This window comes from Camellia sinensis, chromosome 9, assembly GCF_055761805.1.
Source record: "Camellia sinensis isolate YWXY chromosome 9, ASM5576180v1, whole genome shotgun sequence".
Lineage (NCBI taxonomy): Eukaryota > Viridiplantae > Streptophyta > Magnoliopsida > Ericales > Theaceae > Camellia > Camellia sinensis.
This window is the reverse complement of record NC_138969.1, coordinates 191,812,194-191,884,282: the sequence shown is the minus strand read 5'-3', so window position 1 is coordinate 191,884,282 and position 72,089 is coordinate 191,812,194. Positions and strand designations below refer to the sequence as shown.

The 72,089-nt window shown below is 40.9% G+C and overlaps 2 protein-coding genes across 7 annotated transcripts; one reads left to right on the top strand and one right to left on the bottom strand.

Annotated features, from left to right (window-relative positions):
• The first annotated feature begins 36,783 nt into the window (after positions 1 to 36,783).
• On the top strand, positions 36,784 to 44,176 carry LOC114257302 (glycosyltransferase BC10). 6 transcript variants are annotated; one of them, XM_028197064.2, is made up of 11 exons: positions 36,784 to 36,979; positions 37,103 to 37,399; positions 37,503 to 37,619; positions 37,972 to 38,072; positions 39,959 to 40,030; positions 40,167 to 40,248; positions 40,951 to 41,031; positions 41,460 to 41,501; positions 42,181 to 42,240; positions 43,028 to 43,174; positions 43,666 to 44,176. In XM_028197064.2, the coding sequence occupies exons 2-11, from the start codon at positions 37,148 to 37,150 to the stop codon at positions 43,843 to 43,845; spliced, it is 1,134 nt and encodes a 377-aa protein (XP_028052865.2). In that variant the 5' UTR covers positions 36,784 to 36,979; positions 37,103 to 37,147; the 3' UTR covers positions 43,846 to 44,176. The 6 variants fall into 6 exon arrangements, with proteins under 6 accessions (XP_028052865.2, XP_082744408.1, XP_028052863.2 ...); XM_082888282.1 differs by having other exon boundaries at positions 36,788 to 36,979; positions 37,116 to 37,399; XM_028197062.2 differs by having other exon boundaries at positions 36,788 to 36,979; positions 42,166 to 42,240.
• A 15,790-nt stretch (positions 44,177 to 59,966) lies between these two features.
• LOC114257320 (uncharacterized) lies at positions 59,967 to 66,118 on the bottom strand. The gene is made up of 3 exons (XM_028197077.2): positions 65,680 to 66,118; positions 64,640 to 64,663; positions 59,967 to 60,685 (listed from the first exon to the last, which is right to left on the bottom strand). The coding sequence occupies exons 1-3, from the start codon at positions 65,912 to 65,914 to the stop codon at positions 60,327 to 60,329; spliced, it is 618 nt and encodes a 205-aa protein (XP_028052878.2). The 5' UTR covers positions 65,915 to 66,118; the 3' UTR covers positions 59,967 to 60,326.
• Positions 66,119 to 72,089: the final 5,971 nt, after the last annotated feature.

Sequence of the window (72,089 nt, the reverse complement as noted above, 5' to 3'; positions counted from 1 at the left end):
TCTCTCTCTATCCCTGAGTGTGTGCTAACTTGACCGTCAGAGGGGTTTTTCGGCCACACACCGCCGGATAGCTCACCGCCGTTGTGTTCGCGGGACGATCGGATAGACACGGAGCTTGGTAGAAAGGAGTACGGGCTTCGCCGGAATATTTTCTCCCCGTACAATTGGCGCCGTCTGTGGGAACTTAATAGACAAAACCTTGTCTTCCCAGCTCATCTGATCGCCGTCCATGGCGAACAATGAAGAGATTCCGTTGTCCGCCATCGACGGAGTTACCCCGGAGTCAGCCAGACAGAGAAAAGGACACCCTGCCATTCCTCCACTGGCGGACCTGGAGACTTCTCCAGGAGGACATTCAAGAGACACGCGAGATAAACGCGGAAGAAGCTTTGGTCATTCTCGGAGTCCAGACGGTCACCGGCGGCGGAGAGAATCGCATGCCAGACGTCTGGAACACAAGCTAAGGGACCAAGAAGCCGTCATCCGGAGAATGGCGGCGGAGATGGAGGATCTTAAGCGACATATCAAAGGGAAGGGTGTAGCTGGAGTGGGAGACCACAGTGAGCGCACCCAACCCCGTCGTTCAGGCAGTCAGAGCCAGCAGCACTCTCCGTCCCTCTCAATCACCAGAAGTTACAAGATTGGAGATTCCAACACGCCCGTAGAAAAATCTAGCGCGCATGATAGCACTTACCAACTGTAGACATCCCCGAACGCCCCGGGAGGACGAGTCTCGTTCTGTTCATATTGGGTTCACTACAGTTCGGACTCTCAAATTGTCACGGTTCTAAATCTGAACCAAAGAGTCCAAATCCGGCAAATTGTTTTGAAAAAACAGATTTTGAAAGAAGTGCCAAACATGGACTGCTTTGCCAGATACAGAGTCGCCACCTAAATATTTTTTATGGGGGAATTTAGGAAACCCTGACTCGGTGCCAAAGGCCACGTGTCCGTCATCACCAAAGTTGCCTCAGCTCGAGAGCTTGGGTACGATTGGGGAAGGTCATCTATGAGCACCCCCTCTCGCCCGATCCGAAGATCGGCCTCTACTAACCGCGATATCCGTTTTTGAAAACGTTATGTGTTCTTATTCCGGTTATTAGCCTAGAATTACTATGTTATGCGCACAGCAAACAAGTATAGACCAAATCGCCTAAATTGGAACAAAACATTTCATACTTGTTTTGAAAATGGTTTGCTACTTGCAAGTAGGCTAAAAATGTAGATTTCGCCACCCTCAAGTGGGCTTTAGAAAAGATGATTTTGCCACTATCTAGTGGGCTTAAAACTCACAGTTTTAATGCGTTATCCCAATTTAGTTAATTCAACCTCCATCCACAGGCATTCAAGCAGTTATATCACATAAGCAGCTAACCTCATGGTAAGCATGCTGTTATGGCAATACTCACACGCATGCAGTATGCTAAAGCATAAATACTTACTGAGTACTCCAAGCCAGAACAGAAGCTAGTTAGTAATCATGTGCATGATCCTAGTTCATGTTAAGATGGCTAATGCAACACATGCAAGATGCAACTACAATAGGCTTGGCTATCCTAAAGATGGCATGTGAAATGCTGCAACTAACAGGTATTCAACTTGGAATTGAAATACAAGTGCAGTTAGTATGATGTACCGAGCCCAGTGCATGTAGGACAAATGTATGGATGCACGCATGCATAGCATAAGGTATGTTAATTTAAATATGCCCTAATACTAACCATCAAAAGCAGGTAAGTAAAAGGGAGAAAGAAGTGGAGGTTGGAAGATATGCACACACGCACCCACACTTATTACAAGTTAGCCCTCACTTGGAGGGACCGAAAGAATAATACAATTTAACTAACTAACAAGCTAATTAAATATTACAGACCACCTAAATTAATTAAGCAAATTAATTAATCTAATTTAAGTAATAAACAGCCTCGGGAAGAGGGTCCAATGCGATGTGTGCTCGATTCTGCTCAGAAGTCACTGCCATGCACAAGCTGCCTTTGCTTTGACAGTTCTGCTTCTCTGAAGACTGCACAAGTCCCAGGGTTGCTTCTCTAAGTGCTGTGGAGCACCACCGGCCATGAAGAATAGTCACCGGCCATGGAGAATGGTCACCGGCCACAAATTAATCCATCGGCCGCTTATGGATGGCCGGTCGGCACTGCAGATGACCGGCCGGCCAAATCTTCCTGCAGAATCTATTTTTGACAGCAGCAGAGGGCAAAACATAGCATGGCAATGCATTTCAAGCAATGTATGTACCAATCACACCCCTTATCATATTCATGACTCAAAAGGATATGATTCTCGATTCTCAGACCACCAATCGAGTATTTCCGTGCATGATGGCCCAAGGAACCAAGTATGCATTTTGATATGGAATGCAATGCACATAATCAAGCAAAGGGGGGGCTTAACCTCTATCATACTCAACTCAAGAGGTGAATCATGCATGCCAATGCAATGCATCCTAGGTATGGAGGCTAGTATGCAACATGGCAATGCAATGTGTAATGTAGGTTAGGCACACAACCTAAGTAAAGAAGCATGTAAGGCATGAAGCAATGCAACCTACAAGTATGCAAGACACAATATGGATGTTCAAGCATGCAAGCAAGCATGTGGCTTCATTCAATCATACAACAACACACAAGTATGCAACAACACACAAGGTGAGCATGCAACAACATGCAAAGTGGTGGACTTAAACTAATTTAGGCAGCCCTCAAACAAGCCAAAAACAGTGGCCAAAATGATGCAATAAAGGCATGAAAACACACACATAAATATGCATCAACAAGGGCCTAAACATGGAGCATAAGCCATCAACTCTTCAAAGCATGAAAGGGATGGAAAATGCAAGCATATAAGCACATCATGAGGTCTGAAATAACATACCAAGTGATTCCAAACCACTGAAACAAAGCAAGGATGGCATGCTAGAAAGGCCAAAGCTTAAGGCATTCAAGAGGGATTGCATGGTAGCTATACAAAGCAAGACACGAATGACTCAAATGACCTAAAACAGTCCCTTAGCACATCAAAATATGCATATAAACTTCACAAAGCTTAGCCAAAACACATGAGCATGGTAGTCTAAATGCTATGCATGTATTGAGGCAAATCATGGCATTACAAGGCATGTATGCTAAGCAAGCATGGTGTACCAAAACCAACTCAACACAATGCTATTTCATGGCAAAATAAGCATAAATATCAGTCAAGGCATGGTCAACACACACTAAAACTAGATGCTCCCTCAAGGCACCATCCTCACCTCTAAAATCCCTCAAGATTTTAGTGGTGAGGAGGCCCAAACACAATGGTCCCGGAGCTCAACCAAAATGGCACAAAACAAAGGCCAAACAAGCCTTAAGAGGGGTCAAACAACCCTAAAGCTTAAAACACCCTTAACAAACTACTTAGAGCAGACAAAAACAAGACTTTTATATGTTATATGCTAAGCTCAAAAACAGATGCAAGATAGGCCAAAAAGCTTTGCAAAAATGGGGTAAAAAGGGACAAAAGTCTTACCCTTGTAGACCCTCTTCACAAACAATGTTCCAGCAGCTCTTTTGGTTCCAAACCAGTCCAAAAGCTTCAAGGAAAGACCTCTGGTACCTCAGCAACTAAGAAAAGGTGTGATGGTGGGTGTTTGTGCACAAAAATAAGACTAAACACACACTAAACACAAGAGAGAGAGAGAGAGAGATATATAGAGATAGAGGATATATGTAAACCCTAACCCTAAAGCTCAAGCTCTGAAAATATTGTCTAAGTTGTCTAACCCCTGAACAAGAGAGAAGAGGTTCACTTTTATAGACAATTAGTCTTGTAAAGCTTCCAAAGGAAGCTAACAAGAGGGCAATCCCTCCATACACGTGTATGGAGGGGGTGACAGTGTATGCCAGCTGCACAAAAATATCTGCAAAAGCAGATGCATAGTAGTCGGCCGGCCAAAAATACAATTGACCAAAAAAAGATAGTTAGCCGGCCATCTATAGTGCCGGCCGGCCAAGCCTTTGGCCAGTGGCAACAAAACACAATCGGTGGCCTCCAGCCATGGCCGGTGGAGTGTGGGGATGGCCCACAAGCCATTCCCTGCCCCTCCAAGGCAAAGCACAAGTGTTTGGTGCAAAACCAGACACAAAACAGTCGAGTCGAGAGATCTTGAGGCAAGGCGCGTAGCCGAGACCTCCGGGAACTCAAGACGAACACAAACATGGATGATCACCGAGTGTTCAAGCGGTGACGTCCAAGTCTTGAGGGCGGTCAAAAATGGGGTGTCTACAGTTGCCTCTCTTTGACAGAACTCGAAAGTCATAACAATGACGGGAGTGAATGTCAAAGCCCAGAGACGACCCATTTTTGACAAGGCCGAAGACTTAGACAAACATGCAAGACAAACAAGATATGCGCCCGAAGGCAGGGGCAAAATGCAAGACAATGCACAAAGCTGAACATAGCTTATGATCATGCAAAGAAAGCCGTAACGATGCATAATAATGCAACAATTTTAAGCTAGCATACACCAAACTACACTACAATGCAGAAAGGTTGTAAGAGAATTATGCAATTCTCAATACGTCTCACGCAGAGGATACAATACCTATCCGGTTCATCTGGTTGCACCAGCCTCAAATGAACCATACATACAATATCGTGCCTGAAAAGAAAGCAAACTTAACAGGTACAATATTGTTGGCAACATGCATAACAATGCAAAATGATATGCAATATATACAAAACTATGTACAATAATGCAAAAGAAAATGCAATGTAATTAAATCATGATCCAATCATGAGTGGTTCAAAACCACACGAATGTCAAATAGATTGATGAAGGTAACAAGCCCGTCTACCATAGAAAAGGTGCCGCAACCCTCAAAGCACGTACACATGCAAAACTATGAGTGATGTAGACGGACGCAAGAACAAGTAATTGGGTGGAATGACGTAAGTGGGGAATGATCCGCTAACGAAAGAACATGATCCTAATGCAGGATTCAAAAATTACACTACAATGTAATATGTATGATGGGTATGGCGCGCGGGCCAAACCAAATCTCGCCTAGGAAAGGCATAGACACAAACAAAGCACGTCTAACATAGAACGGTCATACAGAACTATGAGTGTATAGACGTGAAAAGTATGGGCACATACCAGTCCAAGCTCAACAAGGAAAGGCGCAAACCCTAGATGGAGGTGATGCAATGAATGCATGCAAGCTATAATGCAACATTTACAATATGCAATGGAATGGATATAGTGGATTAAGGCCTACGGCCAAACCGTATCTTGCCTAGGAAAGGCATGGACACAAACAAGCCACGTCTAACATAAAACAGTCATACAGAACTATGAGTGTATAAACGTGAAAAGTATGGGCACATACCAGACCAAGCTCAACAAGGAAAGGTGCAAACCCTAGATGGAGGTGATGCATTGGATGCATGCAAGCTATAATGCAATATCTACGATATGCAATGGAATGGATATAGTGGAATGCATGACATATGCAATATATTACAATGAAATGCATGACATATGCATGTTGTTGTTTTTTTGTTTTTGTTTTGTTTGAAATGCAAATGATGCATGTTGATGCATGCTGATGTAAACGCGTGACAACGCACGTCTTGTGATATGCATGACAATGCATATGATCTTGAATGTGCGACCACACGTGTCGCTTGAAATGCTTATGAACTCGAATGCGCGACGACGCGCATCGCTTGAAATGCATGATAATGCATGTAAACTTGAATATGCGACGACGTGAGTCGCTTGAAATACATGTATAATGCAACTTACCAAAAGTTGTTCGGGCACAACAAACACCGAAGGACTTACACCTTCAGAGGATTTAAGGTCTCCTAGACCGAGCGTATTTAAGGTCTCGCCAGACCATTGAAAATGCATAACAATGCAAGCATAATGACGTATAACTCAACACGTGTTCGCAAAACAATGCGTGTGGGACAACTTTCAAATCTTAAAAGAGACAAAAGGATACAAAAAGGATACACCTTACACATATTCGAGTGCCACGCACAGAAGACACGGTCCGAGGTCAAAACGGAGGCCGGTTGAGCTTCGAAAATGCCATTTCTTGCACTATCTTAAGCAATAAATACCCCAAACTATACATCTGACCCAAAAAAAGGTTGTTAGAGGCTCACCGGCCATCAGGGGAGGTCACCGACCATCCACCGACCATTAAAACATCTCACCGGCCAAATATTTGGCCGACCGGACAAAGATGTAGCCGACCGGACAAATGTTGCTAAATCGAGGCAGTTTTGTCCTTTCGCCTTGGGTCTTATAAAATAGGGCCTCTAGCCCTATTCTTTTCACTTTCTCTTGGCCGAAATTTCTTCCCCCCTCTCTCTAGAGTATTTTTCTCTCTCCAATTCGCCGCTTTCCTCAGTTTTAGGGCCCATTTCGTTGTTTGATTCGCGAAGTTCTTCGCGTTTCGAACATTTTCATCCGATCGAAACTTCGTTTAGGTGTAGTTTTTTCGATTTCCGCCTCTTGGGGTTTGTTTCCCCCAAGTTTTCCTTGATTTCATCACATTTTCCACATTCGGCTTTTCCGGCCATTTTCCACCCTCCCGGGGTTGACTTTTTGTTGACCTTTCGCATTCTAGCCCTGTTTTCACTTTTCGGGCCATTTCCTCATTTTCTCTAAGATGGCAGACGATATTCCACGGTGCGGGACTCCCTCGGATCACGAGACGGACCCAGAGGCCAAGCTCCTCCCCTTGAGCGTCCGCCCGTTCGACCCGGCGACCTACCGGCTGGCGATCCACCGACCGGCGATCCACGTCTTGCCTCCCGACGGACTTCGCCAGTTTCGGAGCTTTGATAGGGCGATGCCTCCAGAGCTTCTCTTGCGTGAGCCTACATCTCATCTGTCCTTCGGCGCTTCCAAGGTAACATTCCTTCCTCTGTTTTACTTTCCGCGACGTAGAACACTTAACCGCCAACTACCATAGCTGATTATATTCTTTAACTGCTTAGCTCAGATACACTGATGCACTGTATACTGTAGTTAACTGTGAACACACTTGCAACTGATATCTGTTTGAAACTGACACGTGCACATACACTGCATTTGCCCTGAACCACTCAAACACGCTGGCACATCACATGTTGTAGTTCACTGCAAGCACACCGGCATTCGGTACCTGTTTGAATCTGAACACGTGCATACACACTATAGCTGTACTGAACCACTCAAACACGCTGACACATCACACGTTGTAGTTCATTGTAAGCACACCGGCAACCGATAGTTGTTTGAATTTGAAAATACGCACGCATGCTATATTTGCCTAAATTCTGAATGCCTTTTAAAACTAGTATATTTAGCATCGCTTCGCAATTGTTTGTTTGAAAACAAGGAGATTCGCATACCGTCCCGGGGTATGGGAACATTGCCGCCCGAGACTGGTACGCTGAGCTACCCGATACGGTTCACCACATCGTAGATCAGGCCGGCTTCGGCGCATTCTGCAGAGGACTATCCAGACTTACCACGAGTAGGCCTCTCCTTGCCGCTCTAGCGGAGAGGTGGTGGGACACCACCGATTCCTTCCACTTCTCTGCTACGGGAGACATGACGATGACTCCCTATGACTTCTCGATGCTCACCGGCATCGGGATAGGGGTGATCTGATCCCCTTTGATATCGACATGGACGAGTGGAAGGCCGCTTAGACATATTTGCTTGGCGAGGTGCCACTTCTCGCACGTCCCGGCTTATTCCGATATTCCTGGTTCGAGGTCCAGTTCAGGGTCCAGTCAGCTTTGACCGAGGAGGCTCTGATGACCCAGGAGGCGGTGGAGCAGTACGCCCGCGGCTTTCTGATGTTTCTGCTGGGGACAACTATTTTCGTCGACCGGGCGAATACCGTGTCCCTCTACTTGCTCAGCGCTTTAGTGGATGTCACACAGATCCTGCGCTATGACTGGGGTGGCGCCGCTCTGGCTACACTTTACGGCTACATGTGCTCAGCTTCCCGTGGCAGCGGACAGTTGCTCAGGGGTTATTGGCGCGCTTGGGAGGTATGTTTCCTTTTTCTTATTAACATTTCATTTCTGCTTTCTATTATCTGTACTCTGTACACTGCACACACTGTGGTCTGCTTTACACTGACTGTATACTGTACACACGGCACACACATACTCTACTTTACACTGATTGTACATTGCTCACACTGTACACTCTGCTCAATACACTGCACACGGCTTTGCTATCTCTATTTTATTCCGTATTCTGCTTTATCTGATAAGCATACTGGTATTTATTCTGTAGTTTTGGGTCTACGCCTACTTTCCGAGACTCGCCCCCGTGCCAGACGCGGAGATCCCTCTCGTCGTTCCATTTTCGCGCCGTTTCGAAGGGAGGTGCATGCGGAGGCCTCGCGAGACGTTTAGCTTCTTCTGCCGCTATTTTGACACCATCACTCCCGCAGAGGTATGTTTTACTTGTAGTTCATTTAAGCTTCGCTTTACACTATATTGTCAATAATAGTAGATAACAATCTGTATTTCATTTTCAGATCACCTGGTAGCCTTGGGCTCCATTGCCAGCCGTGATTCGGGATCGGTTTGCCGGTGCTGAGGAGACCTCGCATTTTCGAATTTTGCTGGAGGGCCCGGTCTGTCGGGCTTGGTACCTGGGCGAGCGTTTCCTACGCCAGACCCTAGGGTTACCAGAGCAGATAGTCCCGGTTCACCCTCCTAAGCATATGAGGGATACCGAGAGATTCACCGCCGAGCAGATGGCCGACTATACGATCGGCTGGGATACGACCCGCTTCAGAGGCATAGGCGACTATAGAGAGTACGTGCAGACGTATGTTATGCGGCCTCTGAGCGGCGGCCGTCGAGTTGAGGGGAGAGAGGCCCGCGGCGCCGGCAACAAGGGCGGGAGCGGGGGCTGGGGCAGGAGCATCGAGGAGAGCTCGGGTCCGCGGCAGGGGTGGAGTTCAGAGAGGGCGGGGGGGTGGCTGGCCTGCATTGCCCACTTCAATGACATACAGAGGGCAGGGTGGGGCGACCTACCAGATCCCCTTTGCTCCTTCTCCGGCTGACCACGAGTTGGTCGGTTTTCATGACTTGTCTCCGGTATGTATTACTTCATTTTACGCATCTTGTATTGGCATTTCATTTCAGTTTATTTGATATTCCGCAAAATACTGATGCATCTGATACTTTTGCAGGCTTCTTCTGAGTATACCCGGCAATCCTTGGAGCTGAATGCCTCCATGATGGGGATGTTGCAGCGGACTTTCAACCTCCTGGCCCTCTATAGTATCCCGGTATGTTCTTCTGATCACGGTCTCAAACCATACACATAAGCCGCTTCACATAATCTGGTGCACAACACAACACTTGATAAGCTGCTCACGACATTCATACACTGTACTCATACACTACATTCTGCACTGATAAACTGCTCACGGCATTCACACACTGTACTGAAACACTGTATTCTGCACTGATAAATTGCTCACGGCATACTGATGCGTTTGCCTCTTATACTTTTCAGCCTCCTTTCCAGATTCCCACTGTGGGAGGTGTTCCAGCCAGGCCTTCTGTTCCTGCCGGAGGAAATGGAGAGGGCAGAGTATTCCCCCGCACCAAGGCAGGGCGCACTCACGTCGGGAGTAGCTCACGGGCACCCGTCCCTGATGATGATGATGAGTCCGAAGCGGAGGCAGAGGCGGAGGCAGAGTCGTCCGAGGAGGAGACCGGAGATGGCTCGGGCTCAGACTCAAATGACGATGACGATGCTCCTGGACCTCCGTCCAGGAAGAGGACGAGGACGGACCCCTAGACCCACGACCTTTTAATATTGATCCAGACTTTTGCTGTTTTTCTTTTTCTTTTTCTTTTGTACCTTTTGCTGGTAACTAGAGTACCTTGTACTGCCGCAGGCAGATTTTTGTTTCCAAAACCATGTACTTGAAAAAGATGATGAAATGAAACAAACTTTTTATCTGAAAAAGTGTTGCATTTGTACATTTCATATATTGCATCGCATTGCATCATGTTGCACCTCAATGTAAATGAAATTGATCTGTTGTCTAAAAATTGAACACTTGTATTGTAATAATCAGATAACGAACCAGCCAACAGCAAAACAACCCATACCAACCACTGCTCATTCCGAACACTCGGCTCATACTCTACTGGGGATTAATCTGCATACAGCCCATAACACAACGCTTGGTTTATTTCGCACACAGCGGATCCTGAACAAACAGCCCAAATCTGACAAGACGGACCATGAAGGTTGAATCTACTGAAGTTGAAGCACACTCAGATGCGATCTGAAACCCAGAAGCTTCAAAGAGGCCCAGGTTTTCCTGTTCACACTTATCGGGGGTGGACCCTGCAGTTGTATGAAAGAACCAAATCATGTTTTTGCACAAATGTGGAGAATGACACGGCATTCTGAGCACAAAACGATTAATTTTTTGAAATTGAAGAAGGGTTTTTTTTTTTTTTAAACCGGGGTAGTAAGCCTACAACTGGACATAGCGAGAATGACTCAACAGCAGAGACAAAAAAGGTAAACAACTTAAACACAACGAGACACACTCAGAAAAGACTCAAAACAGAGGTTGAAGTAAACAAGACAAAAGACATGACATACAGACGCGTTAACGGAGACGGGGAACCTCAGATCACGAGGAGCCAGTTTCTCTGGGTATTGTTTCCCACCCTTTCTTATTTGTGGTTCTCACATCATTCGGCCCTCAGGCTTAGTTTTTCTCTCAAGATCCTTTAGCTCGCTTTTTCTCTCAACTTACACCTCTCTATTCTTTATTCTCTCATTTTTATCCCTCTCCGGGGTGTTTAATGGATGAATAGGAAGTTGTGGGTTCACGCCCGACATGGTTAGCCCACGGCTGTTTCTTTCGGTGGCGCTTGGTCGATGCCCCAGGTAAGGGAATGGAGTACCTTGATCCCTTCTGATTCGTGCTTCGCACTTGGTTCGATACCTCGTTGCTCAGAGGTTGAGAGAGCTTTCAACCCTTTAATGACAGCTTGAGTTGTGCCCTTCTTGGCAAGTATGTTGGCGATAGGGGAAAGACAGGAAGCCTGACTCAACCGTGCCCCTAGTTCATCATTTTGACCATGTTTTTGTTTTTGGTTTTCTACTAAAACAGTCTTGACCAAGATGAAAGTTAGATCAACATACTTGTTCGATTTCTGATTTGAAAATTATGCAAGTTAGGCCATGAACACTAAAAATTTTCCTTTTTTTGGGTCCAAAATGGTCTAATTTTTGGAGAAATGAAATAGTTTTCGAGAAAATAGTCAACCTCAATAAAAAATTTCAAAAACTATTTTCACAAACTGCTCAACGAGCGCGGAGCTTACTTTCGAGATGCGCAACCTCGGATCGGAGGCAATGGAAAATTGCCCCTTGTTTGAAGGACACTGCACGGCAATGGAAAGTTGCCCCTGGTTTGAATGGCGACTCATGGCAACAGAAAGTTACCCCTTGTCTGGATAACGCCGCAGTATTTTGTAGTCAGTCCTCATTAGTGACGATCACAACCAAACTCTCGGATGCAAAGAAGACGAAGATGGTCAAAACCAATATATGGACACAGTCACTTTGAAAGTGCGTGGGGCTGGACTTCAGGATGAAGTTGCCTACATATTCCAAACATGGGAACCAAGGATGATTAAAAACCGTTGCATGGACTTAGTCGCTATGAAAGCGTTGGGGGCTGGACTTCAGGATGAAGTTGCCTACGTATCCCAAACACGGGAATCAAGCCTTACGTAGTTCCGGTTAAGGTACACTCGGGTATTTTAACCTTCACCTTTTAGGCTCTAACTTTTGCCAAGGCGCCCGATGCGGATTTTCGACCTTGCGAGCTTTTCTTTCCTTTTTCTTTCTTCCCTTTCTTTTTTCTCTCTTTTGTATATTATTATTTTTTTGTATTTTTCTCTCTTTTGTATATTTTTTTCTTTTTTTTGTATATATTTTCTTTTGCTCTAACTTTTGCCTGGGTCGCCCTTCCAGGTTTTCGACCCAGCGAGCCGCTCAAAGGGTAAAAGTGTAACAAGTCCATGCCAAATGGTTTGAAGCCATCTGTATCCAGGAGAGTGGTTGTTGCATTGACTTACTAAAGGACCCATCTTCGGCTTTTCGAGCAAATCGGACATTTTTGCCCCTAGTTTGGAGGGGTGCTTCTGTTCTAGCTTTACAGGCTTCTTCTGATGAGATCTGATCTTATTGATCTGACTTTGGTGCCTCTTATTCGAGGGCTGCTTCCAATCTGGCCACACGGGCCTCTCTTGATGGTCGATCGTTGAACACTCCGAATTGTGGTTCAAGGCTTTAAAACAAGGGCTCGAGTCTTGAGGCTGAGAGCGATCCTAAGTTGCACAATCTCAAGAGTGATTCCACACAGGTCTTCGCAGGACCGTGCAAAACATTTTGTTTTTGAAAGTTTTTAAAGAAGCGACAAATCGCTCGCGCTGAAGATAGTGTGGAACCAGTCTGGATCAAGCCAGGGTCCTTCTCAGTACTCACGCTGACAAGCATGATTTCAATCATTAAGGGCTTAGCACGCCTATCTTTCTCTCAATTTGATCAAAGTTTGCAAAACCCGAGGAATTATTTCCTCTTTGTTTTCACCGCAATGTTCAAAAAGTTTTGAAAAACTTAGGTCAATACAATGATTTTCAGGGCACAAGAGAACAGGTGGAATGTACTGCTGTTCCATTCAAGTCCCCTGGCACAACTAATTCAGAATAGTAGTAAGCATGGAAACATGATAGCCGCAGCTGTTTCATTCAGATTCCCTGGTTGCAACTGGCTCCATGACAGAGACAGACTCAAAAGAAAACAAAAGGGTAATTACAAAACAAAACGGTGTTCGAGGCAACAGCTCCGGAATCACCCGACATTCTATACAAAGGGAACTGACTCGCTACAACAAAACAGACCCATAAGCAAAAGGACTGATTCAAGATAATGAGACAGACTCAAAACAAAACAAAAGACTGACTCGACACCCAAACCAGAATTTACAAAACTAGCATTCGCAGATGCTCCAAAAATGCGTGCCAGACGCCACATCCAAAATACGCCGAGCGCCGCCCGCAGGTGGTTCACTTCCTGATTACATACTCGCAGTATCAGTATCCTCAAAATCCAATAACTGGGTAGTAACGGACTTGGCTGAGGTGGGCGGGAGGATAACTTCGTTGTCGATCAAGTCTTGCACCTTATGACGGAGGTGAAAACAATTGTCGGTAGCATGACCGGTTTGCTGGTGGTACGCATAGTACAAGACAACATCATGTGTAGTAGGGAGATTCTTTGGGAGAGGTCGAGGCTCCAAGGGTTTAAGATGCCCCATTTCGGCAAGGATCTGAAGTGCCTTTGACAACGGCATATAGAGAGCGTGAAAGACCCTGCGCCCTCGGGGCAGGTACTTTGAAGGTTGAGTATTCTTACTAGACGCACTAGCAAAAGGGTCGGCAGGCGCCACCTTGGCTTTCTGATCTTTCCCAGGTGTAGGGTTGGAAGTGGAAGGAACTGTTCTGGCATGATCGGGCCTATCCTGATTTTCTAACTGGCTTGTACTGCCTTCGATTGGAGTGGGGAAAACATCATCCACAGCCTTAGCTACAACTGTGAATACCTGTTGTTTACTCATCCCTTCGGCTTTCAAAGCCTCGACTACCCACAGCAGTTGTTCAATGGGATCGGCATCTGCCTTCATTTTGTTCTTGCCTCTGGCCTCATCCTGATCGAGGGTTTGGGTTGATGTTGATACGTCATTGTTATAGTTGGAGGCCACCTCGGGTTGGCTAAGTTCGATCACAATCCATCCCAACAGTAGGGGCTCTTGTGCTACAAAATTCCCGGCATACGGTGCGGCTGGTGGCGAAGCTGACATTCCGTAAGCAAGATCCACCACGGATCTCTGGAGGTCACCTATCATTCCCATCAATTTGAATGTAGTGGGCTCACAAGCCTGATACAACTGAGGGGTCCAGACTGGGTTCGCGACAGGAAACCTGGGTGGATGCGGTACATCGACATTGGTCTCGCTTTGGAAAGTGATTCCTTGATCTAATGTGGCCGTCATAACCACAATCTCCTCTGAATTCTGCGTCATGATAAGTCCGCTGTACTAAACGGTGACTGACGGATCAGATATCTGTCTTGCCTCAGCAAGGGGGAACACTAGCTATTCTGTATCAACTCTCTGAACTGAAAGGAAAAACAAGCAGCGTTTCAGCCCAAATGGATCAAACACAGATGTAGCCGAACAACTGTACTTTACTGCTGACCATTGTTGCCCGAAATCACTGCCCCCAAAATACTGAATCGGTTACCCACAGATATAACTGATTCTCATAAACTGATACTGGTACCCTCAGGCCTGATACTCAAACTTGCAAACTGATATGTACGTTCCCTGTAGAGATGCACTCTAAAAGCACATAGCAAGTAAAGAGAGCCAAAACACCCTTATGGAGGGGTAGGGTTTCCCTGTCCTATTTTTGTCAGGAGCTAGGGTTTCACTATGCACGCAGCAGTTTTCAAACAACCTAACATCGGGTAAGCAACCTGTCCTAGTTTGGAATAGTCACTATGGATTTCGATATGCACTAGGTCGAATGGTCGAAAAGGGTGCCCCGGTAAAATCGGGGTTTGTGTTCCCACACTGTCAGAGCCCACAACCGGTCAGCCTTATGGCATGCTTTGACAAAGTCAAGCCTCCGGCAAACCGTTCAGGAATGGCAGATGGCAAACACGGTGTCCTAGGCGCACCAATGCACATGCAATGCAAAGAGACACATAAATGAAATCAAAATAGGATATCACGAGTTTGAGTCAAGCTCTCTAAATCCCCAGCAGAGTCACCAGAAACTGTAGACGTCCCCGAACGCCCTGGGAGGACGAGTCCCATTCTGTTCATATTGGGTTCACTACAGTTCGGACTCTCAAATTGTCACGGTTCTAAATCTGAACCAAAGAGTCCAAATCCGGCAAGTTATTTTGAGAAAAACAGATTTTGAAAGAAGTGCCAAACATGGACTGCTTTGCCAGATACAGAGTCGCCACCTAAATATTTTTTATGGAGGAATTTAGGAAACCCTGACTCAGTGCCAAAGGCCACGTGTTCGTCATCACCAAAGTTGCCTCGGCTCGGGAGCTTAGGTACGATTGGGGAAGGTCAGCTATGAGCACCCCCTCTCGCCCGATCCGAAGATCGGTCTCTACTAACCGCGATATCCGTTTTTGAAAACGTTATGTGTTTTTATTCTGATTATTAGCCTAGAATTACTATGTTATGCGCACAGCAAACAAGTATAGACCAAATCGCCTAAATTGGAACAAAACATTTCATGCTTGTTTTGAAAATGGTTTGCTACTCGCAAGTAGGCTAAAAATGTAGATTTCGCCACCCTCAAGTGGGCTTTAAAAAAGATGATTTTGCCACTATCTAGTGGGCTTAAAACTCACAGTTTTAATGCGTTATCCCAATTTAGTTAATTCAACCTCCATCCACAGGTATTCAAGCAGTTATATCACATAAGCAGCTAGCCTCATGGTAAGCATGCTGTTATGGCAACACTCACACGCATGCGGTATGCTAAAGCATAAATGCTTATCGAGTACTCCAAGCCAGAACAGAAGCTAGTTAGTAATCATGAGCATGATCCTAGTTCATGTTAAGATAGCTAATGTAACACATGCAAGATGCAACTATAATAGGCTCGGCTATCCTAAAGATGGCATGTGAAATGCTGCAACTAACAGGTATTCAACTTGGAATTGAAATACAAGTGCAGTTAGTATGATGTACCGAGCCCGGTGCACGTAGGACAGATGTATGGATGCACGCATGCATAGCATAAGGTATGTTAATTTAAATATGCCCTAATATTAACTATCAAAAGCAGGTAAGTAAAAGGGAGAAAGAAGTGGGGGTTGGAAGATATGCACACACGCACCCACACTTATTACAACTTAGCCCTCACACGGAGGGACCGAAAGAATAATACAATTTAACTAACTAACATGCTAATTAAATATTACAGACCACCTAATTAATTAAGCAAATTAATTAATCTAATTTAAGCAATAAACAGCCTCGGGAAGAGGGTCCAATGCGATGCGTGCTCGATTCCACTCGGAAGTCACTGCCATGCACAAGCTGCCTCTACTTTGACTGTTCTGCTTCTCTGAAGACTGCACAAGTCCCAGGGTTGCTTCTCTGAGTGCTGTGGAGCACCATCGGCCATGAAGAATAGTCACCGGCCATGGAGAATGGTCACCGGCCACAAATTAATCCATCGGCCGCTTATGGATGGCCGGTCGGCACTGCAGATGACCGGCCGGCCAAATCTTCCCGCAGAATCTGTTTTTGACAATAGCAGAGGGCAAAACATAGCATGGCAATACATTTCAAGCAATGTATGCACCAATCACACCCCTTATCACATTCATGACTCAAAGGGATATGATTCTCGATTCTCGGATCACCAATCGCATATTTCCGTGCATGATGGCCCAAGGAACCAAGTATGCATTTTGATATGGAATGCAATGCACATAATCAAGCAAAGGGGGGGGCTTAACCTCTATCATACTCAACTCAAGAGGTGAATCATGCATGCCAATGCAATGCATCCTAGGTATGGAGGCTAGTATGCAACATGGCAATGCAATGTGCAATGTAGGTTAGGTACACAACCTAAGTAAAGAAGCATGTAAGGCATAAAGCAATGCAACCTACAAGTATGCAAGACACAATATGGATGTTCAAGCATGCAAGCAAGCATGTAGCTTCATTCAATCATGCAACAACACACTAGTATGCAACAACACACAAGGTGAGCATGCAACAACATGCAAAGTGGTGGACTTAAACTAATTTAGGCAGCCCTCAAACAAGCCTAAAACAGTGGCCAAAATGATGCAACAAAAGCATGAAAACACACACACAAATATGCATCAACAAGGGCCTAAACATGGAGCATAAGCCATCAACTCTTCAAAGCATGAAAGGGATGGAAAATGCAAGCATATAAGCACATCATGAGGTCTGAAATAACATACCAAGTGATTCCAAACCACTGAAACAAAGCAAGGATGGCATTCTAGAGAGGCCAAAGCTTAAGGCATTCAAGAGGGACTGCATGGTAGCTATACAAAGCAAGACATGAATGACTCAAATGACCTAAAACAGTCCCTTAGCACATCAAAATATGCATATAAACTTCACAAAGCTTAGCCAAAACACATGAGCATGGTAGTCTAAATGCTATGCATGTATTGAGGCAAATCATGGCATTACAAGGCATGTATGCTAAGCAAGCATGGTGTACCAAAACCAACTCAACACAATGCTATTTCATGGCAAAATAAGCATAAATATCAGTCAAGGCATGGTCAACACATACCTAAACTAGATGCTCCCTCAAGAGGCAAAAATAGCCCTTTTCAAGGACAACAAGGAGAGGGGGTGGCCCTCTCCTTCCTAGGACCTTAAGGCACCATCCTCACCTCTGAAATCCCTCAAGATTTCAGTGGTGAGGAGGCCCAAACACAATGGTCCCGGAGCTCAACCAAAATGGCACAAAACAAAGGCCAAACAAGCCTTAAGAGGGGTCAAACGACCCCAAAGCTTAAAACACCCTTAACAAACTATTTAGAGCAGACAAAAATAAGACTTTTATATGTTATATGCTAAGCTCAAAAATAGATGCAAGATAGGCTAAAAAGCTTTGCAAAAATGGGGTAAAAAGGGACAAAAGTCTTACCCTTGTAGACCCTCTTCACAAACAATGTTCCAGCAGCTCTTTTGGTTCTAAACCAGTCTAAAAGCTTCAAGGAAAGACCTCTGGTACCTCAGCAATTAAGAAAAGGTGTGATGGTGGGTGTTTGTGCACAAAAATAAGACTAAGCACACACTAAACACAAGAGAGAGAGAGAGAGAGATATAGAGATAGAGGATATATGTAAACCCTAACCCTAAAGCTCAAGCTCTGAAAATATTGTCTAAGTTGTCTGACCCCTGAACAAGAGAGAAGAGGTTCTCTTTTATAGACAATTAGTCTTGTAAAGCTTCCAAAGGAAGCTAACAAGAGGGCAATCCCTCCATACACGTGTATGGAGGGGGTGACAGTGTATGCCAGCTGCACAAAAATATCTGCAAAAGCAGATGCACAGTAATCGGCCGGCCCAAAATGCAATTGACCAAAAAAAGATAGCCGGCCGGCCATCTATAGTGCCGGCCGGCCAAGCATTTGGCCGGTGGTAACAAAACACAGCCGATGGCCTCAAGCCATGGCCGGTGGAGTGTGAGGATGGCCCACAAGCCATTCCCTGCCCCTCCAAGGCAAAGCACAAGTGTTTGGTTCAAAACCAGACACAAAACAGTCGATTCGAGAGATCCTGAGGCAAGACGCGTAGCCAAGACCTCCGGGAACTCAGGACGAACACAAACATGGATGATCACCGAGTGTTCAAGCGGTGACGTCCAAGTTTTGAGGACAGACAAAAATGGGGTGTCTACACCAACCCTCACGTCCGGCGATGACGTCAGGGTACTCCTACTCCGCTCGTTCAGAGGATTTGCGGGAAGTCTTGAAGGAGCGGGCTCGTCGGCGGGAGACTCAGAGCGTACCAGCATGTCAGCGGTTATCCTATAGGGGTCGCACCAGTAAAGAGGTCGTAATGCCTCCACCCCGCCTAGCTGTGCCTCCTCCTCCAGACACAGATTTGGCGAGGCTGAGCGCCACTCCTTTCTCCCTAGAGATAGAAACAACGCCGCTTCCCGCGGGCTTCCACCAGCCAAAGTTCACACTCTACGACAGAAAGACCAATCCATACATACATGTAAGCCATTTCCGACAGGTTATGACCGGACATAGGCAGAATGACTCTCTTATGTGCCTTATCTTCCCATCAAGTTTGGGCGAGCTGGGCTTGAAATGGTTTGAGAGGCAGCCGGAGGGGACCATCGAAAGGTGGTAGCAGTTGGCGAAAGCCTTTGTGACGCGTTTCAAAACCAACACTAGAACGCCAAAGGAAGTTGACCACCTTCTTAGTGTCAAGATAGAGCCGAGCGACACACTCAAGGCATACAACTCCAGATATTGGGAAACCTTCAATGAGATCTTGGATTGCCCGGTCAACCTGGCAATCACACAATATAAGCGCGGTCTCCCGGTCGGACATAGACTGCGGGACTCGCTTACCATGCAGCAGTCGACATCTATGGGCCAACTAATGCAGCGCATCAACGAGCACATCCGAGTAGAAGATGATGCGGCAGCATCTACCGCGAAGGTAACTCTGGTAGCAACAGACAAGAGGATGGCTGGCAAGGTGCACGCGGTCAGACAGTAGACCAACCGTTCAAATGATCGCGCCGAGGAATCTGACCGAGGTTCAAATCATCAAAACCGGGATAGGGGTCGACGGAATGACCAAGACGAATACCCTCGCGACAACATAGCTGATGTAAACAGATGGTTGAAAGCTCGGACGGGCATCACCACGGTCTTTAAGATTCCAATCTATCGCATACTTAGTGAAATTCATGACGAAGATTATGTCCGATTTCCTGCTAAGCTAGGCGATGCGCAAAAAGGCTTCAATCTACGGTACCGCTGCACATTCCACCAGAAGCGCGGACACCGGACAGAGGACTGTTTGCCTCTGAAGCAACACTTAGAGGAGCTAGTCGCAGTCGGACACTTGGACCTCTACATTGATGGGGGTGTGAAGGCCGCACATCAGGCCCCGGTTGACCCGCGTGGACCGAATGACCTGGAGGCACCCCCACAAGGAGTAGTAAATGTCATCCACGGCATAGTGGAGCTGGCGCGTGTATGTGAGCTCCGAGTTATGATCAAGAAAGCAAAACACATAAGGGAAGTCTTGTCGGTCCAGCCCGCGACCAAGAGGGGGAAGACCAAAGAGAAAGACGTGATCAGTTTCTTTACAAGGGACTTAGAGCGCATTCAGACGCCGCACAACGATGCCTTAGTAGTCACACTCCGCGTCAAGGAATTCGATGTCAAGCCTATCTTGATCGACCAGGGAAGCTCGGTCGAGATCATGTATTACGATGCGTTCAAACAGCTCAAACTCTGAGATACAGACTTGGCTCCAGCAACTTTGCCACTGGTTGGTTTCAACTCGCAACCGGAGTGGCCTTTGGGAAAAATTATTCTGTCGGTCAAAGTGGGATCCGTGGTCAAGCAAGTGGAGTTCTGGGTATTGCAAGTACCGTCTACATATAACCTGATTCTTGGAAGGGGATGGCTTCACGCTATGTAGGCTGTAGCGTCGACCTACCACCAGGTCATGAGATTTCCCTCGGCTATGGAGGGAAATTAAGGAAATTTGGGGCGATCAAGTCATGTCGAAGCAATGCTTCGTGACAGTGAACGGGAGCCGAGCTGCCAAAGGCTTCGTCCAAATGATTGAAGGACCGGAGGACCAAGGAGTCCTTGACAACGTGGGCACCAAGGCTGAGGACAAAGCTGTTGAGGAGTTGGTAGAAGTGTGGATTGACACCGAAAACCCAAGCAAGTTCTTCTTGCTTGGCTCAAGCCTGTTCTTCTTGCTTGGCTCAAGCCTTGCCGCCCAAGAGAGAACCGAGATGGTGGAATTCTTAATGGCAAATATCGAAGTCTTCGCATGGTCGCCTTACGACATACTCGGCATTGATCCGAGCTTTATTTGTCATCACCTCAATGTCTTCCCCGGTGCAAGGCCGGTCATTCAAAGAACCAGAAGATCAGCGCTGCACCACGCCGAGGTAGTCACAGAGGAGGTAAAGAACTTGCTTGAAGCTCGGGCTATTCAGGAAGTGCACTACCCTCGGTGGATCTCAAACACGGTCGTAGTGCACAAGAAGAATGGAAAGTGGCGAGTCTACATCGACTACAAGACCATCAATCGAGCATGCCCTAAAGACAGGTTTTCCTTACCCAGAATAGACCAGTTGGTGGATCTAACGGCCGGACATAACAGGCTCAGTTTCTTGGACGCCTACCACGGCTATCATCAGATTGCCATGCATGGCCCCGACCATGAGATCACCTCGTTCACTACTCCAAGGGGACTTTTCTGCTACCGAGTTATGCCTTTTGGTTTGAAGAACGCCGGTGCAACTTTCCAGAGGATGGTGACCAAGATGTTCGCTCCTCTGCTAGGCCGGACAATGGAGGCGTATATTGATGATATGGTGGTCAAAAGTCAGCATCAAGCAGACCACTTGTCTGACTTGGTCGAGATATTCGCCATTCTCAAATGACACAAGCTACGCCTGAATGCGTCTAAGTGTGCCTTTGGCGTGGGATCCGACAAATTCTTAGGCTTCTTAGTCACGAACCGAGGCATCGAGGCAGACCCCACGCAAATCAGAGCCGTATAAGAGTTAAAGTAGCCAAACTCAGCTAAGGACGTGCAGTATCTGGCCAGAATGGCCGCCGCGCTTAATCTATTCATAAGTCGGTCATCAGATCGCTGCCGCCTTTTCTTTCAAGCTTTGAAATCAAAGTTCTCATGGGATGCAGAATGTGACCGAGCTTTGGCTGAGCTCAAGGAGTATCTGTCTTCAGCACCACTGTTGGTAACACCAAAGCCCGGCGATAAACTTTACCTTTATCTGGCTGTTTCTCAGCATGCAGTTAGTGTTGTGCTTGTCCGGTCGGAAGTAATCAAGCACCTCCCTATCTTCTACGTAAGCAAAACCTTGCTGCCGGCAGAGTCGAGATACTTGTCACTGGAAAAACTTGTGTTGGCATTGATAATAGCCCTGTTTGGTAGAGCTGTGGGAAAGTACTTATAGCTTATGCCTAAACAGCTTATAGCTTATAACTTTCAGCTTAAGCTGATTTCCAGCTTATTCTTAAAGTATCTCCTGCCCACTCAAAGAATAAGCTGATTTCTGACTTCCACAAAGCTATAAGCTATAAGCTAAACCAAACACATCAAAATAACTTAAATTAAGCTGAAAGCTGAAATAAGTTGTAAATAATTTCTGCCAAACAGGCACAATGGCTTCTAGGAAGTTGGCGCACTATTTCCATGCTCATATAATCATTGTTTTGACCGAGTTCCCCCTCAAAGCTTTGTTCGAGCGGATGGACTTCTCCGGTCGAATTTTCAAGTGGGCTGTCGAATTGGGACAGTTTGACGTCAAGTTCCAGCCATGCACTACCATAAAGGCCCAGACATTGGCCGATTTCGTTGCTGAATTCTCACCCGGGATTCATCCCGCTTGCCCAGTGGATCTTGCGACGACAGCCGAGGAGGTGAGCACAGATTTAACCGATGTAACAAAGCAAGGCGATGTTGGCGACGCTGAACTTGCGCGCCCCACCGAAGAACCTTCAGCTAGTATGACGCTACAGACCGGCGATGTGACGACGGAGTTGGGTATTACCGACCAACCTGCTCTGTCCAACGCCGCATCGCCAGAAGGGGAGGAAGTGGAACCGATCAGCATTGAACCTGACACTGCACAGCCGAGCGACCATGCGCTCATCCACCTGCAAGCCTCCCAGGACCCCTTAGAATGTTGGAAGCTCTTTGTAGGCAAAATGTGAAAACTTTTCATAGATAGGGCTTCTAACTGCCACGGTGCCGGGCTGGGCGTAGTTCTGATTTTGCCAGACGGACTGACCATCGAACACTCTATCACCCTTGGATTCCTTGCATCAAATAATAAGGCTGAGTACGAGGCGCTTTTGGCCGGGCTCAAGAGCGCGCTTCAAATGCACGCATCCGAGCTAATGGTTTATAGTGATTCCCAACTTGTGGTTAACCAAGTTTATGGGATTTACGAAGCTAAAGACGACAGAATGGCAAAGTACCAAGCTCTGGTAAGAGACCATATCAAGCGATTCCAGGCAATAAGAGTCTAATAGATTGGCCGTGAAGAAAATGGCTGAGCAGATGAATTAGCCGGCCTCGCTTCTATGGTCGATAACACATCTCCCAGCCCTCTCCTGATTGAATTCCTTCCGAGGCCCAGCATTGAGGAAGCCGAGCAGACAGAAGTACTCTATACCAAGCTAGGTCCTTCTTGGATGGACCCAATTATCCTCTTCCTAAAAAATCGGACCCTTCCCACCGACAAAAAGGAAGCACATAAAGTCCGGGTGAAGTCAGAGCGATTTTGCTTTTCTCCATCTGGCGCTTTATACAAGAAGTCTTTCACCGGTCCCTATCTCAAGTGTGTACACCCAAGCAGCGTGGAAGCTTTCCTGTACGAAATTCACGAGGGCATCTGCGGCAGTTACATAGGGGGCAGATCTTTGGCCTACCGAGCTATCTCGTAAGGATATTGGTGGCCGTGCATGCAAGCGGACGCTCAGAAATATGTTCACAAATGTGAGAAGTGCCAGAAGTTTGCTAACCAAATTCACCAACCGGCCAGAGAACTTCTTCCCCTCACCAGCCCTTGGCCCTTTGCGATGTGGGGGCTGGATATAGTGGAACCACTCCCAACGACACCAAGCAACCGAAAGTTCATTATCGCGGCTATAGACTACTCCACCAAATGGGTTGAAACTAAGCCTTTGGCAACGATCAAGAAGAATGATGTAAAACGATTTGTCTAACAGAACGTGGTAACGTGGTTTGGCGTCCTCAAAATTCTAATCTCTGATAACGGCACCCAATTTGACGGCCGCCTATTCAGAGGATTTTGTGAAAACTTGAAGATTGAATTCTACAACTCTACCCCGGCATACCCGCAGTCTAACGGTCAAGCCGAAGCATCAAACAAGACCATTCTTGATGGGTTGAAGAAAATGCTTGAGAAAGCCAAGGGAAAATGAGCCGAGGAACTCCCAAGCGTTCTTTGGGCATACCGAACAACCCCGCGGCGATCCACCGGGGAAACTCCTTTTGCCTTGGCATATGGCATAGAGGCAGTCATCCTTTTGGAAGTCGGTATGCCCACCCTCCGCAGTGAAAGTTTTGAGCCCAAGCTGAACTCTGAAGCGATCGCCCTAGAATTGGACCTAGTGGAAGAATGCCGGGAAAAGGCTCTCATTCATGTAGCCGCCTACCAACAAGAGCTTTCAAGAAAATACAACAAAACGGTGCACCCCAGACCGTTCAAAGTAGGCGACTGGGTTTTGAGGAAGGTCATGGGCAACACCTTGCTGCCCGGTGAAGGCAAACTAGGGGCAAACTGGGAAGGACCCTACAAGATAACCGGTCTGGCGAGCAAGGGGGCATACCACTTGGAGGACTTGGAGGGAAGAGGAATATCCCGACCATGGAATGCGGCCAACCTTAAACTGTACTATGTTTAGCTTTTGTGTTCTTTTTATGCAAATGAATTTTTTGCCTCACACTTCAGAATGTAATATTCTTTTTATCAATATAATAGAAGTGTCTCATCTTTGCTTTAGCATTCAGATTGATGTTTTTTACTTTAAGATTCCAACCGAGATGTTTTATTCCTGTTAATTAAGTTGATGATTTACTCAACTTTGAGATTTCAACCGAGATGTTTTATTCCAATTGACTAAGTTGATGATTTGCTCAACTTTGAGGTGTTCATCCGAAATGTTTTATTCCGGTGGAGTCAGTTGATGATTTGCTCAACTTTGAGATTTGAACCGAGATGTTTACTCTGGTCGAGCAAGTTGATGATTTGTTCAACTTTGAGATTCGAACCGAGATGTTTACTCCGGTCGAGCAAGTTGATGATTTGTTCAACTTTATGATTTGAACCGAGTTGTTGGCTCATGACAAACAAGATGATTTGATCAACTTGTTGATTCCAACCGAGATGTTTTATTCCGGTTGACTAAGTTGATGACTTACTCAACTTCTTTGAACTTCCACCGAGATGTTTTACTCCGGTTGGCTAAGTTGAAGATTTATTCAACTTTTGTGAAACTTCAACCGAGATGCTTTACTCCGGTTGATTGGGTTGATGATTTACTCAACTTTATGATTCAAACCGAGATGTCTTTTCCGATTAAATAAGTTAGACAAGAGGGTTTGTTTTGCCGAAGTATTTTGTCCGGCTGAAGTTATCTAGCTCGAAGACCGTACAAACACTTGATGAAAATTGAATTTTTTTCATTGATGTGCAAAATAATTACGAGAGGAGGGGCAGATAGCCCGGTTACATGTTCAAACAAAAAGAAAGAAGACAAAGAAAACTAAGCTAGGGGGAAAGGTCTGTGAATTCATCCCCGGTCGAGGCCTCCAGGTCGACCGTGGTTGTGGTCACGTGGGCGCCGGTCTTCTCCTGGCCGGCCTGATTTGGGCGGTTGTCACCCTCCGCATTCTCCTCGGCGTCTTCAGCTTCTTCTTCCTCGACCTCAGCCTGCAACGCGCTGAAGGTGTCGTTGGTACAACGCACAAGATAGGTCGGTAGGAAGGCAGTTGGAGGAGTGGCAAACACGTCGGTATCAGGTCCTTAGCCGAGTTGTTCACAAGCAGCCTTTCAGCCCGCCTTGAAAAAGATGTCTTGGGTGGCGTGGACCTGCTTAGTGTAGTTCTCCTCGGCCTCCTTGAAGCCGGCATTGTTTGCATCCTCCAACTCTTCATTTCTTGATTGCTTCAACCTCTCCAGCTCGGTCTTGAGCGCATCCCTCTCTTGCTCAGGAACACCAAGCTGGCTGAGCAACTTCGAATTGTCAGAATTCACCATCTACAGCGATGCTTTGGACCGGCCGAGCTCGGCTTGAAGGTGTTCCACCTGGTTGGCAGAGTCTGTGGCCTTCTGCCGGAGTCGGTGAATGTCGGTGAATACGCTCCATAACCAAGTGTTGTTTTTGGATAGCCTACAAGAAGAAGGTTTGATTAGAGAGAAAACCGAGCACACACTTGGAAAATTTTTTGGCAAAATGTGCAAAGTTCTTACCCTGGTCATAGACTTGACCAAGGATTTCACCAGCCAAGTGTCCGGAACATGGTCGTTGCCGACCACGTCGCTCGGTAGCAGCAAGGCTTTGGAGAGGTCAAAGGCGAGCAGATGCTCCTTGTCGCCTTTGACAGAAGTTGTTGCCGGGATCTCTTTACTCCAGTGCTTGAGTTGGGGCCTCCACGGCGGAATTGGGTCAGTTACCACGACAGGTTGCTCGGTGTTGAGCTCCACAACTAGCTCGGCGAAAGGGTCTACACGTGGCCTTTTGCCAGCCCGGCGGTTGTCTTTGCTGGCTTGCCCGGCGGCAGGAGACGCCAGTGCAACCACGATCCCGCTGGATTGCCCGGCAGTAGGCGAGCTAGTTGGGATGCTCGATATCTCGGTGGAGGTGGCAATGATGAGGTTCTTGATGCGGCTTCTTTTGGCCATCTCTTCCGCCTCGGTCAACCGAATGAATGGCACGTCTGATAATGTGGGATCGGGAGGTGGAAACGGAGCGTGAAAAAAGTCTGTGACTTTACTCCGGCGTGGAGCTGAATATCTATATGTTGGTTTGTAACCGAGGAGCTCGTGGTAATCCCGGTTGCGGTAGTGAAGCATGGTTCTGATGGCTGCTTCGTTGGGATAATGATAGTGGGCTTGTAGGGCTTTGATTGCTGCAAAAGAAAGAAGAAAAAATGCTAAGTACAGAATAGTGAAAAAAGATAAATTGACCGAGCAGTTAGCACAACTTACATGTCTCGCCGAAATTCTTGCTGATAAACCAGCCCGGTACGTCGGCTGTTTCGTAGTTACCAGACACCCAGAAAAAGTCATCGTCGTGCAAGTCCTTGTCTAGGGTGCCGGTCACTATCTTTTCCTTGCCTGGTCTGATTTTTAAATAGTAAGCAAGGCCATCGCCTGTATGCCCAAGGGTATACTGGCGCAATATCTCGGCTAGCCCTAGGTTGGTTCCTAGCCGGTTGTTCAGTTCGTGGATCCCGTTGATTATTTTATAAGTGTTGGTTGAGACCTGGGTTGGAGCTAGCCCAGTGCGCCGCAAAAATTCACAGATCAACGGGTTAACCAGGAAGCGGAGGCCTCCTTCTATAATTGACAGCACGGTGAAGGGACACTGGTCTAATCTGCCCCATGGGGTTGTGTCCTCAACGCCGAGCTCTAAATAAACGTTGTTCGGGATACCGTACTCCTCCCGGAACGCGGTCAAACCAATCGGGGTGTCGACCAGGAAGCGGTAGCGCCCCATGTGTAGCCGGCTGGTTTTAGCTCGGCTGAGGTGGTTTGGCACAAACTCTTGCTTGATGGCTGCTCGGTCTTAAAGAGCCTCGGAGTTGGTGTGATCCCCTTAGACTCTACAGGAAAATGAGGGTAAGTGTAAATGGAAGCACGGTCGCGCAAAACGAGCTTGACTTTAGCTTGGTCTGATGGAGTGCCAGACCACCTCGGTCATGAAGGTAAATTCAGGAGCACGACCGGTCAAGTGGACCAAATATTAGCCCGGTCGACCGGTCAAGTACTCTGTCTACCTCGGTTTCTACAGAAGTTTTATTAAAACTAGCAATTTGCTCGATCTTAATGTTTTTTGGGATCAAGAGAAGACCTGGAGCCTGGTCCGCCCTAAATCTTCAGGTGTTCATCACTGGGGTTAAAGAACAACAAGGAGGACAAGGGTCATGGGAGGGTTTTGGGGAGTTATACCCTAAAATCTATGGTTTTTGTGCCCTAAAACGAAGAATATCAAATGAAATAGCAATAAAGGGATCGAAGAACTTACCAGAATGGGGCTGGAGGTGAGTCTTCAAGCACGAACGCAGCAAGACGCAAGAAGGAAGCTCTTCAAAGGCTCTGGAGCTCTGGAATGTCAAGAACTGTAGGAGAGTCAGTAAAAACGAAGTGAATGGAGAAATGACGTATATATGGAAGAGAGAGAGACCGCCAAAATTTTTGAATGTGAAGGGACGTGAGGGTTGGCTGCTCGAGGCCAATAAACGAGCGACGCGTGTCCCAATTAATGGCGGCGTCAGAGTTGAAGAGACAGGGAGGCGAGATGAGGCATCGACTGGGCAAGTTTGGAAGCTAGGCATGTCGACTAGCACGGTTAACTACTTGCAAACTGAGGACCGAGGAAGAGTCTACCCCGGTTGAATCATGTAATCCCAGTCACGCTTGTGCGGACGAAATTAAGGGGCAATTGAGAGGGAGATTTTATGAGCTGAAATGGGCCATGGCAAAGGCCGGGCAAGTTGAGTGCCGAACACGTTTGGGCCGCAGTAGCTTAGGCTTGTCCAGAGGTTTTGCTTGGTTAAGGCACAGGGCCATGTTGGACTGAGCTACTTGGGCTTGATTGTGTAGAAACCGGGATACTTGAAGTTGCTGGGCCGAGATGACTGCCTGCCATTCCTGATTCCACGGTTCGTGCACTCGGCGCGGCAGTAAGGCCTACAGCTAACCGGTTCGGCCCCTGCCGGAATGCAACCAAGCTCAGTCGTTCTGGGGCTCGGCGGGTGGATCACTCGGATATGCCGCGTAGCGCGGTCATAAGAAGCCGAGGTGGTTCCGCCGGTCTGCCGGGCTTCGCCGAGATATCCTGACAGTTTGGTTAGGTGGTGATTGCTAGATTTGTGCTGACAGATGGGATAGCAGCACCACGTGTCGAGAGACTAATGTGAGTAGATTTGGGGCGCAGAAAGTAAATAAGCGTGTCTGCGCCCCCCATGTTGAGACAGATGATCATTTTGGTGAGATACACTAAACACTGAACTCTCTCTTCTCTCTCTCTATCCCTGAGTGTGTGCTAACTTGACCGTCGGAGGGGTTTTCCGGCCACACACCGCCGGGTAGCTCACCGCCGTTGTGTTTGCAAGACGATCGGATAGACACGGAGCTTGGTAGAAAGGAGTACGGGTTTCACCGAAATATTTGCTCCCCGTACAGTGTACCATGAGAAAAAAATAATATTTTATTTTAGAATTTAATGTATATTGTCCTTCTTAGTAAATTTACATTAGGATATAATATGAACTAAATTTTTAAAATTTTAATTAAGCGTATTGAGTTATTTTTTTGGTACAAATAGAATCACCCCTCCTTCTGTCACGGAGCTGTTGCTTTTTGATGCTTCATTGTAGCCCCTGGGCATTTTCTGTTGGAACAATCTTCTGTGTAAATAAAATAACTAGAAATAAATTCAAACAAAATAAATAAATAACATACCGGATTTATTTTGTCGAACCAAATAAAATTACAAGACCAAGTCGAGTGTGTGACACTCTGTCCTTAAGACAGATTCGCCCCGCTATGGTGCTTACGGTTGAATGGCGTCTATCTCCCAGGATACAATGATCTTCACAAATTTATAGAAGCACTTCAAATAAATTTGTTCGGCGAACCAACCTATGTTCTAACTCTCTGAAAATTTATTCCTAAAATTAAATATGAGGAATAATGCACTGAAAAAAAAAATGGACAGTGAAGGAACAAAATTTCAGACTGAATTTTTCCTATCTCGGATGGAAAATTCGGATCACAAAAATACTCCAAAGAAAAACCCGGGGTTCCGAATGCTGAAATAAGGCTTTATATAAATAGACAAATGTCCAACAGGTGCAACCTGTTAAACCGTTTGCCAAACAACACTAATGTTCAAACTTTTTTGAAAAAGTTGTCCGTTGGTCCAAGAAAGCAACCGCATGCATCTTTATTATTTAAACACTATTTAGAATAAATATATATATATATATATATTAAATATATATATATTAAACTATTTAAATAGTTTAATAAATAAAGAAAGAGGTACAAATTTTAGGAAATATTTAAGGAACTTAAAATTTAACTTTAGAATTAAATTAAATTCCCACAATTACAAACTTTAGGAAACCACTTAGGAACCCAAAATTTGAATTTAGAATTAAATTAAATTCCCACAATAATTTTTATTGAAAAAATTCAAGTGAATTTTATCTAAATAAAAATTAATGTTAAACCCGAAAACGACGTCAACTTCCCATTCACTCATAAATGGTTTTGACGTACCGTCTTCACTGTGTGACTTGCCACGCGGCAAGGAACACGTCACCTCTTCGGACCCACTCCAAAAGATGTTTGGGGCCCACCCAAAATGGGCTCAAAATTACCCACCCCAAAAGATGTTTGGGGCCCACCCAAAATGGGCTCAAAATTATGCCTATATATAAAACCATTTTCCAACATTTTCTAGTTCCCAAAAAAAAAAAAAGCAAACATTGATTGTGCCACAAAATTCGTATAAATTTTTTACTTGTAATGTTTTTTCAAAACTTCGAATCTTAGATTTGTGTTGATAAGTTAAGAATTTCTTTTTATTTTTACATTTAAAAAAAAAAACAAATTCAAGATTCAAACAAAATTTCATTTCCTTCTATTGGATTTTGGAAAGGAAAGACCACATTTGGTGAAAACAAATGATCTGAGTGCATAAGTTAAAAATATTTCATGTTTCAGTTTTCAAATAATAAATTTTTCAATTTTTTTTTCATAAATTAAAATTTAATAATCTAAACTGTATCAAACAAGACCACTGAAATGTTGAACTTTTGAAACCAACATAGTGCGAAGGGCATTGTGTTAACCGCAAATAATGTGTTCTGAGCAAGGGGCGGAGGAGAGAGATTAGGTTGAACACACGCACACACCAATGTTTGAAATATTGACAATTGTTCATTTTTAATTTATCAAATATTTCATCATGTAAAATTTAAAATCAACATCACATCATTAAGGATCATTGAAAAATAATAAATTAAGAGATATAATCAATGTGTTTAGTTTCAGTTTTTTAAATTCAGTTTTTTAAAAATTAAGTTTTTTGTTTTTTGTATTTTTTTGTTTTCAGTGAATATTTTTAAAATTTTAAGTAATTTTTTACTTTTTTAGATGCACCTTACTTAGATATATCTAAATAGTAAAATATTTGTAAAAAAATATTTAAAAAATTAATAAATACACAAAATACGAAAAATGTACCAAATTTTCATAATTTTTTTTTTATATTTTTTGGTATTTAGTGTATTTTTTTAAAGATTTTTTCACAAATATTATACTTTTTATGTTAGATGTGTCTAAAAAATTTTTAAAAAAAATTGCTTAAAATGTTAAAAAAATTCATTGATAATATTAAAATATAAAAAATAAAAATATGAAATTTTTTAAAAAATATTTTTTGAAAATTAGAACAAACAAGCTGAATATTATTTAAGGGTCCAGCTTCTATCCAGTCCGGGATCGGATTGGACAGTGTTGTTGGGCCCGTGGGGGCCCACCACGGGTCCCGTTTTGAAAATCTAAACCGTTAATGTGCATAACTCGTCAAGTACTACATGCCTGTAAAAAATCACATTGATTGGATATTGATAGCTATGTGATCAAATCAGTTTTGTATAAAAAAAATGGACGGTGAAAAAATTAACAGTTGATAAAAACTGTTTTGTTCACATAGCTATCGATATCCGATCAATGTGATTTTTTACAGGTATATAGTACTCGACGAGTTCTACACATTGAACGGTTCAGATTATCAAAACGGGACCCTCAGTAAGCCCCCACAGACCCAACAACACGATCCAGTCTGATCCCGGACTGGACAGAAGCCATGGCCTTATTTAAAAAAAGAAAAAGAAACTTTCCCACAAATCAACTCCCTTTTTTTTAAGGCATTTCATGTTCCATTTCTCTCTCAGGTCTCTATTTTGTTTCTTTACTCCACCTCCGTCTCTCTCACATTCTGATGTCCTCCATCTCACGTCTTCATCTCACCCATTCCTCATTTTGTTCAACATATTAGTTCCATGGCCCAGTTGTTTTTGTTTTTCACTATGGAATGGCTGCATTTCAATTAATTCTCAATTATTATCTTGTTTGGTGCGGTTTGTAAAGTTATTTATAATTTAAAAATTTTGTGTTAAAATATTTAATGTAATTTCTACTTACAATTATGAGACAAAATGACCTCTATAATTTGAAAAAAATAATAATTGCTGAAAAGTCAAGAAAATGGTATTTTTAATTTTTTTATATTATAATTATCAACTTTCAATTCTATAAAAACTACCCCCAATAAAATCCTATATGTAATTTTTCGTTCTTTACAGATCAGATAATTATTATACCTAAATCTGAAAAAGTGACCTCAAGTGGAGGGAAGAATGTAACTTTTAAAAATTCAACTATGATTTTCTATATAGAAGTCATACGGTTATTGGTACTAGTGGCGGATCAACAAATTAAAAATGAGAGGAGAACTTTTTAATTATAATATCCAAAGTTTTTATATAAATTTTTTTAATTGACTTCGATAAAGATAAAAAAAAATAATATTATAATTTGTAATTAGTATATCACGGACAATTAAAAAACAAAGTCATGGATATAAGTCTTAAATTATATAATGATAAAGTAATTTTTTTATATAAAATTTGAGTGAAAATTTAATATAATGGTAATATCACATCATCATTGACATATGATATTATCAACTAATAGTAAAAAAACACATGAATAGTGAATCTCACATGTCAAATATAACTAATAATCTAATAAATTCCATATATATCTTTATAGTGAGATTAATTCTACTTGCATGTCAATAATTATGATAGACATTACCGTTATATTGAAATTTTTTCATAAAATTTTCATGGATAATATACTTTATTGTATTCTCTTCATTTTCAATCAAAACAGCTATTATTATTCTTATAATTTTGAAAATATTATTGACATTTCACTCTAAATAATATTTTTATAATTTTTTTTATTTAAAATATTTTCTTTATATTTTGCAACCAAAAAAAAAAAAAAAAAAATCTAAGGGGACACGTAGCCCTTCTGATCCCTTTATACCTTCGTCCCTGATTGGTAACAACTCCAACAATCTAGTTGATTGTGCCTGTTTGGCAGAGCTTAATTACAGCTTATTTTAGCTTTCAGCTTAATTTAAGCTATTTTGATGTGTTTAGTTTAGCTTATACCTTATAGTTTATAGCTTTTTGGAAGTCAGAAATCAGCTTATTCTTTGAGTGGGGCAGGAGATGCTTTAAGAATAAGCTGGAAATCAACTTAAGCTGAAAGTTATAAGCTATAAGCTGTTGAGGCATAAGCTATAAGCACTTTCCCACAGCTCTACCAAACAGGGCCATTGTCAGGTGGCCATTTACACATATAATACAATGCTAAGGACTTCTAAATTTATTAATACTATCGTGACAAGGCGCAACACAGTTGAATCTTAATTAATTAATTTTAAATAAATCAACAATTAGCATGGTCCATGTCAATTGAGAAGAATCTAGGGAGAGTTACAGGCCAGTCCTCCTTATAGAGAAATTATATTTGCATATATCACATTGTCTCTATATACATCATTTTTCACTCCACTCACTTAGTAATTTGATTCTTGAGCATTTATCTCAATCCACACATCCCATATTCCAAATATACTCATTTAATAAAAAACTGTGTGTACACCCTCATATTAGCCCACACAAATATTCGTGGTTGTCGTGTTGTATCGATAGGACCTGCCATGATTGATGTCAATCAGATTGAACCTTACAAACTTTACAAACTGAACGTTACAATTAGATTAACTACAATTTATATCAGTTCTAGTAATATATTCATCTGGGTTCCTTATTTCAATTCGTTTCATGTTTGTTTGTTTATGTTTTTGGTGTAAAATTGTATCTCGGTTTGAAATTTTCTTTTTGATTTGGAATTTAGATCGGTTGAACTTTGATAGTTTGTTATTTTATGCAGTCTTTTGAAATCTGCAGTTTCACTCACATGTAATCATGTATTTTCCAAGTAAGTTCTTATGATTCAGCTTCATGCCCTCTGCTTTACATGTTTGTTTATTTTATTTTATTTTATTTCATTAATGTACAAATCTGTGTATGGCATTTGATAATGTGGAAGCAAAAACCTAATAATGTGTTGTTTCTATTTTTTTTCAGTTATGTATTGAGAAATCTATGAAATCAGATTCCAGTTGTCCAGTTTGTAAGGTTCAATCTGATTGTGTAAAGTGTGTGGATGGATGTCTATTTTGGTCATTTTATTTAAAGATAAATTTGTAATAAAAATAAAGTTCATTAAATGTGTGGATAGAGAAAATGTGATGTGTGGAAATAGAATTTCCCCTCCTTATAGAACTTAATACCCACTAGGTCCAGTCCAAATTAATGAACTCGTTTTTCCAATTTTACCCTTAGCCCAAACCCACTACCAAGAACCATCTGTTGGCAGTCATTTTCGACACCGGCTACTACGTTTGGCTACTGACAATTATTTCCGATGACATTTCTCTCGCTACGTACCTTCTCTGACTCCATTGACATATACATACTCTTTCTCTAACTTGTTTTTACATACTATGTCTGGCTGTTTTGGGAACATGACTAAGAGCTAATTTGTGACTTTTAATCTATTTTGAATCACATCACCTCTCTATTTCTTTACACACTTTAAAAAAAAAAAAAAAAAAATAACTTTTAACCAACTTTTCAAAATAAGCATATCCTGTTAGTTTTCACTACATCCAATAGACAAAAGAGGGTTTTCAACTTTTTGAAATTGCTTTCCTTTTCTATCGAGAAGGCAATCAACTTATGAAATATAAGATTTTCATTATTACTGATAAAGAAAGATTTGACAAATGCCACCAACTTGCATTCCAATGTATTTTTAATTTTTAAATTTAGCTAAATTAAAACATTATTTGCAAGAATTTCAAAATAATTTATTCGTTATAGTACTTATATAAAATATTTCTTAACATAATGTCTTTACCGTTTGTTCTCTATTAATAAATTTTTAACTATATCAGTGATAAATTTATCAATTCATTAGTGATAAATCTATCACTTTACAAATGACAAATCCAATTTGAGAGAGAGAGAGAGAGAAAAGAGACACCATTTAACTACTCATTCTCACGTACTCACATTTACATACACACTGACTATTATTTATCTATTTACTTATAAAAACACAAAATTTATTTTTTTTCATAAATTATTGAGTGATAAATTTATCATTGAAGTGAGTGGTGAATTTTTCAAATCAGTTACACATGTTTTTATACATGCAGATTTTCACCAACACACTATAGAGAGAGAGAGAATCGATCTTATCAACGACTATGTACAATATCAGATTGGCGTCGAAGATAGTAGATTAGCATTGAAAACATCTCAATTTGAAGCCATTGGTGAAGTTCAAGGTTGAAGACAATAGATTGGTGATGGAGAAAGATGGTGCCAGTGGCAATGTCGAAGATGATAGATCAATGATGGAGGAGGAGTGAAAGTGATGGCAATGAGAGAAGAGAACTGGTGTAAGGAGAGCGACAATGATGGCGAGGGTGGAAGAGGGACGACGGTGAGGGAAGAGGACAATGACGGTGATGGTTGAGGTGAGCGTCATTGAAGATGACATAGAACGTCGATGGTTGAAGTGAACGACGTTGAAGGTGACAAAGAACAACAGTGGTTAAGGTGAGTGGCGTTAAAGGTGATGGAGGACGGTAGTGGTTAAGGAGAATGGCATTGAAGGCAACAAATAATGACAGTGGTTAAGACAAGTGGCATTGAAGGCAATGGAGGACGACGATGATTGAAGCGATCGGTGTTGAACATGATGGAGCGCCGTTGACGAAAACAACGGTGTTATCCACTAGAGAAAGAGAGAGAGAGAGATAACAACGAACAATATTAGGGCAATACAAAGAGTACACCGATAATAAAACACTCTAGGGTAGAAAGGTAAAACAACGAATATGATATGATTGATCTGTACATAAGAATATTCTTTAGGACTAACAAGGTAATAAGTCCCAAAAAGGGGATCGACTCGTAATAAACTCAAGAATTTAGGAGAGATGAATATTTTAGTTTCACATAACTATTCGAGCCTTCTCAACATTAGACGGCCCAACCCATAGGCCATCACAACCATAAAGGCACTGGACAACAAAATCAAACACAACACGACACCGTATCGCCTTGCTTAGGTGTAAAAAACACAGGTTGTATTTGTTAAATTTTCAAATCAACTTTTGCAATGAAAAATTCAAAAATTATATCTAGTTTACAGTTTTTAAAAATTATTTTCAAAATTGTTTTCTGCCTTTCTCTTTTTCCTTCTCTTTTTATTTTTATATAACAATCAATCATTTTTTTCTTTTCTCTCTCCTCTCTTATTCTCTTGAAAAATTATTGTTTGGTCTAGGGGCGCCACATGGCCATACCTTTCACCAATCACAATTCATCATGTCCCCTCATTTTCTCTTATCACCTAACACAAATTCATAGCCCCATCTCTTTCACCAATCCCAATATTTTTGGGGCACCATGTGGCAATACTCCAAGATCAACCAATAACTTTTCTATTTTGTCACATTCTATGCATCAATCAATCAATTTTTCTCATTCATCTATTCAACTATAAATTTTTTTTTTTACAAATCATCCTAAAATTATTTTTAAAATATACCACCAAACAAATTTTGAAATTTTGTAAACTTTTTTCAAAAACTATCTTTCATTATCAAAACTAAACCAACCAAAGCCACATTTTTCTCAAGGGCCATTTGGGAACCTCAATAAAAAGTTAAAAGTTAATTTTTAATTCATTTTGGGTTACATTACTTTTTTATAGAAAAGTCAAAAAAGTTAACTTTTAACTATTTTTTTAAAACACTCTTTATATTTCAATCGGCTATTAAGGAATTGCTTAGAATGATTTAAATAAATATATTTTTAAATTTTTTATAAAAAATATAAAAAAAATAAAGAAATAATAAAAATAAAAATAAAAAACGTGAACTTTTTTGTGGTGCACCCAGACAAGGACTCCTGTAAAATTGCGTCTTTGACTTCCCTCCCGAGATGTAAAAACACAACTAAATGAAGAAGGAAAGGCAAACTCAGCTCTCTCTCTCTCTCTCTCTCTCTCAGAAGATTCATCGACTCTTCAAAAAATGCTTCTTCTCTCTCCTCATCAACCCCAACAAGACCGCCCCCCTCAATGTACGCAACTCTCTCTCTCTCTCTCTCTCTCTCTCCACCTCTTTCTCTCTCTAAATCTATTGTATCCATATTTATATTTATCTCTCTCTATATATATTCGTGATCTGACGTCGGCTTTTGTAGTTTCGTATTGCAGGAGGGTGAGTCGGAGGAGGTTCAGTACAAGCCATGCCGAAGAAGCCCTATGCGCGCCACGTGTTGTGGATCGGTTGGAAGCTCGTGATCGCTCTCTCTTTCTCTCTCTGCCTCTTCGCTCTTCTCCGACTCCATCGATACTCTGAAGCCGATCTCAATCCATCTTCGCTCTCTCGCAGATCTCGAGTTTTGAATAGTCACTTTGAAGGCCCTCCCAAGGTCGCGTTTCTCTTCCTCACGCGTCGAAATCTGCCTCTCGATTTCCTCTGGGGGAGCTTCTTCGAGGTTTTGTGTCATTTTCTTGAGAAAATTGTGATTTGAAAGTGACTGAGTAGGAAAATTTTGGAGGTTTTAGTGATTTTATGTTTTTTTTTTGGGGAGTTTGCAGAACGCTGATGTGGCTAATTTCTCGATATATATTCATTCGGAGCCTGGTTTTGTGTTTGATGAATCGACTACTAGGTCAACCTTCTTCTATAATCGGCATTTAACTAATAGCATTCAGGTGATTTATGAATTTATGCTTCAATTTACTGCAATGACAGAAGATAAACAATTATTGGCTGTTTGGATGCTTAGAAAAAAAGAAAGAGGAAAAGTAACTGAAATGATGGATAATTTTCATTTTTGCAATCTTTGATCCTTTGCCATACATAAAATGAAAATCTTTCCTCAATAAAGCTTAAGTTTTTAGTTATTTTTTTCTTTATTTGGTTTCAGATCAGATGATAAAATTAAAAAAAAATAAAGCTTTTCAACTTTAATAACCTTTTTGTTTTGTTTTTGCTTTATGTACTTGGAATTAAGTTGTTATTTTTGGCGGTCTATTAGAATTGATTTGAGTAGTGAAGTTGTAGGTTGGATGGGGAGAAGCGAGTATGATTCAAGCAGAGAGGTTGGTACTAGAGGCAGCTCTTGAGGATCCAGCAAATCAGAGATTTGTTTTCTTGTCAGATAGGTCAGTATAATTATCATTGGAACAACTGAATTTGTTTTAATATGACAGGTGGTACTATGGTAATATGTTTTGAATTATATTTTGTCTCTGTTGAGTACATTAGATGGTTTAACCCAATGAATAGCATTGAGGTTGCACTAACTTCAAGATGTGTGTAATTCGAATCTATTAGTATTCCATGTATGCTGTTTCATGTCTATGATAACATTGGAACTCCTAGATCATGCAATTGTAGTTCACATGTTTATGCTTTTTGAAGATTAATTTGACAATCTTTGATATAGGGAATCTCCCTTCTAACGAAAAATGGAAGAGGTGAAAGCTGTTGCCCCTTTTTTGATGTGTTCACTCACTTCTTAAGGTGGGAGTATGTGCAAGAGGTGAATTTGGAGAGATAAGATACACATACTAATATATTATAACTGAAAGCAAAGATAATATTTATTTCATACTTATTTCTTGGACTTAGGCTTTCTTTAGCTTCCATAAACTACTACCACTTACTCCTGCCTCTGGAAGGGCCAAAACCTTAAATTAAATCCAAAGCCAAAGCCAAAGCCTTAGAAAATGGGTAGAAGTTGCATAAACTTAAGTTTCCATTCCCTACACCCCACTGAGGTCACTCCCAAGGCTTAGGTAATTACCTGGTAAATGTGGGATGGGAGATTACATTTACCGGGGGATTTTTGGATTGGTGTAAAAAAAAGAAAAGAAAGGTTTTATGGATCTCTTCTGCCTCTTATGGTTAAACCTTGACAATAGCTGTGTTTCTGTGAACCCATTTTCTAATTATGCAAGTTTATGTACCAAATGTAGTTGACAAGTTTGATAGCAGCATGGGCCAAACCCCCCTTCTTAGTTCCTGTTTGACCTTAGATTCATTTAATTTTCATTCTATCTATGAAGCATAGGTATGAGTACGGATACATGGATACAGTAAAATCCAAAAAAAATAGGGTGCGGGTACAGGTACGGCTTGGTATGTTTATAAAAAAAATATTTATTTTTAATTTGGAGTAATGCAACAATTGATTAAATGGTTTAATTTATTAAGATCCAACCTATAATTAACATTTAATATCAAAAATAAAGGTATCAACTAAAATTAATTGTCATTATATTAAATAACTTACAAACCGTAATTTAATTTAAAAATCATATTAAGTATAAAATAAAAAAGAAAAAAATCTAGTGAAAGGAATTTTATCTTTGTAATAGAAAAAAATATTGTTTTGATTAAGATACGGTACGGTTTGAGTATATACTAGGTATGTCAAAAATTAAGTAGAAAAAATTTAAGTACATATTTCGTGTATTCGGTATGTATGTAGAAGTACCATACGAAGTATCACACGCCGATAAGTATCCGGTATGGGTACAACATGCTTATCGAAGTACCTATACTTCATAGCATTCTATGCATGGTGTCAGCAAAGACAATAACTGGGTGTTTGTGGAACCATTTAGTAATTTTTCATTTTCAATCTGTGAGTAGCTTAAATATTAAACTCATTGGTTCTTTCCTTTCCTTTCCTTTCCTCCCCCCCCCAAAAAAAAAATTAATTTTGTCACAATGTTTTCTGTTTTTATTGGCTTTATCTTGATTCTAGCTACCATTTTCCTAGATTTTTCATGGATGCTTTTGGTTATTTGAGAATTTCCAATCAAATTGGCTTCTAAAATTTAATTTCCTTTACACAAGAAGCCATACCCCAATTGCTTACAGCCAGCTAATGCTTCCTTCTTTTTATTTTATTTTATTTCTTTTCCTGACATGTGTTATTTTGGGCCATACATTTCTGTTTTTATTCCTGACATTTATATTTTTTAAGCCATACCCCAATCCATTTTTTTGTCCCTAATAATTTCTCTTTTATATTGTGCAGCTGTGTTCCTTTGTACAACTTTAGCTATATATACAGATATCTGATGGCTTCTCCAAAGAGTTTTGTTGATAGGTAGATCGATTGCTTTAGTTATTGATATACTGATAATAATAATAAAAAATTGCTTCAGTTATTGATTTGGTAATCAGTGATTTTTCCATAGATTATACAGTAATTGACCTATTTATAAAGCCTTTTTGTGTTGTAGCTTTCTTGATAAAAAGGAAGGCCGCTATAACCCTAAGATGTCATCTGTTATACCAAGGAGCAAATGGCGAAAAGGATCACAGGTTATGCTTCTTAGTCCTTGATTTAAATTCATGATCAGATTGAGTTTACAGGAATAGATATACTTAATAGAGATTGTTAAAGGTCATTCGTAAGTACATTATGTGAGTCATTTATGAAAAAGCTAGGTGATTCATTTGGACCTTGCCTTATTGTCCCCTTAAAGACAACTCTTCCATATTGTACTAGGAGTTGTAAATCGAAGTATGGAAACCTTGAATATGATCTATACCATCATTGAGAGTGGTGGCGCTATTTCTTGTATTAGCTTTGTTTCTAAAGAACAAAATCATATTCTTAAATGCTGCATATAACATTCTGGAATGGTTTCGGGTATTGGAAGACTCCCCGAAACCCGTGTTGTGTTGTCTTTTTTTTTGGATTACTGTTGAATACTAGTATCAACCTGTGTCTATTGACTCCTTCAATTTATTCAGTTCAAAGAAAATACCAGAAACTTCTCTGCTTTAGTTCAATCTTAAACTTTTAAGCCAGTTCTTCTTCATTTTTTTTTTTTTTTTTTTAAATTTTATTTTTTGTGGCTGTACAAACAAGAAATTGTGGTTGTTATTATTTTTCTTCTCTTTTCCATCTTAATATTATCTCTCTCTTGTTGTTCAAAAAAAAAAAAAATATATATTATGACTGAGGATATTATATGCATATTTTGTTCTCTGACTTGAAAATTGATTTTGTACTTTCAGTGGATTTCTTTAGTTCGGAGCCATGCTGAACTTGTTATAGATGATGAGGTCATCTTTCCTGTCTTCAAGAAGTTCTGCAAGGTAGATAACTGGGGGCATTTTATTCTTCTCTGCTCTAACATTGTTTTATGTGTAGTCAGCATATATTTCTTTTCTTAATCGTGGTTGGTTGCTTTTATAAGTGGTCATTATAAATAGCCCAGCAGAACAGAAGTAACGCATAAGTATTTTCCCACACTATTGTATATTAAGGGGGACCTTTTGACATCCCTTTTAAAGCTTTTTTGAGATGTAAATGGAAGATGTGAATTACATAAATTCAACCACCATGTAAATTCTCTGGGATAATCCCTTGATTGTAATTTTGAACTTACCAGTGATAACAAATGATGCCCCCTGCCTGTAGATGTTAGTCATTGGCGATGATTTTGACGAGTGATCCTGGTTCTGTTAATTTGCATCTGTTATATGTTAAATGTTAATTTGCTTAATTTTTTATGACTTTGCAGAGACGCCCACCCATAGATGCCAGCAAGGGAAAGCAGAATATTGTAAGTGAATAGTTCATGTTTCTTCCCTTAAATTTTTAGATACATTTACTTGCCCCCATTCCACCCCCCCCCCCCCCCCCCACCCCGCCCCCCACACGATTTTTTTTTTTTTCTTCAACAAAAATAGAGAATAATTCATGTTTCTTTCCTTAATTTTTTGAGGCCATTTTTAGCTTATTTGTTCCCAAAATTGGAATATATTTTAATAACTTGACAACAACAATAATGCTGATAGCCAATGCTCTGCTCCTCCTTTTGTAGTACACCAAGTCTCAGTGTAGAAATCTACCATTCATAAATGTGATTAATATGTAATGTATGTTTTAGCTGCCTAATTTATTTTGATATTAATGTATTACGGAAGTGTATCAAACAAGTACTACCAAAATTACTCGCTATTATTGTGATAATATTGGAATTTACAACCTTTAATTTTAGGGACGTTCATTTAGAAAATGGGGAACAAGAGGCGACTGTTTCCTCCTATGGAAAAATATCTAATGGTTATCCTGGAAAATTCATATTTTTGCTTTCTTCTCCTCTTGTGATATCTATAATTTGGAAGAATCACTCTCCACTTTTTATCGATGTTTCTTAATATCAAGTCACTTTGAGCTGCACTTAACATACTCCTTTCATGGTGTCAATGATATTCTGAATATAGTTTTATATAATGCAGAAACTTCAGAAGCAGCACAACTGTATCCCAGACGAACACTATGTTCAGACATTATTTGCAGTAAGCAATTCATGTTTGTTGTCTTTTTCATTAATATTCTTTGATTTGGGGATCCTGTGCTTGTTCTTCTCAAGCACAGAAAATTATTGAGTTGGGCCAAGCAGTTAACTTTTCGGACTTGGTAAAATTTAGAGCTCTCAAGCTTCGTTTGATCTCGTTTCGAAGCTCAGTGCAGCATGTTCAAGCTTGGTTCAATTGATGTTAGAGAAACTAGAGTCGACTTTGGGCTAGAGGTTGGTTCACTCAAGTACTTGTGAAGTAGCTCAGACTTCGTAGGAATTCCTTCAAACGTGCTTTGGCTGAAATAAAGAGAAGATATAAAGATAGAGGAGATGAAAGAAAGGGAAGAGAGAAACATAGGAGAAGAAAGGGAACATAAAGAGAATACTCTGTGTGTGAGAGAGAGAGAGAGAGAGAGAGAGAGAGCTTAAAAGAAACATAATTACTGCTTGGCATATGAACAAAACCTACTAAAGGGACAAAACCCCTTGTTCACTTGCCTAGGCCCTAGGTTAGCTGATCTGGCGTATATTTAGTCTCCACTCTGTTTGTTGAACAAGCTTGAACATGTGGCTTGAGCGTGGTTTGTTAATCTGTCCTCCCTTCTTTTGGTGCGTATGTGTTTGGGCTCAGTGAACCCTTAACCTAGTCAAGCTCCAGTTGTGCTTGAACAACTCATTTATTTATTTATTTTGATAAATCATGAACATCCCATTTATTTGCAATCCTAGTCTTTTTTACTAGGTTAATTTATGATCAATCTTATTTTCTTTGTACTTTTTGATAGATGAGTGATCTTGAAGGTGAACTTGAACGAAGAACAGTGACCTACACCTTGTGGAACCATTCTACGACAAATATGGAAAGACGAGGTTGGCATCCTGTTATGTTTAGCTATGCAAATGCAGGCCCTCAACAAATCAAAAGAATAAAGGTGATTGTTTTACACATTTCCCCTCTTACTTGATGATTAACATATAGAATGTGGGTCATAGATGGATGAGCCTAATCTATGTTACCTAGAACACAGATCGTTCTGGTATGAGGAACAAGAATAGGAATGTGATATGCCTCATACTTTAAAATGTGGTACAATGGGGATTTGTATTTTTCTTCAAATTAATCGTTCAACAACACAATTCTACAAGGATTATGTCGCATTTTACATTTTGTCAATCCAAAATTGTACGTCATCCGGATTTAACTTTTTCACTATGAAGGTGATCTTTTAATGAAAAACAATGAAAATAGTGTGTTCCAAAGGTAAATTGCTAGTGTTAGCGTTTTCTGGTAACACTAAACCTGATGCGTGTTTTTTCATGCATCTTCTTCAACACATTGATAGAGTCAGTTATTTTGACTTATTTATCTTCAATTTGCATGCTGTTTGCTTCTTTATTTAACTAGCTGTGTACAATCTCACAGGATGTCAACCATGTATACTATGAGACCGAGTACCGGACCGAATGGTGCAGTAATAATTCTACACTTGTTCCTTGTTTTTTATTTGCGAGGAAGTTCTCTCAAGGAGCTGCCATGCGTCTTTTGAGTGACAGTGTGGTCGGCCTCTTTGATGCTTCTACATTATTAGATTCACCATCATGATTTCCTCAATCCTCTGACAGACCCTGCCTTAACTGCTTATCTAACCATCAACTTACAATAGAGTAAGAGAGAGACTATAATTTGGACAGCAGAGTGACCTTTAAAGTCATATAGATTAGATACAGAGGGATAGAAATGTTTGAAAAGTTTTGATACTACACAACCTAAAGACTTTTTGATGCGGCTGTTTAATCTTATACACAGTTTTTTAGGAGATTGTTGGAAGTTAAAGCAAATCAATGAATTGTTGTTTGTATAAATTGTAAGATTTTACTTGTCATCTGTTACGTTCTTTACTCAGTGGAAAAAGTATGTTTTATTCATTGTGGAATGTTTGTTTTTCTATGTTACATTCTTTTTGGAAGCATTGAAATAGCTGAAAGTGGTTATGCTGAAGGGTTGTTATTGATTCGACGACAAACTTGGTTTAAGGTTGCAAGTGTAGTAGCACGTCTCTCATGGTTTATTAGATTGTGTGGCTGTTAGCCTTTGTTTGGTTGATGAATTTTTGAGGTGATAAAAAGAAAATGCCGAAGAAATGACTATTCCATGGATTTTTTTTTTCTTCTTCTGAAGAAGATTCCATGTTTTGATTACCATAAAGCATGATAATTATTAGTTTTAAGATATCAGTGTCTTGTCATCACAACAAAACCATTTTTTTTTTTTTCAAATGGAGGAAAAGTGCAAATAAATGTTTTCTCTCATTTCCCATTCCATTCCTAGCACTCTGCTGTTGATAACAATTATTTATCAGGCTGCAGCTAGTACCGAGTACTAGTAGGGTAAAACACTCTTTTCACCAAAATAGTTTGATCTAAATTTTATTTTGGTACATGTTAAACCATTCCATCCCCATAACACTTTGCTTGCCTTCTCTATCCCTGTGTTGACAGGTATAAGCTTAAAGAGAACCATAGACCGAAGAAAAGAACTATATGCCATCATTTTGTGTATTTGATTCTCACACAAAAGAATTGCCTATATCTTGATTGGAGCAAAGTCCTACTTCCAATTACTAAGAGCAATCTCAGATGCAATGCAGTTGAGATGATAAAAAAAAGTTCAATTAGGTTCCCTAGAACTAGCCCAATGTTTAGTCATGTATAGGACTTTTCTTAGAATGACCGACTGGCTTATCCTAATAAACTTCGTATAAATTTGAAGTCTAGTTTAAGGTCTTGTTTGGAAAGTGAACATTTTTTAATTTTTTTGGTTATTTGATTATTTTAGTAGACTATTTTAGTTTGTATGTTTGGAAAAATAGATTGAATTTTTTTTGAATGGTTGTATAGAAAAAAGTGTTTGAAATGATATTTTGTATTGAAATGACCAAACTGCCCTACATGTAAGCTGTCATGTTCCAAGCTAAGCATTCGGAATGCTGACGTTGGACGAAAGGGAAATTCAGATCACCATTTTTTTTTTCAAATTTTGAACAGTGCCAATGGCTCCAATTGCTGTACCTGGGCAAAAAATTTGAAGGATTGTGAATTGGTGAATTGAATAGTAATTTTTTAACAGCAAAAAAAATAAAAATAAATTAAAACTTGTAAACAATTAATTGCATATATTAACAAACCTTTAGAAATTATTTTAAACCTTACCCATTAATATAATTTATAAATTTTTTAAAATTTATAAATTATTAATAATCATCAGTTTGTAGGGATGATAATGGATAACCTATCCTGTGGATATTCATGGAGACCTAACCCAAATACATGAATTTTTTCATTTTTTTCTTATCTATTGGGTAGGGCAAGTAATATCCACAGGGATGGGTTGGGGATGAGTATCCACTAATTTTCCTATATGCTTTTTTTTTTTTTTTTTTTTTTTTAAGATTCACAACCAAAACTAAATATATATTCAATCTTTTTTCTTTTATTTATTTTTTCAGGTTCACAACCAACTTTTTTTTTAAATTTTTTTTTTATTTTAAGATCCACAACCAAAGCTAAATATCTTCAATCTTTTTTTTTTTTATTATTTTTATTATTTTCAAGGTTCACAACCATTTTTTTAAAAAAATTTTAAGATTCACAACCAAAACTAAATATACATTCAATTTTTTTTCTTTTTTATTTTTTTTATTTTTTTTATTTTTTAAGGTTCACAACCATTTTTTTTTAAGATTTACAACCAAAACTAAATATACATTCAATCTTATTTTATTTTATTTGGCTCAACAATAAAATCAAATATACTTTAATTAACATTTTCACATTATTCTTGTCAAATTTTATACATATCTAGAATTTTTTTAATTTATTTAAAAAAATTAAGGACACTGTCTAGTGCAAGTTTCAATTTGCTTTTCTATGTTATTTTATTTTGTTATGTATTGTAATTTTCAGAATGATTTGCTTGTTCTGAAATTTCAATTAACGAGTATGAATCTATTTGTTTTATGTTATCACCCAATTTATACAACATATATATATATATATATATATATATATATATATATATATATATATATATGAATGTATTTGAAAATAGGGAAATTGTAGAGAATCGAAACAAGCATGAGTCGTGATTGGTTAGAAAGGATGGGTACAAAGATTTATTTGCTGGAAAAATAAAAAGGGGATACAAAGTCTTACTAAATAATTTTTTTTAAAATAAAAGAATTTTTCTTAGTTATGAACAGATTTAACTGAAATCAGCTTGTTTCCCAATGTTATGCTTCATTTATTTAGATAGAAAATATTTTTTCATGAAAAATATTTTTTATAAAAAAAATTAAAAATATATTTTTTTATATTTGGTGGTGGTGGTGGTGGTGGTGGTGATGGAACGAAAGTGAAAGTAGAGATTGTGACATAGTGGTGGGGTGATGGCGGCAGTGATGATGGTAGTGGCTATGGTGATTGTATGGGGAGCAAATATTCCGGCAAGCCCGTACTTTTTTCTTCCAAGTTTCTACCTGTTCGATCGACCTGCGAGCACAACGGCGGTGAGCTACCCGGTGGTGTGTGGCCGGAATACCCCTCTGACGATCAAGTTAGACACACCCAGGGATAGAGAGAGAGAGAGAGGATTGAGTGTTTAGTGTAAATCTCATCAAATGTTCATCTGTTAGACATGGGGGGCCGCAGACTCGCTTATATACCTTCTGCGCCCCAGATCTACTCCCATTAGTCTCTCGACACGTGGTGCTGCTATCCTATATGTCAGCACAAATCCAGCAATCACCACCTAACCAAACTGTTAGGAAACCTCGGCGGAGCTCGGCAGTATAGCGGAACCTCCTTGGTTTCTCCTGACCGCGTTACGCGGCATACCTGAGTGATTCATTCGCCGAGCTCCTATACAACCGAGTTCGGCTGCATTCCGACAAGCCGAGCTCGAGGCAGGTCGGTCCGGTTAGCCGTCGGCCTTTCTGCCGAGCTAACCATGAACCGTGGAAACCATAGAGGTAGGTGGACAGCTCGACCGAACTCCCAGTAGACCTGTTTCTACACCAAAAAGCCAAGTTGCTCGGTCCACTATGCCCCTTGCTTTAACTGAGCAAAACCTTTCTGAACAGGCCCATGCTGTCACGGCCCAAATCTGTCCGGTCATTACCACGCCTAGTCCGGCTCAAAAATTTCCCTCTTAATTGCCCCTTAATTCCGTCCGCGCAAGCGTGACTGGGATTACTTGTTCGGGCCGGGTTAACTCTTCCTCGGTACTCACTTTGCAAGCTGATGACTGGGCTAGTTGACATGCCTGTCTTCAAAACTTGCTCAGTCGACGCTTCATCTTGCCCTCCTGTCTCTTCAACTCTGACGCCGCCGTTACTGGGGACACGTGTCTCTCGCCTATTGGCCTCGAGCAGCCAACCATCACGTCCCTTCACATTCGAAACTTTTGGCGCTCTTTCACTCCTACAAACACGCCATAACTTACTTCCTTTCGATCTTACTGACTCTCCTGCGTTCCAGTTGTTCCAGAGCTCCTGTGCTTCTTGCAAGCTTCGTTCCTGCCCTCTCTTGCATTCGTGTTCGAAGAACAAGCTCCTGCTCTTAACTGGTAAGTCCTTCGAGCCTCTTTTTTGCTATTTCATTTGATATTTCACATTTTAGGGCACTAAATCCGTAGGTTTTAGGATATACCCCCCCAAAGACCCTCTCTTGCCCCTATTCTCTTCGATGTTCTTCAGTCCCAGTGATGAACACATGAACACACCAAAAACTGGAGCGGACCGGGCTCTAGGTCGCCTTTTGATCCAAAAAACAATTAGACCGAGCAATTTAGAAGTTTGCAAAAACCTTAGTAGAAACCGAGGTAGACAGAGGACTTGGCCGCTCGACCGCGCTAACAACTAGTCTGCTTGAACGACCGAGCTCCTCGGTTTGCCTTCGCGATCGAGGTGGTCTGGTGCTCTTCATGACTGAGCTAAAGTCAAGCTCGTTTTGCCCGACCGCGCTTCTACTTACAATTGCCTTCCTTTTCCTGCAGAGTCCAAGGGGACCACTGACCAATTACCGAGGCTTTCAAAGACCGAGCAACCATTAAACTCCAGTCTGTGCCAAACCACCTCAGCCGAGCTAAACCAACGGCTACACATGGGACGCTTCCGCTTCCTTGTTGACACTCTGCCCGCCTTGGCCGTATTCCGGGAAGAGTATGGTATCCCGGCCGACGTCCACCTAGAGCTAGGCGAAATTAAGACAACCCCTTGGGGCAGATTAGACCAGTGCCCCTTTACCGTGCTATCCATCATTGAAGGAGGCCTCCGCTTCCCGGTCAACCCACTGATGATCGAATTCTTACGCCGCACCGGGCTAGCACCCACTCAAGTCTCAACCAGCACTTACCAAATAATCAACGGGGTCCACGAGTTGAACAACCGGCTAGGAACCAACTTTGGTTTAGCCAAGATACTCCGTCAATACACCCTTGGGCACACGGGCGATGGCTTCGCCTATTACTTAAAAATTCGATTGGGCAAAGAAAAAATAGTGACCGGCACCCCAGACAAGGACTTACACGATGACGACTTCTTCTAGGTGTTTGGTAACTATGAAACAGCCGACGTACCGAGCTGGTTCATTAGCAAGAACTTCGGCCAGACATGTAAGCCGTGCTAACTGCTCGGTCAACTTATCTTCACTATTCTGTACTTGACACTTTTCTTCTTTCCTTTGCAGCGATCCAAGCCTTGCAAGCCAGCTACCACTACCCCAACGAAGCAGCCATCAGGACCGTGCTCCGTTACCACAACCGAGATTATAACGAGCTCCTCGGCTACACTCCAACATACCAGTACTCAGCTCCACGCCGGAGTAAGGTCATAGACTTTCTCCGTGCTCCATCACCTCTTTCAGATCCCACACTGCCAGACGTCCCCTTCATCCGTTTAACCGAGGCAGAAGAAATGGCAAAGAGAAGCTGTATCAAGAACCTACTCACTGCAACCTCCACCGAGATACCGAGCATACCAACCCGCTCTCCTGCTGCCGGTCAATCCAGCGGGGCCGTGGTGGTGTTGGCATTTATCGCCGCCGGGCAAGCAAGCCAAGACATCCGCCGCGCTGGGAAAAGGCCTCGTGTAGACCCATCTGCCGAGCTGGTTGCGGAGCTCAATACCGAGCAACCTGCCGTCACGGTCGACCCAACGCCCGCGTGGAAATCGTAGCTCAAGCACCGGGGCAAGGAGATCCCGGCAATAGCTTCTGTCAAAGGCGACAAAGAGCATCTGCTCGCCTTTGACCTCACCAAAGCGCTCCTGCTACCGAGCAATGTGGTTGGCAGTGACCATGTGCCTGAGACCTGGTTAGTGAAGTCGTCGGTCAAATCCATGACCAGGGTAAGAATCTCAAACTTCCCTCAAAATTTCTCAAGTGTTTGTTCGGTTTCCTTTCTAACCAAACTTTCTTCTTGTAGGCCATCCAGAAGCAGCACTTGGTCATGGAGCGCATTCATCGACTTCGGCAGAATGCCAATGATTCTCCCAGCTAGGTTGCAAGCCTCCAAACCGAGCTCGAGCGGGCCAAGTCTTCTCTGCAAATCGCAAATGCGGACAACAACAAATTGCTCGGCCAGCTTGGTGTCGCCGAGCAGGAAAGAGATACAATAAAGGCTGAGCTGGAAGCCTTGAAACAGTCAAGGGAGAAGGATCTGGAGGACGCCAATAATGCCGGCTTCAAGGAGGCTGAGGAGAGCTACACAAAGCAGGTTCATGCCACCCAAGATATCTACTTCAAGGCGGGTTAGAAGACTGCTTGTGAACAGCTCGGCCAAGGACTTGGGATTGACATATTTGCCTCTCCTCCGGCTGTCTTCTTGCCGACTTACCTTGTGCCATACGTCAACGATATCTTCACTACATTGCAGGCTGAGGCCGAGGAAGGAGGAGAAAAAGAAGTTGAGGGTAATGCTCAACAAGAGAACCATCCAGAGCAGCCCGGCGCCCAAGACCAAACAACAACAATCAACCTGGAGGCAACCGGGGACGAATTCACTGTCATTTCTCCCCTAGTTTAGTTTTCTTTGTTCTCTTTTTGCCTGAACATGTAACCGGGCTAAGTGCCCCACCTTTTGTACTTATTTTTCGCATTAATGAAAAAACTCAATTTCCTTCAAGTGTTTGTACGGTCTTCAAGTGAAATAGCCTCAACCGAACAAAATACCTCGGCAAGACTAACCAACTTGAGTAACCGGAGTAAAACATCGCGGTTAAAGTCTCACGAAGTTGAATAAATCATCAACTCCTTCGACCGGAATAAAACATCTCGGTTTTAATTGAAAAGTTTAGCAAAACATCAACTCATTCAACCGGAATTAACATCTTGGTTGAGCATCTAGGAGTCGAGCAAAACACCAACTCATTCAACCGGAGTTAACATCTCGGTTGAGAGTCTCAGTTAAGCAAAACATCAACTCATTCAACCGGAATTAACATCTCGGTTGAGCATCTAAAAGTTGAGCAAAACATCAACTCATTCAACCGGAGTTAACATCTTGGTTCAGCATCTAAAAGTTGAGCAAAAGATCAACTCATTTAACCAGAGTTAACATCTCGGTTGAGAATCTAAAAGTTGAGCAAAACATCAACTCATTCAACCGGAGTAAGACATCACGGTTGAGAATCTAAAAGTTGAGCAAAACATCAACTCATTCAACCGGAGTAAGACAACACGGTTGAGAATCTAAAAGTTGAGCAAAACATCAACTCATTCAACTAGAGTAAGACATCACGGTTGAGAATCTAAAAGTTGAGCAAAACATCAACTCAATGAACCGGAGTAAATCATCTCGGTTTTAATCTCAAAGTCAACTGGAGTAAAACATCTCGGTTGAGAATCTCAAAATTGAAAAGTAACAATCAGAATGCTAAGGCAAAGATGAGACACTTTTATATATTGACAAAAAGAATATTACATTCTGAAGTGTAAGGCAAAAAATTCCTTTGCACAAAAAGAAAACAAAAGCTAAAAATAGTACAGTTTGAGGTTGGCCGCATTCCATGGCCGGGGTATTCCTCTGCTTTCTATGTCCTCCAAGTGGTATGCCCCCTTGCCCGCCAGACCGATTATCTTATAGAGTCCTTCTTAGTTTGCCCCTAGTTTGCCTTCTCCTAGCACCAGGGTATTGCCCATGACCTTCCTCAAGACCCAGTCACCTACTTTGAACGGTCTGGGGTGCACTGTTTTGTTGTATTTCCTTGAGAGCTCTCGTTGGTAGGCGGGCACATGGATAAGAGCCTTTTCCCGGCGTTCTTCCACGAGGTCCAATTCCAAGGCAATGGTTTCGGCGTTCAGCTCGGGCTCAAAACTTTCACTTCTGAGGGTGGACATTCCAACTTCCAAAGGTATGACCGCCTCCATGCCATATGCCAAAGCAAAAGGTGTTTTCCCAGTAGATCGCTGCGGGGTTGTTCGGTATGCCCAAAGGACGTTGGGGAGTTCCTCGGCCCATTTTCCCTTGGCTTTCTCAAGCCTCTTCTTCAACCCATCAAGGATGGTCTTGTTTGATGCTTCAGCTTGACCATTAGACTGTGGGTAAGCCGGGGTAGAGTTGTAGAATTCAATCTTCAAATCTTCACAAAATCCTCGGAATAGGCGACCGTCAAATTGCGTGTCGTTATCAGAGATCAGAATTTTTGGGATGCCAAACCGCGTTACCACGTTCTGCCAGACAAACCGCTTGATGTCTTTCTTTTTGATTGTTGCCAAAGGCTCTGCTTCAACCCATTTGGTGAAGTAGTCTGTGGCCGCGATGAAGAACTTTCGGTTACCTGGTGCAGTTGGGAGTGGTCCCACTATATCGAGCCCTCACATCGCAAAGGGCCAAGGACTGGTGAGGGGAAAAAGTTGTCTAGCCGGTTAGTGAATTTGGTGGGCAAACTTCTGGCACTTCTCACACTTGCGAACATACTTCTGTGCGTCGGCTTGCATGCACAGCCACCAGTAGCCTTGCGAAATAGCTCGATAGACCAAAGATCTACCCCCTATGTGACTGCCACAGATGCCTTCGTGAATTTCGTACCGGAAGGCCTCCACGCTGCTCGGGTGCACACATTTTAAATAAGGACCGGTAAAAGACTTCTTGTATAAAGCGCCTGACAGAGAGAGCCAAAACCGCTCTGACTTCACCCGGACTTTATGTGCTTCCTTCTTCTCGGCTGGAAGGGTCTGGTCTCTGAGAAAGAGGATAATAGGGTCCATCCATGAAGGACCTAGCTCGGCGCAGAGTACTTATGTCTGCCCAGTTTCCTCAATGCTGGGCTGTGGAAGGAATTCAATCAAGAGAGGGTTGGGAGATGTGCTATCGACCATGGAAGCAAGGCCGGCCAATTCATCTGCTCGGCCGTTTTCTTCTCGGTCAATTTGTTGGACCCTTATTGCCTGGAATCGCTTGATGTGGTCTCTGACCAGAGCCTGGTATTTCATCATTCTGTCATCCTTTGCTTCGTAAATCCCAGAAACTTGGTTAACCACAAGCTGGGAATCACTGTAAACCATTAGTTCGGATGCGTGCATCTGAAGCGCGCTCTTGAGCCCGGCCAAAAGCGCTTCGTACTCAGCCTCGTTGTTTGAGGCAGGGAATCCGAGGGTGATAGAATGTTCGATAGTCAGCCCGTCTGGCGAAATCAGAACTATACCTAGCCCGGCACCGTGACGGTTCGAGGCTCCATCAACAAAAAGTTTCCACATTTCGCCAACAAAGAGCTTCCAACAATCTGAGGGGTCCTGAGAGGCTTGAAGGTTGATGGGATCATGGTTGTTCGGCTGTTCGGCTTCAAGTTCTGTGCTAAGCGGTTCCACTACAGCACCCCTTGGCGATTTGGCGCCAGACTCGGCAAGTTGATCCGTAATGCCTAAGTACGTAGGCGAATCGCCGGGTTGCAGTATTATGTCGGCTGCAGGCGCTGTGCTGAGTGGTTCCATTTCTTTCCCCCTTGGTGATGCGGTACCGGATAGAGCAGGTTGGTTGGTGATACCGGACTCCGTCATCGTATCACCGGGCTGTGGTACTGTACTAACTGAAGGTTCTTCGGTGGGGTGCGCAAGTTCCGCGTCGCCGTCATCGCCTAGCTGTGTTATTGCGATTTGGCTTGCATTCACCTCCTCATCTGCTGCGGCAATATCCACCGGGCATACCGGATGAGTTCCAGGTGAGCATTCAGCAACGAAGTCTGCCAATGTCTGGGCTTTTATGGTAGTGCATGGCTGAAACTTGACGTCAAACTGTCCCAGTTTGACCGCCCACTTGAGAATTTGACTAGAGAAATCCGCCCGTTCGAACAAAGCTTTGAGGGGGAACTCGGTTAAAACGATGATGGTATGAGCATGGAAATAGTGCGCCAATTTCCTGGAGGCCATCATCAATGCAAATGCAAGTTTTTCCAGCGGCAAGTATCTCGACTCTGCCGGTAGCAAGGTTTTGTTGACGTAGAAGATGGGGAGGTGCCTGATTCTTTCTGACCGGACAAGCGCCGCACTGACTGCGTGCTGAGAAACGGCCAGATAAAGGTAGAGTTCTTCGCCAGGTTTCGATGTGACTAACAGTGGCGCTGAAGACAGATACTCCTTGATCCCATGAGAACTTTGATTTCAGAGCTTGAAAGAAGGGGCGGTAGCGATCTGATGACCGGCTTATAAATCGGTTAAGCGCGGCGGCCATTCCGACCAGATGTTGCACGTCCTTAGCTGAGCTCAACTACTTTAATTCTTGTACGGCTTTGATTTGTGTGGGGTCTGCCTCGATGCCTCAGTTCGTGACTAGGAAGCTTAAGAATTTTCCGGATCCCACGCCAAAGGCACACTTGGACGCATTCTGGCGTAGCTTGTGTTGTTTGAGAATGACGAACATCTCGGCCAAGTCGGACAAGTGGTCTGCTTGATGCCGGCTTTTAACCACCATATCATCAATATAAGCTTCCATTGTCCGACCTAGCAGAGGAGTGAACATCTTGGTCACCATCCTTTGGAAAGTTGCCCCGGCGTTCTTCAAACCAAAAGGCATGACTCGGTAGCAGAAGAGTTCCCTTGGTGTAATGAATGAGGTGATCTCGCGGTCGGGGCCATGCATGGCAATCTGATGATAACCGCGGTAAGCATCTAAGAAACTGAGCCTGTTATGTCCAGCCGTTAAGTCTACAAGCTAGTCTATTCTAGGCAGTGGAAAGTTGTCTTTAGGGCAAGCTTGGTTGACGGTCTTGTAGTCGACACAAACTCGCCACTTCCCATTCTTCTTAGGTACAACAACTGTGTTTGAAATCCACCGAGGGTAGTGCACTTCCTGAATAGCTCGCGCCCCAAGCAAGTTTTTCACCTCTTTCGCAACTACCTCGGCGTGATGCAGCGCCGATCTCCTTGTTCGCTGAATGACCGGCTTGGCTCCGGGGAAGACGTTTAGGTGATGGCAAATAAAACTCGGATCGAGGCCGGGCATGTCATAAGGCGACCAGACGAAGACTTCGATATTGGCCATCAAAAACTCAACCATCTTGAGCCGAGCAAGAAGAACCTGTCCGGACTCTCTGTATCAATTCGCACTTCGACCAATTCTTCGACGGCTTTGTCCTCGGCCCTAGTGCTCACTTCGTCAAGGACTCCTCGGTCTTCTGGTTCTTCTATCATTTGGACGAAGCCTTTGGCAGCTCGGCTCCCATTGACTGCCACGAAGCATTGCTTCGACATGACTTGATCACCTCAAATCTCCTCAATTGCCTCCATAGTCGAGGGGAATCTCATCACCTGATGGAAGGTCGATGCTACGGCTTGCATACCGTGAAGCCATCCCCTTCCAAGGATTAGGTTATAAGTAGATGGCACCTGCAACACCCAAAACTCCACTTGTTTGACCACGGATCCCGCTTTGACCGGCAGGATAATTTTCCCAAAGGCCACTCAGGTTGTGAGTTGAAACCAACTAGTGTCGAAGTTGCTGGAGCCAAGTCTATATCCCGGAGCTTGAGCTGTTTGAATGCGTCGTAATACATGATCTCGACCGAGCTTCCCTGATCGATCAAGATGCGCTTGACATCGAATTCTTTGATGCGGAGTGTGACCACTAAGGCATCGTTGTGCGGCGTCTGAATGCGCTCTAGGTCCCTTGTAGAGAAACTGATCACGTCTTTCTCTTCGGTCTTGCTGCTTTTGATCGCGGGCTAGACCGACAAAACTTCCCTCATGTGCTCCGCTTTTTTGATCATACCTCGGAGTTCACAAACACGCGCCGGTTCCACAATGCCGTGGATAACATTAACAATGCCTTGAGGGGGTGCCTCCAAGTCATCTGGTCCTCGCGGATCAACCGGGGCTTGATTTGCCTTCACGCCCCCGTCAATGTAAAGGTCCAGGTGTCCGGCTGCGACTAGCTCTTCTAAGTGTTGCCTCAAAGGTAAACAGTCCTTTGTCTGGTGGCCGTGCTCCTGGTGAAATGTGCAATGGTACCGCGGATTGAAACCCTTCTGTCCGTCGCCCAACTTAGCAGGAAACCGGACATAATCCTCGTTAGGGATTTCGCTAAGTATGCGATAAATTGGAATCTTAAAAACTGTGGTAATTCTTGTCCTGGCCTTCAACCTTCTGTTTGCATTAGCGACGTCATCCCGGGGGTAGTCATCTCGGTCATTTCGACGACCCCTACCCCGGTTTTTGCGATTTGAACCACGATCTGATTCCTCTGCGCGATCATTTAAACGGTTTGCCTCCTGTCTGACCGCGTATACCTTGCCAGCCGACCTCTTGTCTGTTGCTACCGGAGTTGCCTTCGCGGTAGATGCTGCCGCATCATCTTCTACTCGGATGTGCTCATTGATGCGCTGCATTAGTTGGCCCATGGATGTCGGCTGGTGCATCGTAAGCGAGTCCCGTAGTCTATGTCCGACCGGGAGACCACACTTGTACTGCGTGATTGACCGGGCAATCCAAGATCTCGTTGAAGGTTTCCCCGTATCTGGAGTTATATGCCTTGAGCGTGTCGCTCGGCTCCATCTTGACACTGAGAAGGTGGTCAACTTTCTTCGGCGTCTTAGTGTTGGTTTTGAAGCGCGTCACAAAGGCTTCCACCAACTGATGCCACCTTTCTATGCCCCCCTCCGGTAGCCTCTCAAACCATTTCAAGCCCAGCTCGCCCAAGCTTGACGGGAAGATAAGGCAGATAAGGGCGTCATTTCACCTATGTCTGGCCATGACCTGTCGGAAGTGGCTTACATGCATATAAGGATCGATTTTTTCGTCGTAGAGCGTGAACTTTGGCTGGTTGAACCCTGCCGGAAGCGGTGTTGTTTCTATCTCCAGGGAGAAAGGAGTGGCGCTCAGCCTCGCCAAGTCTGTATCTAAAAGGAGAGGCACAACTAGGCAGGGTAGAGGCATTCTGACCTCTTCACTGGCGTGAACCCTATAGGATAGCTGCTAGAACGCCGGCACCCTCTGAGCCTCCCGCCGGCGAGCCTGTTCCTTCAAGACTACCCGCAAATCCTCTGAACGAGCGGATTAAGAGTACCTCGACGTCGTCGCCGGACGTGAGGGTTGATAGGTGCTGTTTTGCGCGCTGGACTTCTCTACGTGCGCGTTAGAATCTCCAACCTTGTAATTTCTGGTGATTGAGATGGACGGAGTACGCAGCTGGCTTTGACTGCCTGAACGGCGGGGTTGGGTGCGCTCACTGTGGTCTCCCACTCGAGCTACACCCTTCCCTTTGACATGCCGCTTAAGATCCTCCATCTCCGCCGCCATTCACTGGATGACGGCGTCTTGGTCCCTTAGCTTGTTGTCCAGTCGTCTGGCATGCGATTCTCTCCGCCGCCGGTGACCGTCTGGACTCCGTGAATGACCAAAGCTTCTTCTGCGCTTATCCCGCGCGTCTCTTGAATGTCCTCCTAGAGAAGTCTCTAGGTCCGCCATCGGAGGAATGATGGCGGGATGTCCTTCTCTCCGTTTGCCTGACTCCGGGGTAACTCCGTCGATGGCAGACAACGGAATCTCGTCGTTGTTCGCCATGGACGGCGATCAGATGAGCCTTTTGTCTGTCAAGTTCCCACAGACGGCGCCAATTGTACGGGGAGCAAATATTCCAGTAAGCCCATACTCCTTTCTTCCAAGCTCCTACTTGTCTGATCGACCTGCGAGCACAACGGCGGTGAGCTACCCTCCGACGATCAAGTTAGACATACACAGGGATAGAGAGAGAGAGAGGATTGAGTGTTTAGTGTAAATCTCACAAAATGTTCATCTGCCAGACATGGGGGGCGCAGACTCGCTTATATACTTTCTGCACCCCAAATCTACTTCCATTAGTCTCTCGATACGTGGTGCTGCTATCCTATCTGTCAGCACAAATTTAGCAATCACCACCTAACCAAACTGTTAGGAAACCTCGGCGGAGCTCGACAGTATGGCAGAACCTCCTCGGTTTCTCTTGACCGCGTTACGCGGCATACCTGAGTGATTCATTTGCCGAGCTCCTATACAACCGAGTTTGGCTGCATTCCAACAAGCCGAGCTCGAGGCAGGTCGGTCCGGTTAGCCGTTGGCCTTTCTGTCGAGCTAACCATGAACCGTGGAAACCATAGAGGCAGGTGGACAGCTTGGCCGAACTCCCAGTAAACCAGTTTCTACATCAAAAAGCCAAGTAGCTCGGTCCACTATGCCCCTTGCCTTAACCGAGCAAAACCTTTCTGGACAGGCCCATGCTGTCACGGCCCAAATCTGTCTGGTCATTACCATGCCCAGTCCGGCTCATAAATTTCCCTCTCAGTGATGGTAGTGTGATAGTGAAGGTGAGAATAGTGGTAATGGTGTTCTGAAATTAGTAAAAATTTAATTGAAAAAATATTTTTTGTTTTTTAAAAGTAACAAATAACAAAATTCGTGGGGGACTAAAGGAAGAAGATGGAGGATGGATTGGGTGTGGTAAGGCATATATATCTTAAAATGAGTGGTTTAGATTTGTTAAAAGGTATAATTAGATTTTGAATAAATTAAAATGAATGTTTCAAATTTGCTAAGAGAAATATGATTTAATGTCTAAAATGTCCGTGGCTAAGAGATCAACAAACAATTCCTTGTTTATGTCCTGATGCAATTTAATATGGGTCTTATAACACTTTCTTCAAACAGGTTCTTTCACATTTTATTTCTTCAAACAGGCTCTTATAACATTGTAAACAGGTTCTTATAACATGTAGGGGAGAGAGAGAGAGAGAGGTGGTTGTAATTTTTTTTTTAATTTTCCATGTTCTTCCACGTTTTTTTTAATTACTAAAACTTATTTGATTGTCTCAAAATTATATATTTGATTATTATAAAACAAACTTTTTAATTAATTAATTAATGTGTATTTGATTTTGTTGTTGAACCAAATAAAATAAAATAAGATTAAATGTATATTTAGCTTTTGTTGTGAACCTTAAAAAAAAATAAAAAATAAGTTGTTAACATTAAATATATTAAAAAAGAAAGAAAAAAGATTGAAGGTATATTTAGCTAAAACCTTAAAAAAAAAAGAAGAAGTTGTTAACATTAAATATATTAAAAAAGAAAGAAAAAAGATTGAATGTATATTTAGCTTTTGTTGTGAACCTTTAAAAAAAAAAGAAGTTAACATTAAATATATTAAAAAAGAAAGAAAAAAGATTGAAGGTATATTTAGCTTTTGTTGTGAACCTTTAAATAAATAAATAAATAAAAAGTGATTGTTAACATTAAATATAAAAAATAAAAATGAAATAAAAATGGGGATTAAAGTGGGTTGGGGAAAATCCAAACCCATTAGGAAATGGGGAGGGTGGTACCCATAGGGAATGGGGAATGGGGCAAATTTATTATAGGAGAATGGGGATGAAGAATTAATATCCACCCATTAACCCCCATTGCCATCCCTATCAGTTTGTACACTAAAATATACCAAATGTATGTGTTTACCAACATTTGTTTGTAAAAACATTGACAAACTTTTTACAAATTTAACTTTTACTTCTATCAATTCTGAACTCGAGATTATTACAATATTTGGCACTAAAATATACCAAATGTATTTGTTTACCAATATTCTGGGTTGTTATCTGCCATTGAAAAAAAAAAAAAAAAAAAGACCTTGTTGCCGGCAAAAACAATTTAGGAAAAAACAGATTATGACCAGATCGGCAAAATTATCCACCGAATGCCATCAGTAGGGGGCAAAACACAGCAAGATCTTGCAGATTAGAATGAAAAATCAACATAACCGAGTCAACAAACGCTACAAACAAATGTATAATCAGTTCAGTTCATTTACCTGTCGCAGTTCTTCGTCAGTCGCATTGTGTGGAAGGCAGAGCTTCGCTGGAAAGAGATCGGTGAGGCAAACTTGTGTTTCTACAGTCCATTGGTGAGAGACGCAAGAGATGAGAGAGATTTGGCAGAGGCGTGAAACAAGCTATGAGATGGGTTCAATCCGTATACCCAAGTTGAAACAGTCAAAGGATAAAACGGTAATTGTACCTCAAAATGGAACCTAGTTGTACAAACAGCCTCGCTGTTCAAACTTTTTGACTATTTTCAATTATGAGGCTACAATAGCCTAGATTTTGTTTTTCCAAACAATGCCTTAATTTAGTCATTCTGTCTAAATCACCATCAAATTTATTTTACATATGCTTCTAATGTGTCAAACAAATCATAAATTTTAATGCCTAATTTAAATGAAAGAATAAAATTAAAACAATAGGGATCAAAATAGAATTTAGATCAAATTACAGAGGTAAAAGAAAATGCAATTTACCCTTGCAATGAGCAGGGAATATAGCTATTTTACACAGACAAGCAATCAAGGAGTGAATTTTTTTTTCAAATTTTAATAACTACACTTGGTTGAATGGAGTGAGAAACAAACAAACAAATGAACGAATAAAAACAGGGTGACCAAAAAAAATCCATTGGTTTTACCTCTAACTACCATGTAGTTGAGAAGGCAAAACCAAAGCTTTGCAAATGCATGAACCTACCAAAATTTCCTAATCCAGATTGAAATCTAATTTCAAAATTGTTGGAAATCTCCTACATATTATCAATTACCATCCTTTTCCCATTCGAAGACCTAAGCCGAGACTTAATGGTCCCTTCTTTCCATCCTTTTTGACGAGCCCTGAGCTCCCACATCTCAGTAAGTTCCTTCTGTGCTTTTAGTGTCGCTTCAGACCTCTCCCTCGCCTCTTCGCAAGTCTCCATCCCAGAATTGCACTTGTCCGCCTCCTTTTGATACTGTGACGCCATTTTTTTAGCCTCTAATAATGCCATGTCAGCACGCCTTTGGTTTTCCAAAGCTTCAGCTTCCTTCAACTTCATTTCCTCCGTTAACATTGCTGTAAAACTCTTATCCGATTCTTCGCTCACCTCAGGATCAAGCTTCATGCAATCTGAAGAGAAAAAATAAGAGAGGAAAGCAAAAATGACACATCAAACGCTTTGAATCTGTTAGTATATTATTATAATGTTAGTGTAGTGCATAGCTTTAATATAGCTTTACATAAAGCTTGTTCCTTTCGGCCACTTTCGATTGCTTTCATAATGTATTCATAATGTATATCTGTAATCTTGTCCTATATAAAGGAGCTCCTGAATATTGTTAGAAATATCAATATATACATAATTTATTCTCCCCCTTTCTCTATACAATTATTCTAACATGGTATTAGAACTATAAGGTTTAGGCCCGTACTTCTTTCTCACTGGCGGGCAGCCAGCCGACAACTTTGCCTTCGCTGCCCGCTGGAGATTTCTACGTATACCTTCACTCCGCTGCATCATCCCTTCTGCCACATCCGCAGCAATCCTTATAATTTCCTTAGTCTGGAGTTTCTTGGTCTTCAGCATAATATCATGAATTGACCTACCTTCCATGCTCGTCGAACTCTCCAAATCTCAAGACATCATGGCCGGCGATGGCACCACCACCACCGTCGTCGTGATCGCCGGAGCTGAGGAGCACTCACGCTACAACCAAAACTTATTTCTCTCTCTATCCCATCAAGGTCTCTCACTGAGTCAAGATGGACTTTTTCTTCTGCGAGTCAAACTCGGTCTGTCAGATCCCAACGGTGCCCTCACCGACTGGAACGACCACGACGCCACTCCATGCAACTGGACTGGCATCACCTGCGACCCGGCCACCGGTTCAGTCAGCTCGGTCGACCTCTCCAACGCCGACCTCGCCAGTCCACTCCTTCTTCTGCCAAAATCGCTTCTCGTTGCCTCCGTACCAAATCTGTGTTGGTTGTGAAATATTCAAGAGAAATCCTTCTGAAATCTTCTATTGATGAACATTTTTCCTTCATCATTTGTGCAATATTCATCACTTTTGCAAGCGCAATAGGATTGTTGGTAGTGGGTGGTCATGGGTACTGCTCCTGATGACGGGATTTCACACATTTCGTGTGATACTGTTCAATTCAAACCCATGCTTCTTTCCTTTTTATTTATTTATTTCTTTAATCACACCTATATTTCCCACTATCCAAACTTCCAGTCAGTTCCTCTCTCCTAACCTCTCACGGTCCACACCCATTCTTCTTTTATTTATTTAATCACACCCACTAAGATTGTTTCACTCTAATTATCACATCCATACACACCGCTATCATGTTGTCTTCAACTTTCTTTTATTTATCATTTTAAGAGACACACTTATCATGTTGTTCCCAATTTTGTTTTATTTTATATCTTTTTTTTTCATCAACATATCCATTATTTCCTTTTTCTTCCACCGTCCACATTCCATTTCTTATCTTATTTTATCTTTCTTTATTAACCAACCAACCAAAAAAAAACAAAAAAACCCCTTCTACCATTTTTTTCCACATCTCCGCTCTGTGTTGAGCCGTTCCACTCTATTTTGTCAATCTTTTTGTTTCAACCTCCAATAGATTTCTGTCTTCAAACCTATTTGAGTTTGAGGGGGGTATTATCCATATGTCATGGTGAGCATGGTTACACACCATGTGAACCACCCAAGCTGGTAAGCATGGTTATACATCATGCGAATCACCCAAGCCACCCCATGGTGCACTTCCTAAGTCGCCCCTTTGGTGCACCACCAAAGTCTTCTCCAACGGTCCGGCATAACCCCGTAAACTGTCCCGACATTGATTCCGGTTAGCTCCTACAACGGTCTGACACGACCACACAGTATCTGCTACAATGGTCTGACATGACCCTGTAAACTGTCCCGACATTGATTCCAGTTAGCTTCTACATCGATCTGGCATGACCCCGTAAACTGTCCCGATATTGATTCCGGTTAGCTTTTACAACGGGTTGACACGACCACACAGTGTCAGCCACATCGGTTCGGCATGACCCCGTAAACTGTCCCGACATTGATTCCGATTAGCTACTACAACGTTCTGACATGACCACACAGTGTCTGCTACATTGGTCTGGCATGACCTCATAAACTGTCCCGACATTGATTCCGGTTAGCTCTTACAACGGTCTGACACGACCACACAGTGTCTGCTACATCGGTCCGGCATGACCCCGTAAACTGTCCCGACATTGATTTTGGTTAGCTCCTACAACGGTCCGACACGACCATACAGTTTTTGCTACATCGGTCCGGCATGACCCCGTAAACTGTCTCGACATTGATTTCGGTTAGCTCCTACAACGGTCCGACACGACATACAGTGTCTCATATCCTATTTTATTTTATTTTCATGTTTTGTTACTTTGTCGAAACTCAAGTTGATTTGTGCCTATCCTCCTTGAGTTTGAGGGGGGTTGTTAGTATATTATTATAATGTTAGTGTAATGCATAACTTTAATATAGCTTTACAGAATGCTTGTTCCTTTCAGCCATTTTGATTTGCTTTCATAATGTATGTCTGTAATCCTCTCCTATATAAAGGAGCTCCTGAACATTGTTAGAAATATCAATATATACATAATTTATTCTCTCCCTTTCTCTATACAGTTATTCTAACATAATCATTGTTATTTGACTAAGACCTATTCTGAAAAAGTCACGTATTTCGAATTCTTTGTTGGCACGAAGGGAAAACCTCTGAAAGGTATGATGTTGAAATTACTTCAACCAGAGCTTATGGAAGGAATTCTCTCATTTGCTTACAAAATGAAAAGCTCTTGACAACTCAACACAAGCCTTTTCTCAATTCATTGGGATCAGCTCTACGGATGTATTTTCTCCAGTTGGCTCTATAACCACCAACTGAGAATTTCTTAGGATTCATTTTTGTAAAGTGTGACTGAGTTTCTACCATGCCCGGTTGTGTAAAAGATGAGACACTATAAGATCCTATTTGGCATAGGCTAAAAAAGCAACTAAAAAGGTTTTAAAAGAACATTTTTATTTAAAAAAAAGTAATTATTTTAGCAATTACGAGACGCATCGTCTTTTTAGATTCTAAAATGACAACCACATTTGGAATTGCTTATGAAATGATAATTTAATAAAATTAAATAAAAAACCTAGATTCTTGTTCGCTTGTTGCACAAAGCAAGAGGTCAATGTAACATGAAAATCCAGTTTCATACTGGATAGAGTATTCACAATTTAGTTTTTAAAAAACCAGTAATGTTAGGAACATAGAACGGTTCATAGAAAATGCAATTGATGACTGGGATTGAACCTAGTTATTGTAGGGTTCACATCCAAAATAAATCTTCGCCATCGAATGCACTTTTCTATAATTGATTTTGTATTTCTATTTGTGTTAGTCATATTTTGTGTTTAAAATATTATATGCACAAGAAAAATCGAGTATAACATCTATGTAACATTTTTTGCACAACATTTATCTATAAACTATGAAATTCTCTAGCAGTGCTAACAACTAAACTAGCCAATCAAATTTAGTTTTAGTTATCTCGAATTATGATCTACCCATATATGAAGTCAGCGCTAAATGTTAAAAAGAAACATCCTACATTTATCTCACAATTGTCTATGTTGAAGAAGAAGAATAAGAGTCATCTTATCCCAAAAATATTTACTGCATAAAAGATTTAGATTCCAACACATAAATAAATGAATAAAAATTAGTTCCTAAGGGATTTATCAAAAAAAAAAAAAAAAAAAAAGTTCCTAAGGGAGAGGAAATGGTAATTATAGCATAGGAGAATGCATTGATCTGGTAAGCAAATGACCTAATAGGCACAACCATCAAGCATAGATGTATAGCATAAAATTTCAACTTCACATGCAGCAAATATGATTATATCTATATTTTCAAGTTTCAACTCTGCGGAAACACTAATCTCAATTCATAGAGACAATAATCAAAATTTTGAATCGAATTTCTAAAAAAAATAAAATAAAAAATAAAACACGCAGTTGATGTTGGAAAACTAACCTGTAAAGATAGAGTTGTTTAATCCTGCAGAAAAAATAAACAAAGAAAATCACATTAAAGACGCATTCACTAGAAGAGTTCCGCTTGTAAGGCAAAAAAACACTTGGCATTTTAATTTGTCTCTGTATAACATATAAAAATTGTAATATATATATTATTATATAAAGTGTATAGCTTAGAACATGAAACTTTGTCACAATTTTTCTCTTTATGAAATTGCCTTTATGTAACTGCCAAAATATACATTTAGATCTAACTGTTTCAAACTTGATAATTACCAATATCCAACTACTTCACACACATGTAGTCTAGAATTAAAAATGCAATAACTGTGTATAAAATCCAAATTACTAATGACAGCAAGTTGAGCACAAAAAACATAACATCTGCAATCATGAATTGAGAAAAGTACATATAATGAGATTTGAATGAACAAATATTAATTAGAGCAATGTTTTGCATGATTAGAAACATTATTGTTCTAGCTCATATGTCTATGTATTCTTAAATTTAAAATTCGAGAAGTCCAACCTTGAAATACATTCTTGCACACCTGAATATATGTAACATAGAGTGTCGTCACCAAGTTGATTAAGCCACAATTCATACCAATATGTGACATCCAAAATAATCATCTATATTTTTTAATTTATTATTTTTTCAACAATTTCAAAAAAAATTTTCTACAAGAAGTAATTGAGATATTTTATTTTGTAAAAAGAAAATTTATTTACTCGATTAAAGGATACAATTCAAATGTCGAAAAAATTTAGAAAAAATTGGAATCAAATGGAAACCGATATAATTGAGTAGAGAGAAAATATTCATATAGTCGATCTCATTTGATGAGACTTAATTTTGCAAATCGAATGAGTTTTTCATAATACAAACCATCAACATCCTTGTAAAATGTTAAAAGCATTCCAAAAAACAAAAGGAGGAAGAAATAAAGGATCTAAAATGTACATCAATATATGTATAGATATTTACATGGGTTTTGAATGGTGATGAGAGAGAGAGAGAAGAGAGAGATGGGGTACCTTCGGAGAGGGAGAGAAAGGGTTGGGAAGAGCAATCACAGAGGCAAGGAGGGCAAGAGGATCGGCGTAGGGAGGCTAAAGCCTCGGAGATGTGCCAATACAAAGGTGGTACAATTATGTAGCCAGCCAAGCACACTCCCATCAACCCCATTGCCACTTTCACCATCCTCTGCCCTCCTCCTCCTCCTCCTCCTCCTCCACCATGTTTCTGCTTCTTGTTCTTCTGCGTATTCATAGCTCTCTCTCTCTCTCTCTCTCTCTAACCTTTTGTGAGGGATCTGAATGTTGTTTTTGTGATCAGATCATATCAGCATATTCATCTAGGTCTCTCTTTCTAAAATTTTGTGAGGGATCTGAATGTTTTTGTGATCAGATCATACCATACGAGGGTAGGGAGTGGCACCAAAAACCAAACTGCAAGTTTTGATGGAGTTGCAGAGTTTCAATCTAAGACGGATTTGGGTATATAACACAACCGTCGAACATTCATACGCCGTCGTATTTGTGCAGTTTGCTTTACCAACAAGAAAAGTGGATTCAATTCAACAACCCACCCACCGCGGGTAGGCGAAGGGCCTAAAAGGTAATTTCACATATTATATATATATATATATATATATATATGTATATTGAGCAATTTTATTTGGGAGACTTATTTATAAGTTCTATTTTAGACCCTTATGCTATGTTAAATCTTGTGTAATTTTTTTTAGAATTTCAAGTCTTATTTAGATATGAATATATTCCATAAGATTCTATGAGTTGTAAATAAATGGTATTAATATACTATTATACACTATAATGGCAAAACCATATATAGAAAATTGAATGTTATCATAAATCATATCTATATGAATGTGAATTTCAAAATACATGAACAAGTAACATTTTCACATTCAATTTAAAAAATAAAAAACCTAGTAAGTTTGCAAAACATAATGTGTTACGTTACGTTTATGTAGGTGTCACGTTACGTTACGTTACGTTTATATAGAAAATTGAATGTTACCATAAATCATATCTATATGAATGTGAATTTCAAAATACACGAACAAGTAACATTTTCACATTCATTTTAAAAAATCAAAAACCTAGTAAGTTTGCGAAATGTAACATGACACGTTACGTTATGTTTATGTAAGTGGCACGTTACATTACGTTTATGTAGGTGTCATGTCACGTTACGTTTATGTAATGTCTCGTCTGATATGGTCACGTTACGTTACGTTTATATACGTGTCACGTTACGTTTCGCAAACTTAATCTATAGTAACATTCAATTTCCTATATATGGTTTTACCATAATTTATGATATTAACAACTAATATTAAGAGCAAATGTGTCAACAAATTTCACACAGGACTTATGAGACATAAGTTTTTTAGTAGGACTATATGTAGCATACGTCTCCCTAATAAGACTTATAAATAATTTTCTCATTTTATTTTCATGTTTTTTAATTTCTGTGCACATCCTATCTCAATTTATATATTTATAAATTTAATTATATATTATTATTCTCGTTCTACACACAAAATATTCTAATTATATTCCTCATCCATAATGTGCACATACACCACATAAAAACACATTTCCACATACATCTTCGTACTTCTAAATCATTTTCATTATACACACCAAATTGTTCTGGATATTAAAAATAAAAAATAAATAAAAAATCAACTTTTGCATATAAAACTCAAATTTTCATAGCTGTATTGGTTATAAACCGTCATATTCTTATTTGACTTTGAAATTTTATTAATTTGTGAATTATCCATCACAAAAATTAAAATGATGGATTCGAATAGAAAAAGGGTAAAAGTAATAGAGTATGAACTTCCACAAATCTGTAGAGTGAACAATGAAGAAATATAAAAAGATTTTATGACAAACAATAAATGACAATAGAGTGTAGTAACAGAGGAAGTGAAAAATAATAGAAAGTTTTAATTTCGGATGATTTTCTGGGCAACATTGAATTGGGGATCAACTATGGCTTTAATTTCTGATTTGGTCTCATGTCAGAGACAGATTTCGTTGAATTCATGAGGTCTCGACTGCCTTTTTTTTTTTTTTCCCTTCTTTTTCTTTCTTATTTGTTGCTCTGTCAAACCCTGTGTTCACTGTTGGAATCTCTTCAAAGTGGCTGAGGTGGGCTGCGCTATTTTCTTGTATTGCTTATTGAACTTTGATATTTTTTCCATTGTTCTATCTCTTAATATACGATGATTTGTTTTAGCGGATTAAACCAAAAAAAAAAAAAAAAAAAAAAAAAAAGACTAGAGGGTTTTAGTTTTTTGTTTTTTCAAAATAAGTGGATGGAGAATTATTATTTCCAAAAAATGTGTGCAGAGAAAATTAGGTTTTAATATTTAGTGGTTGTATTGATATTCATTATGGTAATTTTATTTAATGGTAAAATTGTAATAAATTTTTTTTTTTTTTTATTAAGAGTGCTGCGATTAGCACCCATCAAATATTTTGAACCTATACTTATAAATTTTAAAACCTTTAAAAAAAAAATCTCCCCAAATAATACTAAAATTATCCTTATAAAAACATTTTACGAATTCAATTGAATGCACATCTTCACACCCCCATATCCCAAAAGGCCTCTCTCTAAAAAAGAAAATGCTATACAAACAAAAAAAGTTTACAAACTTTTCTTACAAACTGATGTGGCATAGAGTGATACAACTTTGGAATGTGAAATGAGGCCCAACTTATTAATATTCTAGGTGACATATCAGCTTGTAAGGAAAGTTTTCCTAACAAAATCCACGTGATTATTATTTCATCTCCACGTACTTGTTAATGACCTGAGAAAATAAATGTAAATATTTTTTATTTTTTTATTCGAAATTCCACTTTTATGGATTTTGCAATCTCCACGAGTTTCGATTATCTGTTCTCGAACAAATAAGAAATATTCGGTTGCTTGTTTCCGAATAAATGAACAATGTTCGGGCATATGTTCTTAAATTTTAGTCATATGTTCAGGGGTTTAGTCTCGAAAAAATGATGAACAATTTTTATTGTTTTTGCCATTTTTTTTCAAGAAACTTACTCTTATAAAGCCAATCTCTTTTGAGTTAAGAACACCATCAAAGTTATAAACCTCCTCTGAGCTTTTATTATTATACTCCTCTTGTCTCATAGAGTTGTGGTTGCCGGAAAAACTTTCACTTATTGTTATTATCAGAAAAGTGTAGGTAATTAAATAGTTGTCACCGCTACCGCCAGAATATTATCACCAAAGAGTTTTCAAGGTTTTGAGGGTGGATAGATTTTGAAGGTGAAATTTGGAAAAGATAGATGGATGGTGATGGAGGTGTGTATTCTCATAAACCCCAACTCATAATTTCATTTGAGGTTATTATTATAATTTTTGAAAAAAAACCTAAAAATTGGGGGTCCCAAATAATTGATGGGGTGCTAATAGTAACACTATTCATTAAATGTGTACACAGAGATTCAAGGGTGTGTGGAAATAGAAATTTTCATATTTTTTAGAATAAATTACAATACACCTCCTGAGATTTGTTTAAAATATGAATTGCTCTCTATAATTTAAAAAATTATAAATACACCATTATCAGTATTTTTTTTTATGTAACAGAATTAATTAAAAAAATAAATTTTCTAATTATTTTTCTATACAATAATAAAATTTATGAATTATTAATTCAAATAAATTTCTGACATAATTAAAAGCTGCTACTTGACTTGATGATTTATTAACAAAAGAGATTATTTGTTATGAAATTATAAATTGCAAAGGGTGAGATGTAATTTTTAGAACCACGAGGACAATTCGTATTTTAAACAAATCTCATGAGATATATTTATAATTTACCCATAAAAAATTCTAACAATGAGGCATTTGCAAAATTTCAAATTATAGGAGGGCAATTCATATTTTAATGTAAACCTCAAGAGATATATTTGTAATTTATCTTATTTTTTTAAATATTGTTGTTACTTTCTGTTTAAATTTTCACTTTTTGAAACGCAACTAATGAAAATATTAGAAAGATGATCTCCAAACTGAAAGTAACAACAATATTTAACAACAAACTGAAAGTAACTCAAGAGATATATTTGTAATTTATCTTATTTTTATTTTGAAAGTACGCTAATTGAGTCTTTTTTACTACTATTCTTGGTAACGTGATTTGAAAGCTGTTTTTTTTTAATAAGTCAATATACTGTTCTTTTTTTAAAAGCTATTTAGTGCAATTGATTTTAGTTCATTTTAAGTGTCTTTCTTTGGATCTTAGTAAAGTATAAAAGACTAAAACATGGATATTTTTAGATAGAAAAATTAGTCTAAAATCTCTCTCTTATTTTTAGGAATGAAAGAGATTCACGATATTATTTTATGATGTCTAAAGTCCTTCAAATCCACACCCATATATCATAGAGAAATTTGACTCTCTCTCTCTCTCTTTGCGATCTTCATGCAAGTTCATTTCTCTCTCTCTCCGAACCAAACCCTCTCAATCGAGCCCTAAGTTGGTCCTCTTCCAGAGCTTCTTTTTCCTCTAATTTCCTCTTTCTCTCCGTTGCCGACAGCGTCTCTGGCGATTGCTCCGGCTAGAAGTTCCGTCTCGCTTCTCTCAACCCCTACTTCAACTCTTATTCCAAAAGCGGCGTCGCCACCATTCGTAGAGGCTTTTTCAATATTTTGAATTGGGAATCCTTTGTTGTTTTCGTCCCTGAGAAGGATATTCCAAATTTGAAAAGTATACTCCTTTCAATCCCGCAAAAGAAGTATCTCGAGATGCAACAGAGAGTAAAGAAAGTACAACAACATTTTTTCTGGCATGCTAGACCTGTGAAGTATGATATCTTTCATATGATACTCCACTCGATATGGTACAATCGAGTTTTTTGAATAAGATCCAGATGACAACTGTTGCCTTTGATTACAAAAAGATTATAAGTAAACTTATTTTTTTCTAGAATTAGATTAAGTGCCCTGTTGTAAGGAATTGAGGATATGAAAACATTGCAAGGAAACATAAATTTATTGTTGTAGAGCAATTTGTTTTTAAGCTTTTGATTAAGATTCTTGTAGTTCTTGAAGTGTCATTATTTGTTGCTGTACATAAATTTATAGAAAAATAAATTATACTTTGATGTGAAGATCTCTCTCTCTAGACATCTCTTGACAAAGTCATTTTGGTAAGTACTGTATAAGTGTGTAGACATCTCTTGATATGTTATGATGTTATGAGCTTGGGAGTTATTGGATTACCTTTACTTTACATGTAATGATATGAGAGATTAATACCTAGCTATGTGTTCCTATTTGTTTTGCTTAATAGAGTAGTTGTTGATGTTGGAAATTGGTCTCATATCGTCGTAGCAGCTTACAGATCTTAGGGTTGCCTGAAAAAGGTTACCAGAAAGTAGACTTACCAACTCTCTTCTGCCGTTGAAGTTTGAAGAAAAAAAATTATCTAGTTTTGATTTGTATTGTGAGTTTGATTTGATTTCTTGGAAAAAAAATTATACATTTCTGTTAGTTGATGTCCTGTTTGTTTTCTATCAAAATTGAGAAAGCCATTCATGAATCAGCAAGTTATTCTCTGAGATTTTGTATCAATTGACAATTCTCTTGCCTCTTGTTGGTTATATATTTATTTTGTTGTGGATAAATTGTAGTTGTTCAATTTTCTCTAGTTTGTTGTTGTTCAATTTTTTTTTTCTTGAGTTGCTGTTATATGAATGTCTTACAGTCCAGAGAAAATTGGTCAAAATGGTGGTTGTTTAATTTTCTCTGATTTGTTGTTGTTCAATTTTCTCTGGTTTGTTGTTTTATGAATGTCTTATAGTCTAGAGAAAATTGGTCAAAATGGTGGTTATTCAATTTTCTCTGTATCTTGTTGTATGAATGTCTTACAGTCTAGAGAAAATTGGTCAAAATGGTGTTTGTTCAATTTTCTCTGATTTGCTGTTGCTCAATTTTCTCTGGTTTGCTGTTATATGAATGTCTTACAGGCTAGAGAAAATTGGTCAAAATAGTGATTGTTCAATTTTCTCTGATTTGTTGTTGTTCAATTTTCTCTAGTTTGTTGTTATTTAATTTTCTATGATTTGCTGTTGTATGAATGTCTTACAGGCCAGAGAAAATTGGTTAAAATGATGGTTGTTCAATTTTCTTTGATTTGTTGTTATTTAATTTTCTCTAGTTTGTTGTTTAATTTTCTCTGATTTGCTATTGTATGAATGTCTTATAGTCCAGAGAAAATTGGTCAAAATGGTGGTTTAATTTTCTTTGGTTTGTTGTTGAGTGAATGTCTTATAGCCCAGGGAAAATTAAACAATAAAAAATCAGAGAAAATTGGAAAAGATCCACACAAATTTTCTCTGGATAAAGCCACACAAAGCCATACAAATTT

Bases quoted from the DNA above. Each gene is read 5' to 3' on its own strand.
- LOC114257302 (XM_028197062.2), top strand. From the start codon at position 37,148: ATGCCGAAGAAGCCCTATGCGCGCCACGTGTTGTGGATCGGTTGGAAG. The intron at 40,031-40,166 runs GTAGATCGATTG...TTTGTGTTGTAG, and splicing joins CCAAAGAGTTTTGTTGATAG to CTTTCTTGATAAAAAGGAAG. The intron at 41,032-41,459 runs GTAGATAACTGG...ATGACTTTGCAG, and splicing joins TCTTCAAGAAGTTCTGCAAG to AGACGCCCACCCATAGATGC.
- LOC114257320 (XM_028197077.2), bottom strand. From the start codon at position 65,914: ATGAATACGCAGAAGAACAAGAAGCAGAAACATGGTGGAGGAGGAGGA. The intron at 64,664-65,679 runs GTACCCCATCTC...TTTTTTCTGCAG, and splicing joins CTTTCTCTCCCTCTCCGAAG to GATTAAACAACTCTATCTTT. The intron at 60,686-64,639 runs GTTAGTTTTCCA...TTTTCTCTTCAG, and splicing joins AAACAACTCTATCTTTACAG to ATTGCATGAAGCTTGATCCT.